This window comes from Equus przewalskii, chromosome 3, assembly GCF_037783145.1.
Source record: "Equus przewalskii isolate Varuska chromosome 3, EquPr2, whole genome shotgun sequence".
Taxonomy (NCBI): Eukaryota; Metazoa; Chordata; class Mammalia; order Perissodactyla; family Equidae; genus Equus; species Equus przewalskii.
The window spans coordinates 96300517-96372605 of record NC_091833.1 but is presented as its reverse complement, the minus strand read 5'-3'; the positions used below and the strand labels follow the sequence as shown (position 1 = coordinate 96372605).

The 72089-nt window shown below is 36.6% G+C and overlaps 1 long non-coding RNA gene across 2 annotated transcripts; it reads right to left on the bottom strand.

Moving 5' to 3' along the window:
• Positions 1 to 18817: 18817 nt before the first annotated feature.
• LOC103557652 (uncharacterized) lies at positions 18818 to 49739 on the bottom strand. 2 transcript variants are annotated; one of them, XR_011538229.1, is made up of 5 exons: positions 49628 to 49739; positions 44546 to 44605; positions 22404 to 22492; positions 21629 to 21738; positions 18818 to 18973 (listed from the first exon to the last, which is right to left on the bottom strand). It is a non-coding gene; the product is annotated as an uncharacterized lncRNA (long non-coding RNA). The 2 variants fall into 2 exon arrangements; XR_546542.2 differs by lacking the exon at positions 21629 to 21738.
• Between the last annotated feature and the right edge of the window lie 22350 nt (positions 49740 to 72089).

Sequence of the window (72089 nt, the reverse complement as noted above, 5' to 3'; positions counted from 1 at the left end):
GATGCTGGCTTCAACAATTAGCACATATCAGGTCTTATTAAAACCGAAGTTTACAGAGATCAGCATTCCAAATTCCGGGGTTATGAGGAGTCCAAGATTCAAGTTTACTTCCCCTTCCATGATGCCTCTCAAATAGGCCATCTGTCTCTGCATGGCTCTCTTAAGTCCATTTCACTAACTGTACTGCCATAGCTCCCAGGAGAGTAGAGAGGGCATCTGCTTTGGTCAAATATGCAGATGTCCAGAACACTTATAAATTTCTCAGATCTTTTTATTTTTGTTTTATAGCAGGTCAAAGAATTCTGTTACTGAATGGATAAAACTTTCCAAGAATCTTTCTATACTCCTGTTATAAAAACCATATAATTTAATGTCTCATAACTCCTGAAGATGTCCAGCAAAATGTGTGTCCATTAAGAGGAAATGAGTTTTGAGAATCTAGAGATATGAATTCTAGCTTCGATTTTATTCATTTGACTAACCAGAAGTTTTTGTGAACCTAACGAGTACCTGACATTGTTCTAGAGTTTGGGAATAAAGTGGTAACCAAAAAAAATCTTTTCTTCAAAGATGTTTATATTTTATTTGAAGAAGGAGGAAGATAAATAATTAACATACCATAATATGTCAAAGATGATGAGAGAAGGGAGGATATCATATGCACTGTCAGAATCCCACCCACATAGCAGGACTCACTGTCTATGGAATCCATGGATTCCTACTATGAACATGTGACTGAGGTCTTTTTCTGGCTGTCTGAATATACCAGACCTATAAGTAGAGAGACAGAAAGCTGAGGATATAAGGTCTCAGGAGCAGTTCTTTTTCTATGATGGAAGGAAGAATGGCTGAATATCCCAGCCACATCTTCTCTCAGATGGGACAACTCTGATATTTGCTCCGTGAAGACTCCTGAGTTCCACAGCAATTTCCCACTGCATTAGCTTGCTCATTAATACACCTTGTGTTGACTGCCATCTCTCCTCTATTTCACTTCCAAACTCCCAATCATGTGTTTTTGGAGATTGTCTCTCAATAAACAACTTACATCCAAACCCTTGTCTCAGGGCCTGCTTTTGGAGAATCTAATGGAAGATGGAGATTAAGGGCAAATAGTGTGACATTTTACATAGACTGATCAAAGAAGATGTCTTTTACGAGGTGACTTTTGTTTAGACACTCGAATTAATAGGAGAGAGTCATAGGGACACAGGGCAAAAGAAACGTTCAGATTGAGGCAACACCAGTCCAAAATCCTTGGTGAGTTAAAGAAAGAGCAAAGGCTATAAAGTGAGTGAACAAGGAGAGTATAGACAGAAGATGTCTTAGTTCATTTAGTTTGAAATTGGGGTGGTTTATAAACAACAAACATCTATTTCTCACAATTCTGGAAGCTGGGGAGTCTAAGATCAAGGCACCAGCAGATTTGGTGTCTAGTGAGAGACCACTTCCTGGTTCATAGATGGCCACCTTCTCACTGTGTGCTTCCATGGCCATCTTTTCACTGTGTCTTCACGAGTAAGAGGTGAAAGAATTCTGTAGGGTCTCTATTGTAAGGGCACTAATCCTAATCATGAGAGTTTCACCTTCATGATCTAATAACCTTCCAAATACCCCACCTCCTAAAATCATCTCTTTGTGGTTTAGTATTTCAATATATGGATTTTTGTGGAACACAAACATTCAGACTATAGCAGAAGATGTTAAGAGAGCATAAGATAGGCATTTTAGGCATTTGAAGAAACTTAGAGTGTTCTCTGAGTGAGATGGGAAATGACTGAAGAGTTTTGAGCAGAGACATTACATGACTTGACTTACATTTTTTAAAAACATCACTCTGGCTGCTTAGTGGGAATTAGGATGTGAAGGGCAAAGTTGAAGCAGGGAAACCTGATATGAAGAGAGGGATGGTCTTGATAAGGACGCTGTCTGATAAGGGTGACAGATAATGCTGGTACAGCCCAGGGAGGTAGCACTGGGCTGGTGAGAAGGAACCATGTTCTGAGGGTATTTCAGAAGAAGAGTTGACAGGGTTTCTTGTAGTGAAATAAGGAAAACTATGGCAAGCACAGTTTCTCAGGAAGGATCAAGAGTCTGGTTTTGGAGATAATCGTTTTGAAATGCCTATTAGACATCCAAGGCTTTGTCACTATATCATTGCAGCATCATAGACAAGATATGTAACCAGTGAAAATCTACTCTAACATATGCCACATGGGAGGAATCCAGCTCCAGGCCAAAAAGATCTATGTGTGATTTTTCAGGCCTGACCATGGGCCATTACAAAAACTTTCCATGGCAGGCCTCACAGGGAAAAGCTGCCCTCCCCACAGTAGACTAGGTACATGCCAGTGCCCTGCTCTCTCTGGAAGGAGTTGCAATCAAGGACTCAGATCCCTCTGGTTGGTCATGCTCTTCACATAGGTACATTCCTAGCTCAAGTGCCTTCATTCAGAGACCTCTTTATTTAAGACCTTCTGCTGAGGCCCTCCTCAAGCGCTGCTGACAAGATTCCTTATGGGAGAAGAAGGGGGAAACCTTGACTCCTAATGCTGCCCCATGAATGGTCCATGAAACTGCAGGAGCCTTTAGTTCAGGGCCCCGTAAGAGTGAGACAACCCCACATCTGTGCTGATCCAGCTGACCTCAACCAGCACGCTTTCCTATGGGGAGAAATGAAACAAGGAGTAGTCAGCATTTTCTTCCATTTTAGCCTCTTGCTTATACTTTCGCAGTAAGTGACAAAAGTGTAACTGTTACTTTACTTTTGGTTGTTGTTTTTAATTGGCTACTCCAATACCTGGGACCTCAGCTCTTTCCAGCTCAGCTGAGCCCCTGACAAATGTTCCTGGAGAGGCTCAAACATGTTTATTCATTCCAACAGCAGCTCCAGAATTTCCATAAACAACGTTGGTATGCATGTCAGTCTTGATAGTGAGGAAAGAAGCAGGGTAGCTATAAAGCATATCTTAAAATTGTATTGACTTCGAAAAGACAGTATTTTAACTTATACTCATATTTTGTGTAACAACTCAATACAAACTGTAAATTATCCTAAAGATATTTTTCATACTTTTAAGAGTCATTCACTTCTACTTCTATACTGCACCCCAGCAGTGCCAATGAGTCATACATCAATTTAACAAATTTTTATTTATTTATTTATTTATTTATTTATTTATTGAGGAAGATTAGCCCTGAGCTATCATCTGCCACCAATCCTCCTCTTTTTTTGTCGAAGAAGACTAGCCCTGAGCAAACATCCGTGCCCATCATCCTCTAGTTTATATGTGGGATGCCTATCACGTCATGGCTTGTCAAGCAGCGCCATGTCTGCATCCGGGATCCAAACCAGTGAACCCCGGGCCACTGAAGTGGAATATGCAAACTTAACCACTGTGCCACCGGGCTGGCCCCAATTACCAAATATTTATTAAAAACCAATTAGATGCCCGGAATGCAGTGGTAAGTTAAAGCGGCAGACCTCCTGTGAAGGAACATATGGTCTTCGTGAGGCAGGCATTAAACAAATAATGACAAAAATCAATATATAATTTTAAAGGAAAGAGTATGGAGTGTGATCAAAGAGTGTAACGGAAAAGATGAAATTTAAATTCACGGCAAGGGTATGACAGCAACATTTAAGGATGCAACATTTAACCCGAGACCTAAAGAGACCACAGGAAGGGGTCAGTTAGATAAAGGATATAGCGCTGTTTCAGTCTCGGATGCAAAAATCTGGGGCAGGGCACAGTTCAGAGAAAGATACAGTATAAAAAATTAATTTGAAAATGCTTGAAAAAGCCTAAGTGGTATATAAGTGTCCATTATTATTATTAATCATTACAGTAATGATGTCTAAATGTCACAAAAATTTATCTCTAGCTGAAAGCATAAGTAGCAGAGAAGCTCTGATCACAACCACACAGTCATAACAAGTAGCTCAACATCATATCTCAGAATATACTGGTTCACAGCAAGCAGCCATAAAAAAAACAGTAAAGATGCCCAGATCCGGAATAAGCAGATAATGTCTGGGCAAGGTACAGATGCTGACATCAGAAAGATGGCCACTCCAGTGGCCAAAGCTGCTTTAAAGAGATTGCAGTGACAGATAACTGGGTGTCATCCACACAGCTGACCATGGTTGCAAGGACCCTGGGAATAGAGATGCATAAAGAAATCTGGCGACATCAGAATTGTCTATAAACTTGTGATGGGGTGGGGATTCACTGATAGCACATCTCTTCTGCTTAGTCTTGGTGTTACCTATTTAGACTTCTAGGAATGGACTCCCAAAGCCATCCTATGATTCTGCCGTCTACCTGATAGAATTGGCATTCCCTGATACCTCTGTTCATTAGCTCCTCTTTATTTTCCACTTCTTTATGTGGCTTACAGTCCTTTAGAGATTGACTCCTGCTGACATCTTCAGTTGTATTTCCTTCTATTCTCCTACCTCTAACACAGCACCTTTGTCACATTCGACTTCTTTCCATTCCTGAATCTACTGTGCTTTGTCTGAAGTCTGGAACATTACATATCCTCTTCCCTCTGCCAACAACATTCTCCCCTTGCCCTTTCTTTGCATTCTGAACTTCTACTTGACTTTCACGTGTCAATCTAGATATTTCCTTCAGGAAGCCCTTTCTGATCCCAAGTCTGAATTAGATATACCTGTTCTGTGTGCCCACAGGAGTCTATCCAGCACTTCTAGATTGTAATTGCATTGACTAGGAATTGTAATTATAGACAAATAGAATCTACCCCAGCTTGTTTAGATAAAATCGGTACACTAAACAGTGGGGTAGTTTTAAAACATGCCTGCAGTTCTTTGACACTCCTATTAAGAAGAAGGCCGACCCCATGGCTAAGTGGTTAAGTTCGTGCACTCTGTTTCGGCAGCCCAGGGTTTCACCAGTTTGAATCCTGCGTGAGGACATGGCACTGCTCATCAGCCATGCTGAGGTGGCATCCCACGTAGCACAACCAGAAGGATCTGCAACTAGAATATACAACTATGTACTGGGGGCTTTGGGGAGAAGAATAAGAAGAAGGAGACGGAGAAGGAGAAGTAGAAGAAAAGAAGATTGGCAAGAGATGTTAGCTCAGGCGCCAATCTTTAAAAAAAGAAGAAGTGGGCTCAATAGTCTCTTTCTTTTATCACTGTGGGCTGACAAGAATGATTCACTTTTAGACAATGGAATGTGCCAGATGCAGCACCACGTGACCACTGGTGCTATGACAGAGAAAGGGATGCAGGTTCCACTTTGCTCACTGCGGTAGGCAGAATTCTGAACTGGTCCCCCAAGATTTCCTGACCAAACCATGAGGACATCACACCCACCCTTGATTATGTTATGTTCTGTGGAAAAGGGAATTTTTTGGTGTAATTAAGAGTACTAGTCATTTGACTTTATGTTAATCAAAAAGGAGAGGCTTAGCCCCATGGCCTAGTGGTTAAGCTCGGCTTGCTCTGCTTTGGCAGCCCAGGTTCGGTTCCTGGACACAGACCTGTAACAAATGTCAACAGCCATGCTGTGGCAGCAACCCACATACAAAATAGAGGGAGATTGGCACAGATGTTAGCTCAAGGTGAATCTTCTCCAAGCAAAAAGATGAAGATTGGCAACAGGTGTGAGCTCAGGGCAAACCTTCCTCAGCAAAAAAATTGGTGGGGAAATTGTCTGGGTGGGCCCAACCTAATCACATGAAACCTTTAAAAGAGATTTCTTCTTCTCAAAGAATTAGAGATTTCTCTGAAAATCAGTAGAATAAGAAATTAGAGAGGTTTGATGCATAGTGGGGATTCAAAGTGAGGTGGCGTGATGCTAGCTCAGATGTTGTGAGTCTGTCATAGGTCCTGAGAGCAGACCTGGGACTAAGAGGCAAGTTGCTTTCAGGAGATGAATGCAGCCCCCCATCAACAACAAGAAAATGAGGTTCTCAGTCCTATAACTACAAGGGATGGAATTTTGTCAAAAGAATGAGTCTGGAAATGGATTTTTCTTCAGAGAATGAGAATGCAGCTGGCCAAGAAGTTGAGTGTGAGACCCAGAGTACAGAATCCAGTTGAGCTTGCTCAGACACAGTGAGATATGATCAGAATAGTGATGTATTAAAATCTATAGTGAATATATATTTTACAGAATAATGAGATGTTAAACTGGTGTTGTTTTGAACCACTAAATTCCAAGAATTTTATTACAATGCTGTAGAAAACTAATGCTTATTGGGTCATCATTTTAAAAATCTGAGTACACAGAGACCACCATGCTGTGAGGAAGCTCTGGAAACTTTGAGAGCCCACATGCAGGAGCTCTAGATGACAGTCTCAGCTGAGGTCCCAGGTGACAGCCAGAACCAATAGTCACACATGTGAGTGAGGACATCTCCTAATGTTTCCAGCTCCCAGACACAGAGTGACATTGAGCCGTTAAATCTTCCCAGTGAAGCACCAAGATATTGTGGAGCAGAATCAAGCAATCTCTGCTGTTTTCGGTATGAGTTCTGGACCCACGGGATCCATGAGTAAAATAAAACAGCCATTTTAAGCTGCTAAGTTTTGGGGTAATTTGTTATGCAGTATTAGAAGCTAAATTCTGCCTGCAAATGAGTGTTAAGCAATTTATAGATGCTCCTCTAGAATAGACAAGGAAAATGATTGAATTCAAACAGCCAGGAGTGCACAGATAGGAAAGATATGCAATTATATCACACGGCTATTATGGTAGAAGCCCCACAGCTATGCACATACAGCTCTGCATTTATAAGGCTAGAGACTGAAAATGAGCCACTTCACTACAACCATTCCAGAAGAGGCACAAGCCGCTCCCTGTACCCTGTACCGCACTCTGAAAGAACTGATCCTCTGTGGTCTCTAACACAAGTCGCTCACACATAGCTCGAAGTCCCCTGAGGCAGAACCTTGATCACATATGGACCATTGGAGACCACGGCATTTATAAATTGTTTATTATTTTAGCTGTCCTGTCTCTATATTACAGGAAAAGAAAGTAAAAGTGGCTGAGAGTGGATGTGGAGTGAGTCACAATATTGATAGTATCTGCCACAATATTATGCATTTATCCACTCCTTCATTGGAACAAAGTACCTAGAAGGAAGGGAAAAAGGTCTTATTCATGTTTTATCTTCAATATCTAGTAGAGAGACTGATACAGAATTGGTGCTTCATAAATATGTACTAAATAAAAAAGGGATTTTCCTTCCTCTTTAACAACACTTTCCTGCCCAGTTTGGCAAAGCTCACTCAAACTACTTCGAGTATGCCGTGCTAACTGAAGTTGTTTCTAAACTAATTCATTCACCTTTGTCTTGTCTTTTGTTTTCTCTGATGTTCACGTGGAAGGCTATTTTTGTCATTCATTTCTCAGCTTAAATATAATGTCCACAGAAAAGTCTTATCTGACTACATACTCTAAATTACACCCACTTACTATCATATTATTTTTCTCTATTTTAATTATCGGTATAGCACATATTAATATGGGATATTCTCTTATTGATTAATGTCAATTTATTTGTGCTCCAATGTAAACAGCATGAGAACAACAACCTTGTGTATGGCTAAAGCAGTGTCTGACACACAGAACGAACTCTTCAAATATATACAGAGCGGACATAGTTCAGTCCTCCAACCTCTCTACTTCAATTATTTTCCATCAGCTCTGCCTTCCGGGGTTTGAGCGGCCTTTTAATTAAACTCTTTTGGATTGACCTTCCTGACTTACTGCTCTGTATTTTCTGTTATTTCCCTTCTGGAACAAAAATATATTTGGATTGTTATAAAAGAATTGAATTATTTTAGGGATAGCTCTGAAAACTGCCTTGCCACTCCCCGTCCACCTGGGTATGGACTCTACTTGCCTTAGTCCCTTAGTCCATGGCATTTTGCAAAGAGGAAGGAAGGTTTTAGCAACAAACGTCCTAAGCACAGGAAGGAAAACAGAATTGGGAATCTAATATGGAAAAAATATCCCTCATGGCTAAAGAAAAGCAAAATTATTAAAACTGAAAGACAAATTCAGAAACAAAGTAAAACCCGAAGTGACTTGAAGCTGAAACCCAGGGTAAGAGATGAAAGGTTTACAAACCCTTCTAGAAAAATTCAGGACCAGTCAAGTAGCCCACTCAACTTGGTGAATGGATTTCTACTAGAGGAGTAGAAGCTGTCTGGATTACTTGAGTCTTAGGCTTGTGAATGGTGAAAACAGATGTCCAAATTCTGGTATTCTGTTTCCCAACCTCTCTTCCTTGAGGACCAGGGCCGTGATGTGGCCCCAGCTATGGGGAGAAAAAAAAAGAAAGAACACAGAGGCCAATGACCAGGCAGGGTCTTAAAACAGGAAAGAGAAAAAGCAAGTAGAATCTTCTGGTAGTTCTCTTAGAATAGCACTATGCCCTGGATGGTTAATCAAGGAGAACAGAGTGTTTTAAAATATTTAATTTCCCAATATCTAAATTAATCATTTCACAGGTAATTTTGGAAGGAACTTTATTTAATGTCCATTTTAAAATTTGAAAACTCATTGTAGTTTTGTTTGTAAAAAAATCGTTCATTTATTCACATGTACACAAAAAGCTTCATTTTGTTGACAATGCCATTAGCCCAAATTGTAATTTTTAAACATAAAATTACAAAGTAAAACTAATTCTTTTTTTCATAGCTACTGTACAGGGACTTTAGTGAATTAAAATGTGTTCTTTTAAAAAATTAATTTCTGAGAAAAAATATGCTTAAAAAAATTTATAATCCTATACATAAAAGCAGCATGTATCTATTAGTGTAAATAAAATTGATTAACCATATGTTATAATATATATGGTTGTTTAATATTACATATCCATAAAAAACATTTGTTTTTTAAAAAATTGCGTATTTACATATCCAAAGTTATTCAATACAGTGCAAAACAATTGTTCTACACAATCTGGTTTTGCGCTTGACTGAAGAACATTTACAGTTACGTGACTATATTTAAATATTACTTTTTAAAGTCCCTCAAGTATTCAGCTTGATAAAAATTTATATAAACTACGGAATGTATTGAACAGTACCCTCTTTCAGTGACTATTATGAGGATTAAATAAATTAATATATGTAAAGGGCATAGTGCCTATATGTGAAAATGCTTAGTGCCTAAATGAGTTAAGTACTAGTTACTATTATTATTAGTGCTAGTATTTATATTCATGTTATTATTAATAGTATAATAATAGGCTAGTTTATAAGAGAGAGTAGATAAGTTTGGGTGACCACTCCCTACTAATGTTTAGCACAGCATCTAACATAGTGTTGGAAGTTACATACTTTTCTATTTCTACTAGTATTTATTCTTATTCACAACTCACAATGGAATTTATGTAGGAAGTGGTCACCCAAACCTACGTGCTTACCGATGAATAAGTCACTGATCTCACTCCATTATGCGATCAGAAGCAAATTTGAGCAAATTTGTTACAGCTCATCTGCCAGAGCCCTAAAAATGTTAGATCAAATTCATAAAGTTGGGCAAAAATAGGTTTCATTTAGGAAGTGGGAAATTGTCAGTAAAGCTTCAGTTCAGAGGCCAAAACAAAGCTGAAAAGACGTGTTCGAATAAATAGACCCAGAGTTAGACATCTGACTTCTTAAATTGGCAAAAGACTGCTGATTAAATCTTGCAATTGTGGACTATCATAATCTGAGTCAAGCTTTTGGCAAAAATTCTGCAGTTGATATGCATGATAAATTGAAGAGCAATACGATGAGAGTGGTGATTCCAGTTGGAGAATGTGGCAAAGTTTATTCACAAACTCATGAGCTGAACTTTGATAGCAGTAGGAACAGTTTGATCTCTGAGTAGGAAAATTAAAATGGAATTGGGGAGCTGGAGTGGTAGCCATTGTATAGAGGTAAGGACTTTTCATTCGGAGACAGAATAAATAAAGTCATTTCTCCATCTTTTCCACCCTTGAAAAAGTTCCTGCAGAGTAAAACCCAAATCCAATGGTGCTGATGCCCTTATTCAGTAAATACTTCTGTGGTATCTCCAACTTTACATGATTGACTTATTAGTAGAATGTATCACTGTATTTTCTGTTGGTTACTATAATGACTGAATGCTGATTGATCAAATGAGACAATGTAGCGATGTGTCAAATGAGCATAATTAGCCTAATTGTACATGCTTGGAAATTGCTTAATATTTTTTACTTATATTAGGTTTAATATTTGAATAATTATTTATATGATAGTTAATATTTAAATTGATATTTGTTTTATATTAGCTCACCCTTAAAGTGATGGCAACTTAAAGAGATGACGGATGACTGCTGGACACGACATAACTAGTTAACAAAAGACCTTGGAAACCTTGAAAGTTTTTCTCTCATGCCTAATATGATCAGGAATCTTTTTACAACATTCATATAGGTTTTGCTGCAAATAAGCTAGACCTTAGTATGACTTAGAAATGTAATGAAATGGAACTAAAAGACTCCTGGACTGAGACCAATTTAAGTCTGTATCCTGCTCATTAAAATGATGGTAGCCATACTGTCTCTGGTCTCTCCGCCTGAAGGTAAACAATTCAGCCAGCTAGAAAACCAGGGAACACACCTCAGATAAGATGAACTTATTCAAAGTGATCATATGCTTGAACTAAGTGCAGCTGTGTAATTGTCCTGCCTTTAAGTATCCTGAGAAAGACATTTTTTGAGTTAAAGTTATATCCAATAATAAATATCATTTCAATGTAAATATCATTTCTGTAATAACAAATAGAATATCCACTGAATATCAGTGTGTAGTGGGTAGTAAACGACTACATCTATCTATAGAAATGTGAAGTTAATAAAAAACAACTTCTACTAGTACATTATAAAACACTCCATAAATATCTTTTATTTTATAGATGTATGTCCATCTTGTTATTGGATGGGGCAAATAGACCCTAGAATACATTATTTAAAATAATATTTGCAGCACATTATATTGTTTGTTCCCTATAAAGGGAAAAAGTATTAAATGGTGGTGTCAAGTTGGCCTCAGGTACAGCCAGGGGCCTTCCAGAGAGTCATCTCCAATACGAAGTCTAATAAATTAAGCATACTTTTCTCAAAGCGGTTAGCAAGCTAAATGTGTGACTCAAAATTCACACAAGGCCTCGCAAGGAACCTCATGCTTCTAACCATAGCACCCTGGATCCCAGGCCACAGTTGCTGGCCCAGGAATGAGCTCAAGATTGGAAAGAGACTTTACCTGGGAGTTTTGAACTGGACTTAATGAAAAAGCTGGTGATTCCCTTCTGGGGGCTAAGCTGTGAAATGTTTGGTTTCCTGAGCATTGGTTTCCAAATTTCTGCCATGGAGAGGAAGTCAGTGTGAAATAGAGAAGAATAAAGCTGGCACAGAAAGTTGTTCAAAGTGAGTAATGGATAGATGGAAAAATGTTGGCCCACATTCAAGTCCTTGGTTTTCCTCTTCCCTGTAATCCAGCCACAGTCCTAGTTTTGTTCTGCTTATTTCCAATAAACTAGAATTCTTCCAATGAACCTCCTTTTGGCCACAGCTTGTACAAATTAGCTTCCTTCGTTTTTAAACCATAGATCCTCTTTTGTTTAATTAGTTAAAAAGTTATTTTGTATTCAATAATATTTAATAAATATCAATTATGTAGAGAGTTCTTGTGAGATACTATAGATCCAGACTTAAAAAAGACAGCATTGTAGATAGTTTCATATCTGTAGATTCGAGAGACAAACAAGACATTAAATGATAATGGATCAATTATTACATCATGATTTTGATGAGGCCATGGAAGAGCAGGACACTGGGTTCTGAGAGTGCCCGTGGATCACTTCTGGAGAGCCAGAGAAGCTTCCTTGAGAAAGTGATGTTTAAGCAGAGCTTGGAAGTCTGATTTCAATCCACAGAACAGTGAAACTCCGTAAAGCCAATCAGTCCAATATATTTCAGAATACTGACTGTGAAGAGATTAACAGGGAAGTATCTGCTTTTCAATCTTATTTGCTCCGAAATTTAAGAAAAGTCACCTCTAGTTTCATTAGACACATTTCTTGATCTGGAAAGGAAGGAAAATCCAATCTTCCATCTACTGATAAAATTTGATTACAGTTCCCAGTGTGCAATTGGAATCAATAGAGATATTTAGAGTAAAATAATTAATCATTTTTATGAGATTATGAGTCATTTTAGAGAAAAGACCGTGTTTTCTTCATAATATCCCCAAAATAATGCACATGGCTGGCACTCAACATGTTTCAGAAGGGGTCATATTCAAGGTCTTAAAGGATGGATTGAGGGCCTTAAATTAAATGATATGCTGGGTTCATTGCTCTAGTTTAAAGTTTTCTTCTAAGACACACAAGTAAGAACTTTATGTGGTGTCCAATAAAGTCTTTTCCCATATTCCATTATTTACAAAGATGAAGTAAAATGATTTAACAATGACTGTTGAAAGTCCTTGTTATTATTTGCATTCCAGGGTCCCAGAGGACCAATGTCTCTGCCTGTACTATACCTTTCTGGTTCTAGGAAGTCATGTTTAATTCCATCATTTTATTTCCCCTCCCTCCCTCTCTCCTTCTTTCTTTCCCTTCCTTCGTTTTCATTCCTTTCTCCCTTGCTCCTGTATTTCCTTCTACTGTCCTTTCTTCTTTCAACAAATGCTCATTGAATACCTGATTTTTGCCAGAACAAAGCTCTAGTGATATAGTGGTAAATAAAGCACATAGTCCTGGTTATCAAGGAATTTGGGATTTGTGCCCCAATAGAGGAGGTAGATATTAAGAAATTAACTACAAATCTAAACATTCAATTATTTGTGTGTTTAAGATGCAGCAATGTGGTGTTATGGGCTAAATGTTTGTGTCTCCTCAAAATTCATGTTAAAGCTTTAGCCCCAGTGTGATGGTATTTGGAGGTAGAGCCTCTGGGAGGTAATTATGTTTAGATGAGGTTATGAGGATGGGGCCCACCTGATGAGATTGGTGTCCTTCCAAGAAGAGGAAGAAAGACTAAAGCTCTCTCTCTCTCTCTCAGTGAGGAGGCTGCCATCTGCAAGACAGAACGAGAGCTCTCATCAGGAACCAAATCTGACAGTCCTTGATCTTGAACTTTCCAGCCTTCAGAACTGTGAGAAATAGATGCCTTTTGTTTAAGCAACCCACGGTTGCTTATGGTATGTTGTTATAGCAGCCCAAGCTGACTAGTTCATTCACATGATGTTCAAAAGAATTTTTGTTTCTTTATAACTAGATCTTTATCTAGTTCTCAGGGCTCTTCCACAATGGTAACAGAAAATATAATCTTGCCAATTCAAGATTGCTGGTTCTATCAATTCATGATTCCCCTCCTTCCTTTCTAATTTCTCTTTCTCCAGAGAAAATTCCATATACTCTGCCTCATTTGGAAAGATGTCTGTACAACTATTCATGGGAAATTATTCATGCTAGAGTCTGTAAAATGTACAGTATTTTTTTTCTCCATTCCTATGCTGAAATGTCCCTAGCCATGCCTCCTGCTCTCATTCATTGGTTACCTTTGAAACTGCCTTTAAAATTTCAGGCAATGCCTGTGCCTTTTTTAGGAGGGGAATCTTAGGATATTTCTTTGCATTGGTCTGGAACAAACACTTGGGAGGTCAAAATAGAAAGAGAATAACAGGTCTTTTCACTTTCTCCATTCCCAGGTCTCTGCTGATGCCATCTCTCTTTCACTGTGATCATCCCATACAAAGAATTCTATGATATTCCCTTATCCCAGAGTTGCAAGTAAAAATGAGATTAGAATATTTCTGCTCTTTGACTTCTAAACCTTAGGCTGTTCTTTCATCACTACTGCTCTCCTCCTCTGTCATTCTACAATTTTTGGTCCTGGGAAGGACCAATGTATATAATGCCTTCATCAGTGATCCACACAAATGATTCCCTAATTCTGTCATCTCAAACCCACTCCGAATACTTTTGCAGCAGGAAACTGCTCTTATATCGCTCTTCATTCTTTCCAAATCTATCGGTTCTCTTGTTTAAGAGACACGTTTTTAATTCAGTATTTAATGTTCATTATTAAAAAGCTGAGCTTTGAAATCACAAGTTTTTTTGCTGTTCACAAATATATGGCACTTGCAGTTCAAAACTCACATGACTGTCAAGATCTGTCTTGTAGTAGGCATATCAAGAGACTCATATAAAACTACAAATTTAACTTTTTTTAAGTTATACAAGCTTTAACACTGAGGACATAGCATATAGAAAGGTATCTGCTGAGAGAAAGATGAGGCTAATGTGAAATTGTAAGGAAACAAGATATAGAATAAACTTCTGCTACAATCCTTTCTAATAATTTTGTGAAAGAGAGCTGTTGTGTGCTAAGCAGTTGCATTCCTAATAGAGTAATGAGTTCTCTGCTTCTCTAAAAAAGTAGCATTTATCCTTAAAACTGAACAATGAGCAGGAATTACCTAGGATGAGCAAAGAAGTAGAGTTTTGGGAAGGCAAAATTAAAAATATTCAGAAAATATCAGATCAGACATGGTAAGGAAGGAAAGAATTTTTGTTTTCTAAGAACTGGGAAACAACTTAGAGCACAGAAAGTGAAGAGTCAACTGCCACAGATAAGACCACTGAGATGGTACCAGTCTTGGAAGCAGGTAAAATGCTAAATGATTTAGGTTTAATCCTAAGGACAATGGGAATCCAGGGAAAGATTTTCAACAGGTACAAGATTTATATTGTGAAATCAGGTGACCGTCACAACTCTCAGGCTACGCTCCTAGGATCCTGGTAGGATGGGGTACCCTCTTCGAGTATACGTGCCCCTGAGGAGGCATGATTTAATTCCATGCTCTAACCTACCTTCAGACCAAGTATTTCTTTATAATGCTGGTGCATAGACAGAGCTTTACAGATTTGTATGTCTGTAATGGCCCCTATATCGGTTGATCACTTTAAAATTAATATTTGAGACACCATATTTCATTGTGCAGGTGTGACGGAAAAGATCAAGCCTTCCTCTGTGTACTGCATAGGTGTGCACTCCTTCCTGTGTTTCCCAGTTTCATATAATGTGTGCTTTGACTACTTCCACCTGGGGCATCATTCCCTCTGTGCTGCCTTTGCTAAAATAGAACATCCCCATTTAATTGCGCATATGTGTGGGTTTTTGTGCATGTGACTGCGTTCTCTAGAAAGATTTATAGAAGCTTAGAAGGGAAACACTTGGAATGACATAATAGGTAGAAATAAAGGATGAAATACTGTTATGTCACCTTTTCTGATTGGCATTACAGAAAAAAATGGATAATCATAAAAGAGACAGAGAACTGATACTGTACCTCATGAATTGAAAAATAAAGTTTCTAAGCACAGGAATGTAGGCATTTCTATTTTTTCATGAGACAAATTTCAGAGAAATTCTGCCATGTCTAGCTAAATGAATTTTTATGATCATAAAACACCCTAACATATTTAAAGAGATTACTGCCCATTGGCATTAACAAATTATAATCTAAAGTGAAGTGTCCATTGGGAAGACATTTAGAGTTTGGATGCTAAAGTTTAACTTATGGTATGGAAAAAGTCAAATGATACATTAATTAAATTAATATCTGACCCTACACTAGGAGCAAGGAGCAGAGGAGAAAGTAGAAATATTAACATAGGGGCTGGCCCTGTGGCCGAGTGGTTAAGTTCTCGCGCTCCGCTGCAGGCAGCCCAGTGTTTCGTTGGTTTGAATCCTGGACGCGGACATGGCACTGCTCATCAAACCACACTGAGGCAGCATCCCACATGCCACAACTAGAAGGACCCACAACGAAGAATATACAACTATGTACTGGGGGGCTTTGGGGAGAAAAAGGAAAAAATAAAATCTTAAAAAAAAAAGAAATATTAACATAAATGTTAGAGTTGAACCTCACCATGCAAATATGTGATTTTGCCCAATTGAAAAGGATTATCCAATTAAGGCAGAGATAATAGCATAAAAATATACAAAGTCTAACTTTTGAGGCTAAAGTTCTTCAATTTAGTTTTATTTCTGCAATATAATATAAACTGTAAATTAAACAATTCATTAAAGATAATATTTTTAAAAATAATTCAGTCCTCAAATATGAAGTTTTAGATTCTGCATAATTTCAAGAGAATTAAATGGAAATGTTTTTTCTAATGCTTCCGTATATCATACATACACAAGTAAAATTTAGGTTCATTACTTAAACGTATCTGAATTTGTTTCACTTTGTGAAAAGACTAGTCTACCATGTACATGGTATCATTTTAGAAATACAAAAAATCTATCCTCTGGTTTCCTGACCCAATCTTGCCTACATTTTAGATAATGATATGCCATATTAATATTTATTCCTTAGTATGAAGCAAGGATGCAAAATTAAGTTTTTATAGTGAAATAAAATCAACATATGATGCAGTGGGAAGAGTTTCCAAAAAAAATTTGGACCATCTTACAATGTGCTTAGAAATGACTTTTATATAAGGAGTAAAGACTCTCTCTCCCAAACAATACCCTGACTTCAGACTTAAGTGGCAAATGTTTTAAAAGTTGTCTGCTACCATTTAAAAATGATTAATTCTCAAAATGAAGATTATTACAAGATTTACATTAAGGAGCTAATTATAGACATAGTTCAAAGTATTTTTCTCTAATTAAAATATTGTTAGTTAATTCTTTAGACAAATTCCGACAATGCCATATTTTGATAACACAAAACAAAATATAGAAAACAAAGAGTTCTGAATATCTGGATGTGAACATCAGAACTAATTCGTCTTTATTTCACATTAGACTATTGCAAAGTATCTTTTTGAGAATTCTTAGAGTCCATTTTCAGTACATTTGTATTATAATTAATAAGAGAAAATTTCTGATACTTTATACAATTAGCTCATTTATTTTATTACTATTTTAATAGCAGTGTGTTTAAATTAATATAAGCTAGCTGAATAAAATAGTGCTATGGAATGTCCTTTTGAATAGACTTCAATAAACATTTTAATGATATTGATTTTCTCTTAGCACAGCAAATAAAACATTCAAGAATAATTAAAAAGTCATAAATCCTATCTAAATTTAATAGTATTTATATTTGTGTAAACAATAATATTCTGCATTACGGAATCTTCCCTGGATGAGAATGCTGATAGATTACATTTGGAAATTTTTAAATAAATTATTTTTACCTCTGTGTGCATGTGAGTATGTATTTAAAATGTCATTACTATTTTATAGCATTTTATATGTTTTATGTTGGTTACATTCAGAGTTCTGTTATTTCTGAAATTAAAATCTTTGTAAAAATACGTTACAAATTTAGTATGTTCTTACAGTATCATGGGGAATTTATACGCCTTTGACTTTTAAAGGACTTACAAATATAAAATAATTAATTTCTCCCCAACTCCACATCTGGTACACATATACACATGCTGTAAACAACTGGTTGTTTAGCGTCATATAGACTGAATTTTAGGAAATGTCAACAAAGAGGACATCTAAAAATTTTTCTATGTTTCAATATTCTTTAACACAAAATATATTAAAGGAAAGTAGAATCATTGTGATAAATATAGATATTTTATCCAAATACTACAATTTGAAAATACATAAAATGTCTATACTTTAATTGATGATATAGCATTTAGTAGAAAGGAAGATTATAAAGTGAATCATATTTTCTATTACTTTGTTTTATTTGGATATAGAACAGTACCAGTGATATGGAAGTGTATTAGTTATTTATTGCTACATAACAAATTATCCCCAAAGTTAGTGTTTTAATGCAACAAATAATTATAATCTCACACTTCTGTGAGTCAGGAATCTGGGCATGATTTAGCTGGGTCCACTAGCCCTGAATCTTTCAAAATGCTGCTGTCAAAGTTTTGGACAATGCTACAGTCATCTCAAGGCTTTCTTGGGGGAGAATTCCCTTCTAAGCTCAATCATGTGCTGGTTGGTATGATTCAGTTCCTCCTGGGCTTTTCAACTATAGGACTCAGCTGTTGACAGAAGGCTGCCCTAAAGTTTCTTCATAAATCATCCCATAATGTGACAACTGGCTTCATCAAATTGATCAAGTGACAGAGATTGATCAGGCAAAAGAGAACCAATAAAATGGCAGTGACATCCCATCACCTCTGTCATATTTTCTTTATTAAAAGAAAATCATTAGGTTTAGTTCACACTCAAAAAGAAGGAAGTATACAATGGTGTGAATACCAGGAAGAAGGAATCTTTCAGAGCTACCCTCAAAGTATGCCAATCGCAAAAGATGTGTAAATATATTCTTGCTGCAAAAAACTTCCAAATTTCTGTGGAGTGAGAACTCTTGATCTCCATGAGGCATCTGGAAAACTCTCACATTAGCAAAGATTAGGAAGCTGCATTCTTTGGTCAACCAAATTTCACAGACCATTGTTCTTCAAAGAATATGTTGATGTGTGTATGACATGGGGAACTCATCATCACAGCCTGTCAAAAAATAAAGGAACAGCGGCTGGCCTGGTGACACAGCGGTTAAGTTCTCACATTCCACGTCAGCAGCCTGGGGTTCGCCGATTTGGATCCCGGGTGTGGACCTATGCATTGCTTGGCAAGCCATGCTGTGGCAGGCGTCCCACATATAAAGTAGAGGAAGATAGGCATGGATGTTAGCTCAAGCCAGTCTTCCTCAAAAAAGAGGAGGACTGGTGGCAGATGTTAGCTGAGGGCTAATCTTCCTAAAAGAAGGAAAAAAAATTTTTTTTTAAGTAAAGGAACACTGCAATGGTAGTTATTTCCTAAAATGATCTTATTTAATATTATAGAGTGCTGTAAATCAAGAAGTTCTGCCCAGTTAATTAAACACAAATTCCATTCCTCAGCTGCATTTGTCTTGACTCCCAGAGATTTTAACTTGCTTCCTTTTATGTGACTTCCATACATAGTGCTGTTGAGAAAGAGAAAATAAAATATATCAATGTTAACTGTTCAATTCAAAGAAAACACTATAATGAGAATCCATATTTCTCAGATGGAGAAGCTATCTTAAAAATCCAATGTATTTAATAGTGCCTTACATTCTAATGCATACAGGCAAGCCAGGCCAAAAATAAGAATGACTATTCAAGGTAGGTTCTTTTATACTTACCCAAATACTATTAGATGAATTCCTAGAAAACGCAGAAAGATATGGAACATTATTCTTCTTATGCTGAGTGATTCATTAATGTTCAACTACCTTGGATGATAATGGAACTATCCATGCACATTATTGGAAAAATGTAGCCCTAGAGATTTAAACAAATGTAAGGCAGGGAATAATGTGTTCCAGGAGGGAATGTATGACCTACGCACTATATTAACTTTGTAGTGTCTTTGCTTCTATGATTGGTTAAGAAAACCTGTAAAAATGGTCATTAATATTTTAGAGAAGAGTTGGAAAGGCTATTACTCCACATTTATAAAGGAAACCAAGCAAACCACTAAAGACTTTACATTCAAGGATCATTTTACCCAGGAATATTTACACAATATACATGCTTCGGATTTGGAATAGGATCACACTTGAATATGAACTATTTTTAAGAGAAATTTCTCCACTTTAGTTGCGATGGTAAATCAATAGATCATTATTGAGTATCTACTATGTTACAAGTCCTATTGGGTGATGCAAAGAAAACTAGGATTTTCTTCAAAGAGGCTAGGATTACATGAACTCAAATTTACCTAACATTTTAGAATATACAAATCAATTTCACATATGAGGGGGAGATATTATCTTCTTGATACTTCTTTTAAGTAATAACTTCAAGACTATGCAGCTTATAACATGGTATAACTTGAAAACTTCTGAGTTCATTGTTTTATCCCTCTAACCAAGTTTTTATCAACGTATGCTCCCTATCCCATTCATCTGTAGGATGCTACTTCCCTGTATGACATCCATGGATTGCCTGATTGGAATCACTTGGATGTGTTAAACGTACATTTTCTAGTCACAAACACGATCATTCTGTATCAAAGTCTCCACGGGGCAGCCAAAAAAATTCCATTTTAACCAAGTCCCTATGTGCTTATTGCACACAATGAAATATGAGAATCACTTCCCTTATCTGTCTGATCCATATATCCCAACTGGAGGGGTGAACTTTCACTTGTGAGTGTAATCATGAAGGCTTGAAAGAAATGGAAGATAAATAATAGAGACTCGGAAAGTGGTAAATTCTTCTTAAACACACTGCATTTTGTTTATTAATGAACATTATTGAAAGCTTATTATCTATGAGGCATTGTACCAAGCACTTTACTTGCAGTATGTAACTTGAATCTGTAACAGAGCCTTCCGATGAAAGAAGAATTTTGAAACGAAGAAATTCAGACCAGGACAATGTATTCCTGAATATGACCACAAAGTCATCAAAAGAGAGGTTCAAAACCAGGTCAGTCTCGGGGCCGGTCCCGTGGCCCAGTGGCTGGATTCACAAGCTATGCTTCGGCGGCCCAGGGTTTCACTGGTTCGGATCCTGGGCGCGGACATGGCCACGCTGAGGCAGCATCCCACATGCCACACTAGAAGGACCCACAACTAAAAATATACAACTATGTGCTGAGGGGCTAAGGGGAAAGAAAAGAAAAATAAAATCTTTAAAAAAAAACAGGTCAGTCTCATCTAAATTTGCATCTTCTATGCTACCCTGGAGAGAATAATGTGGTCTGCAGTGGTTGAAGAAAGTTTGACTGAGAAATGCAACTCATGTGGGCTTTGGTGTACAGAGAAGTGTGACTCACAATAGTCACTGAAAAATGATTGGCATTTAAATAAGCATAAAAAAGAAAAGATAGCGTTCCTGCTTTGACCAACCATGGAAGTAAATCTTCAAGTTGGACATTACCGGGATGTATGTGACACCAAATATGAAGTGTAGAGTAGTGGGTAAAGTTGCCTTACTGATAAAGAGTCAATATTTTTTTGGTAGTTAGGAGGTGAAAATTCTTACCTCCAACAATGTGAGGAAAGGAACATTTTATTTATGTGGCAGTATTTGAGTAGAACCTTCCTTCTGCACATATTTATTGTTATATCTGAAGCATTTAAAGCACTTGACCACTTTCTTCTTAAAACTCTCTTCACCTTGAAGTTGAGAGATCTTATTCCATCCAATTTCCTTTCATCACTCTATTTTTTATTAATCCCCTTGTCTCATTTCTCTTTCTGTGCTTATCCCTTAAATGTGGGTTTTCTTCTGCATGCTGTCCAAGTATGGACTCCAATGATTTTACTTAGAATTTCTGCCAGGGGTTTCTTAAACTAGTGTCCAAAATATTCAGTCTTTATATGGCTTAACAGTAAGTGTTGGATGCCAATTCAATTTTAATAGTTATTTCTTCCTTGTTTTTGGCTGACAGTGTCTCAATTTTGTAGAAATTTTAGCACAGCTAAAATGGATCATCCTAACTCTATAATGAAAATTTAATTCCTCTTCTATTAGATTTAGGAACAGATATATGAACCAATCCTAGCAACTAAACATGAGTTGAAGTTGTCTGGAGGAGAGGAAGCATGGTTCTAAGAAATCTTCTTCCCTGGTAAAAGAAAACTCACCATTGTTCTCTAGCTGGACCCTGTCAGCTCTATATGCTGTTCTGGGAACTGACGAATCTATCTCCTGCCCGTGAAGAGGACTAGTCCAAGTGCAAACAGATATGCCAAGGCTGGCAGGGAAAAAAAAGAAAAAGTACTAATGTCCATAGTGATATTTTGACTGACTGTATCACCAACCTTGGAACTTAATGTTCAGTATGGTAATGAATTTTTCTTACTATTTAAACTATATTAATTTTGTGTTTTCTCCTACTTGTAGAGAAAGGCGTCCTCGTTAATTTCAATGGAAAAAAGAGATTGATGCAACCTTGAAATTGTGATTTTTTTTGCATGTTTCTAAGTATACAGCTTTTAGTTTTCATGAGATATTTTAAAAAATATGTACCAGTAACAAATTCTTACAATGTACTGATTGACGTATTGATGACTTGGTAATATGCACCTTCTATATTATTTTCATTAACTTCACTCTTATACTTCTCTGTTACTAAAGTTCTACTTGCTAAATGAAATCTGATCATATTATTTCACTACTTAAACCTCTATTCTAATCTCCTAAGGTGTTTGCCTTTAAGAGAATTATAATCATATTGCCTATAATTTAAATTTTTTATAAAATTATTTGGAATGAATTTTTAAATTTTTTGTAAGCAGTTTATTAAGTTACTGTAATCTTTCAAAAATCAATAGGAAATGCACACAAAGCTTCTTGAGTGATGAACTTGTTATGAATAAAAAAATAAGAAAATAGAGGAGAAGGGTGATGTGTCTGTACCAGATCAGCCTTTCAGCTTCTGCAGATGGAGCAGTGTTCCACTGAGAGATGTGTCCAGGAATACCAGGTGATGGTCAGAACAGGAACCCCTAGCAAAAGTGAGAGCGTCAAGGAGAAGCAGAGGATACTGAAACAGTGGTTGAGAAGAGGAAAAATCAAGAAATAATATCTTACAACCATGGAATAAAGAAAGCTAACACTGAGATGGGAAGGAAAAGCACAGGAAAAGCTCAGATGTTGTCTATTGAACCTCAGATGATGAATTAATTGAAGTCTTATTTCCTCACAGAAATCCTTCAGAGCAGCAGCTGATTGAACGGAGGGAAGAAGGGAGAGCAGTCTATCTTTGATTTGCCTAAGATATTACTTATGTCCTCTTTCCTCAAGGTTCAGTGTCTTCCACGTACTGTGGTGGGGAGGAAAGAAGAAAAGAGGTAAGTGTGTTGCCACTTTACAGGTAAGGCTTGTGGTCCTCCCTCTGCTGGTTGACACTGTTTCTCTGGATGATGCTGTCAAGATACTAATGCTTTGCCTGTGGAAGGTGTTTAAACACAGGGAGACTGACGAGATGCTTGACATCTCTCCATTCTTCACTGAAGGTTATGTAGATTCTCCTTGTCCTTTGTCTGGTCCCATCACCCTTCTCAGGGCCCAAAGTCTCTTACAACAAAGGGTAATGGGTAGGTGCCTTAAGAGCAGCCACTATCTTTATGGGAAGAGTCCCCAATTCTCTAATGTTTTCTGGTCCCCATTGTGTTGAGAATGTATGAAACTGGGTACTTTTTTGTTCTTAATTCTGTGGTACAGCTGCCTATTCTGAAAGACAAAAAGAGAATCCCCAAACACTTAAAGCTATTTTATTTAGCAACAAGCAAACAAAACAAACAGTATTGACTTTTCTAAATTGGGGTCCAAGTACTGTCTTCTGTGAAAACAGACCTTTGTGGATTTTGTATTCGTCCATTATTTTTATTACTGCTTTTTTGGTAAAAAAAAAAAAAAAAAAAAAAAAAACCTGTAATATAAAGAGATGTAAAGCGTAAAAATAAATATTTATGTATTTTAAAATTTATTCTATGGGAGAAGTACCTGAAACACTGGCCATGAACCACACTATTCAAACTTATAATTGTTAATATTATATATTTGTTTCTTTGGACAAGGCTTACCTTTGGACCTTCGATTGTACACATGACTGGACAGATATCCAGAAATCTACTTAAAGACGGGACTGAGGAGTTCCTCTTATTGAATGCATCCAAAATGAAGAGAGTTAGGAAGACACAGATGACCTGATAATAAAACCCTATTTATTGGAGAAGATGGGTGATTCTTATACTTGTCATTTTTATAAAAAGGTATCAATTATCCTCTCTCTGTAGCTCCTGTGTGCCTCAGTCCCTTGTTTATGCCTTGGTTTAACACTCAATAGCTTTTCAGGTTCTCCCTAAAAACCCACTAACCAAAACACTGCTTAGTAATGCTTACTTTCTGTAGTTTTATCTGGGAAACAGGGAAGGGATGTTTTTATTACAAACCTTAAAATAAATAAAGAATTTACCGGTTTATTTTCCACAGTCACATATTTCTTGATTCCTCTCGCCTCCTCTTTCTCTCCTTTGATTTTCATCCAAGATTTTTCCTGAGCACTTCAAATTTGTAAATGCTTTAATTTTTTATTTTTTTTTACACAGAGCAATTCAGTTTCCTCCTGGCTCTCACATACACGAAAAATTAACAAAAATGTCTTTCAGTTAATAGTGCCCCCTACCTAGGAAAGCCATCTGTGTGTTTGTACAGAATGTCTTATATAAATTCTTCCTCCCCAGTCTTGACCTTATGTTTGAGTCATGAGAAGTGAAGAGACAAAAGTTTGTTGGGGGAAGTACAAAACTGGCTAAAAGCTAAATGACAGTTTGAGTAATAGACTATAGGGTGTCAGTGGCATGAATAGTATGGTTCTCACATGATAAGGTATAACACAAAACACTGATGGAAACTTTCACCCACAGCCTGTCTTTAGCAGAGGCTGAAGAGTTCACTCACGGTGCCCACTGGTGGGCTTAACAGGGAGTTACATTTCAGCACCGTATCTCTCCAGAGGGAGCCTGAGAAGCAGAAGAAGAAAACAGCGGCTTTTATGTTGTGGATGAAGGACTTGTCCTTGATCACACGAGAGAGAAACTCTGTGAACTCCAATGATAACCCAGGAGCACACTGGAAGGGAGCAGCAGATCCTGAGGAACATGAGTTTACCTATACGAATACTATCCTTGTTGAAGCCCTGTGAAAGAATGCTTGAAAAAACATGAGCTATCCAATCATACACAGCACTTGAGAATTTGGGAGCTGGAAAGGACTTCCAGAGATCCATCTCTCCTAAGGTCCTATCTGCCTCTTCTGCCGCCCTGTAGCACAAGCTTGCAAACCTTGCATACACTCTCAAAACAACTAAGTTTTATCACTAAAATATTTTCCATTCTTTCTAAATACTCTTGCTATTTATGATATGTATGCTACACAAATCATATATTTAGTGGCATATTTTCTTATTTCTATAAGATAAAGTTTATTTTGGGAAAAATTATTTTTCATCATCTATAAAGATTTCATTGTCTTTTACTCTAAACGTCTTTATGCTTTCTGCTGTGTATTTTTAAATTTTTTATGGATATAATACAATTAGATTTTTAAAAGTGATAGAATTCAGTAAATGACAAGAATGCAACCCCCAAAGCTATTGGTAATACAACAAAACAAGACAATGAAGATAATTAGAAATCTTAAGAATTTTTGAAACAAATTTATGGAGCTGAAAGTCTACTTCATCAGATAGGAATATAGTTTAATATAAAAATAATTTGATCCTTTCTCCTTGGGCTATAATAACAGTTATGAATTAAAAATACAAACAAATATTTATTAAGAGGGTATTCTATATGCCAGTCATGGTTCTATGCGTTCTTATTTTTCATTTAACCTAATTACCTTGGACTCATAAATAAAGAAAATTGCCACTGAAAGAAACTTGCCATTGTAAACATGGTTTTTGGAGTTAAGTAGGCCAAATTAAACATCCAGCTCCATTCTCTAATACTGTTCTAAATTTTGCTAAGTTGCTCAAACTGTCTAAGCAACTATTCCCATGCATATAAGGAGGACATACCAATATATATTTTTGTGAAATAAATAAGAACTAAACAAGAATTTATTTAGAATAGTACTTGACACTTAGTAGTTGCTAAATGCATATCAATTCCCACTCTTAATCTACGAGGAAATGGAAAATTGTGTTTTCGTGGTAGACCCATATTAGATGCCAAAAATGATTATATTAATGTCTAAACATTGAAAGAGTGCTTACCATGTGCCAATACTAAGCACTTTACATGTATTATCCCATTGATGTCTCAGAACAATGCTGTGATGTGAGAAATATTATTATCCCCATTTAACAGATAATGAACCTGGGACTTCGAGAAATATCTTGCTATGAGTACACTGCTGCTGTGAGAAATTGAGATTCTAGTTCAGGGAGCCTGATGTCAGGGCTCCTGCTCTTCCTCTGTGTTATGTTAATTTAACTCTGTGGGTATGCATACGTGTTTATGTGTGTGTTCATTTCCTTTTGTTGAGGGGACATTTTGAGTGAGTCTTCATGAACAAAGAACCATAAACTATGTGATTAGCAATAAGCATTTATGGAGTGTCTGCTTCCATTTGTTGTCAAAGTCACACTTACCTACTACATAAGAAGGTAATTTTTCAGAATTAAGAATGGCTCGGTGGCACAGTGGTTAAGTGCACACATTCTGCTTCGGCGGCCCGGGGTTCACCAGTTCGGATCCCGGGCACAGACTTACACACTACTTATTAAGCCATGGTGTGGCAGGCATCCCACATATAAAGTAGAAGAAGATGCGCATGGATGTTAGCTCAGGGCTGGTCTTCCTCAGCAAAAAGAGGAGGATTGGTGGCAGATGTTAGCTCAGGGCTAATCGTCCTCCAAAAAAAAAAAAAAAGAATGTTAACTAAAGACCTTCATAGTTAGAGTTTGGGATGGAAACTTCCTGAGTTAGATGGAAAATATATATTTTTATAATATATAGATATATTTAGTTATAGATATATAAAAAATTTTAGTAAACTTTTTATTTTGGAATAATTTTAGATTTACAGAAAAGTTGCAAAACGGAGTAGAGAGAGTTCCATATACCCTTCAACAAGTTTCCCGTAATGTTAACATCTTACACAACCATTATACATTTTTCAAAACTAAGAAAATAACGTTACTACATTAGTATTAACAAAACTACAGATTTCATTCGGATTTTACCAGTTTTCCCAAGAATGTCCCTTTACTATTCCAGGATTCAAATCAGGATACCACATTGCACTTAATTTTCATATTTTCTTGTTCTCCTTCTATCTATAACAGTCCATCAATCTTTCCATGTGTTTAGTGACCTTGAGAATTTGAAGAACACTGATAATTTACTTTGAAAAATGTTGTCCTTCAATTTCTCACAATTAGATTGGTGTTATACGTTTGTGGGCAGAAGATCAGAGGTAAAGTCCCCCCTCACCGCATTATACTGGGGTATATGATATTAACATGACTTACTATTAGTGATGCTCACCTTGATTACTTGGTTGTAGTAGTGTCTTCTAGGTTGTCTGCTATAAAGTTACTATGTTTTTCCTTTGCATAGTATGCAAAAGAAGTCCTTAAGTCCAACTCATACTCAAGTAGGAGGGAATTCAATGCCAACTCATAAAAGGGGAGAATACCTATGTATGTTATTTAGCAATGCCCTGTAAAGAAGATTGTCCCTTTTCTCCATTTATTTATTTATTCAATCATTCATTTATATCAATATGGACTCATGTAGTTTTGTTTTATGCTTTGAGTTAGACTCCAATATTGCATTAATTGTTTTTTCCCTTTAATTTTTCCAGCTTTGAGCACAGGGAGTTTTTTCAAATGGATAACTTTAAAAAAAGATGTGCTTCTCTCTGATTTATAGGTTTCTATACACACCTACAAAATCTGATTTATAGGTTTGTATACACACCTACAAAATCTCTTTCTTAATAACTTTAGCCTATACAAATTTTCTACCTTCTCTTATCAATTCTGCATTTTATTCCATAATTAACAACTTACATACCATTTTATCTACTAATTATCTTGATCCATAAAATTTGCTGTGTTAAATACATCTTGTTCAGTGATCCACCAAACAACAAATCTCTAGGAAATACTTCCTATTTGTTAATGACAATGCTAGATGCTATAGAAACTAAAGGGGGAAAAAAAAAAGAAATAATATTTGCCTTCAAAGATCATATAACCTATGTGAGAGAATAAAAATAGCACTCTTGAAGCAATTGCAGTATAATATGAGAACCTAATAATAGAAGAGATTAAGTCGTAGAAGTGAGGAAAGAGGGCAACAAGGCAAGGCTTTACAAGAATTAAACAGGATTTATCCAATAAATACAATGTGCTAAGGTTTAGGAATAAAGTGGTGAGCAGATGATTAAGAAGTCATGTCAAAAGAGTGTGATGAGTTAGTTTTCAAGATTAGATGCACAGAGCACTATGATGTAACTTCACATGATTTTATGTCCTCAAATTAACTGTAAAATGTCTCTGAGGAGTTTCTATGCAATATTACTTAGCACAAAATTATTTTTCAGTAATCATTCTAATGGCATATTATATGTATTATGTGTTTGTGTTTGTGTGTGTCTGTGTGTATCTGCATGTGTGCTTTCTCTGTTGGATTTCTTTGTACATGGCCATACACCAACTCTTTCCTTATTCACTCGTTTACTCTTCCAACAAAACATCTTCAAGTACTTTGTGGTAGGCAAGATTCTAAGACCCCAAAGACCTTCTCTCTTATAGAATCTATACCTACATATACCTATTTATATAATGGTCAATTCCCTTGACTGTGGTGGCACCTGTGAATATGAGGAGATATAAGTCCTTTGGTTATATTACATTATATGGCAAAAGAGATTTTGTAGAGGTAATTAAAGTTACTAATCAGTTGACCTTGAGTTAATTATAAAGGAGATTCTCCAGACGGGCCTGATCTAATCACATGGGCCTTTGAGTCTACATCTAAAAGTCAGAGAAAAGGGAATTCAGAGATCCAAAGTGCAAGACATATCTGATGCACCATTGGTGATTTGAGGATGGAGATGGCCTCATGGATAAGAATGTAGTAACCTCTTGGAGCTGAGAGTGACCCTGACTAACAGTCAGCAAAGAAATAGGGACCTTAGTACTGCAGCCTCAAGAAACTGAATTCTTTCAGCAAGAATGATCTTTCAAGTGAATTTTCTTCCAGAACATCTGGATGAGAACTCAGCCTGGTCAACACCATAATTTCAGCCTCATGATACTCTGAATGGAGAACCCAGTCATGCCATTCTGAAAACAGTAACAAAACAACAATAAATCTCCAAATCTTTGGGCCTTGACACTACAAAAGTTTAGTTCTCATTTATGCAAATTGTTCAGGCAACTGTCCACTGTGTAATGATGCATCAGCTCAGGCTGTTAATCTTGTAACTTCATCATCTCAACAAAAGCCTCTCTTCATGATTGACAAAGCAGGGTAATGAACACTGGTCTTATACAACCAATAAATATTTTCACATGGAATAGACACACATCACTTTTGTCTACAGAAATTGGCATGAACTAGTCACTTGGCCATGCCTGGGGGTGTGGGGAATGAATGTGCCCAGTATGGGAACAGGGTACATGTGAGCACTAGAAGTCTCTACCATACTTGGTGGATGAAGAAGATTTTTAAATCAGTGACCAAGACAAAACCCTTGTCCTCATGAAGATTATTCTAGTTTTCAAAGGAATCATCCGCCACTGAGGATAAAAGATTTTATTAGGACAATTTATCCTGAATAAAGCAGAAGGTGAATGCTTAAGTTTAACTTTCAAATGAACAAAATTAGCATTGTCAAGATGTCAGCCAGTCTGTGTCTTAAAGGTTCTGCTAACTCACCCATGGAAAGACGAACGTGGGAGAAGGAGGAAATCCTTTTTTACTCCTATGGAATTGAGAAGAGTCAAGAAGGCAGATGAAGAGGTAAGAAGCCCATGCTATCATACTCATCTCATTCTTGGTTTGAGCCTTGGGGAGATTGCAAGCATGTGTCCACACCAATATCCAGGATGGAGAATGAACACTGGGGTCAGGGCCTTCAGAATAAGAATACGTCTTAAGACACATTTCTCACCCTATTCCACAGACATTTTTAATTCTGCATCAAGCAAATCAATAAGCAAAAAACCTAGTGGTCTTAGGCAAATTTTCTCCAGCAAAATAAAAATAATAATAAGTAAACAAATAAATAAACTATGTAAGTAAAATGTAAAGAGAAGAAAATTTTTAAGCTCATATGCTGGTTCAAAAGATGCAGTAGACAGACAATTCTAAAAATTTACTTCCTCTCTCTGCACTTACTACTCAGCTTCTACATTTTCAGAGATCACCTTAGACCATTTTAAGGAGTCATGTTTTTACCTGCAATTTTTGTGTTCCACTTTAACTGTTAGCATTATTAAAAAAAAAATCAATGGATGTATTCAAATATCTAATAGTACAATATAAGACACTACAATTAGAAATTTGATTTCCCTTGCCATTGTTAAGCTGCTTGTCAAAAACCAGATTCCTATTTATATATGAATTACTGTGATGCAGACACTTTGAATCAATTGTTTTAATACATTCTACACAGCTAAGTCCAACTCCTTAATTAGTTTTAATTTTATAAGTCCCAAAGAAATAATTCCTCATTTTTTCATTGTTCTATCACCTTCTGATTCAAAAGAAATATCATTTTATGTCATATTACTATGCAAAATTATAGTGCTTTAACAAAGAATAGTTGCTCATGCTTTATCTTAAATAATTAAAGATTTGAAGTTAAGTAGAGCTACTTTCATTGTGATGCATGATATTAAACATATAAATGTCACTATATTTCTCTAATAAAATTTACATAAAATATATAAGCAGTAAATTATTAAAAAGGAATATTTCTATGTACTATAAATTTGTATTATGAACTTACAACCTGGTACTGTACCAGGTTCCATGAGGAAATGTACACAAAATTCAGGGTCTTCAAGGAAGCTGGAATAAAAATAGGAGGACAACATGTAACAGGTGAAAAAGAAGTACAATAAAAATCAGGATAAACTAAGTGTTGTGTGAAAAGGACATACAATGTGCTAACAGAAAATAATTCATTTCTTCAAATGTTCGTTGATGTTCACTACATGTCAGACTCCATGATAGGGTCTGGAGGTGCAACGATGAACAAAAGCAGGCATGAGTCTGACTTCCTGAAGCTTGTAGCCTCCTGGGTGTGGCATGCATTCATTCAATAGCCATGCAAACAGATGTAAAGTGGCAACTCCGTTGAGTTGCCTAAAGAAGGGCATGGCCTGATTGGGGAGGGCATAAAAGAATTTCTTTAAGAAATAATGTTTGGATCAAGAGACAAAAGAATGAAAAATAGGAACTAAATAGTCAACAAAGGAAGTAAAGAACATTCCAGGAAGAGGGAATATCATGTTCATGAGGCCGGTAGTAAGAGGAGCGTTGTAGATTCAAGAACTAAAAGAAGGCCCTTGTTGTAACTGAATACGATAAAGAGTAAGAAAATATTTGAGTTGAGTTGATATCTGGGGAAACTCATCCAACTCTATCAAAAGCAGCTCTTTCATCAAAAGTCAAGTGTTAGTAGGAATGAAAGATCCAGATATTACTTGTGTAAACATTAAGAGTATTTACTTTCTATAGTTTTGCAAGATTGAGGGAAGCCCAAATGCACCTTGGTCTAGCCGTCTCCCTTTCTTATAAGGTCCTTAAGGAAGTTAAAGAACAACGATTAGAAAAAAGGAATGTTCTCTCTCAGAACCCGCATTCAATAATAAAATTTAAGTGAAGAGCTCTCTGGAAAATAAAAACAGATCACTGATTTGTATGTGAACACTTCCTACCAAAATTAACCATTCACTCTCTAGTCATTTTGGTCAAGAGATCAAGCCAGTAAAAGATGATAAATAAAGAATACTAGAAAAGAAGATTGGTTTCCTGAACTTAGTGCCATATGTGCATGTGGTTGTGATTTATACCTAGAGCATTTATTATTCTAGACATGTTCAAGAAGGAAGCAGCATAGAACAAAGCTGAGATTGCTCCTGAAACTTTCCACTTACCATTTCTGTAGCATAGATGTTATAGGGAAGACAGGCCTAGAGACTGTCACAAACCATGTGTGTGACAATGAACAGAAAGTCTACTCTTCAACAAACATGACCCAATGTAAGTCCAGAATATGATCAATAGGATTAATATTCTCTCATCTTGGGTATGAGAACTTTAGTTCATCACCTTGAATAGGAGCCTATGGAACTTCGTGATTTTTGGTGTCAGTGGCAAACACTGTAGATAGAATGAATAGAATGTAGATTAACAAGAGGTTTAAAAGTGATTAAATTTATACAAAATTTTTCCATGTACAGTGATTAAGTAGATTTCTATAGATAAAAATATAAATATATTGAGGCTGGCCTGCTGGCGCAGCAGTTAAGTTCGCACGTTCCGCTTCTCTGTGGCCCGGGATTTGCCGATTTGGATCCCGGGTGCGGACATGGCACAGCTTGGCAAAAGCCATGCTGTGGTAGGTGTCCCATGTATAAAGTAGAGGAAGATGGACATGGATGTTAGTTCAGGGCCAGTCTTCCTCAGCAAAAAGAGGAGGATTGGCAGTAGTTAGCTCAGGGCTAATCTTCCTTAAAAATATATATATATATATAGAGAGAGAGAGATATGTAGATGTAAGGAATAAATGCTACTTTTAATGTAATTAAACAAAGATGCCATTATACTGAGGTGGCTCACTCATTGGTAGCCAATGTAAGCAAACTAAAACTTAAGTCAAAGTCTTTTGGAGGAGGTCATAAAGAGGACATTACCACTGGTTGACCCCCAAGATGGACCTGGGCAATTGGAGGCTCCTCACCCCCTCCCTGGCCCTTAGAATGTATGCTTTGCCTGCTGTTCCCACAGTCTGATCCATTTTCAGGGACACAGCCTTGAGACAGCAATGTGTTGTTGAGACCATCTGGACAAAATACCCGACTGAACCCAGGTAAGCGCTCTATGTAAACTTTTAAGACTCTGGTGAACAGGGGTGGAGATCTACTCATCTTGCAGTCACCCAAAGACAAGCCTCATATGTAAGTTTCCTTGCTTATTAAACCATTAAATCTATCACCTACCAATGTGGAGTGGTCAACTTCTTTCTTTGGTTTCTCCTTGCCCTCCGTTTACGGGGGCCAGTTTACAAACCAACAAAGTTGGTGCACTTAAATCTGAGAAAATAAAACTTAAGAAAAATGAATCACAAACAACCAACAAGCCTTTCCCAAATAAGACAATGCTTAAGCTATAGCCAATCAAACAATGTCCTTTCTTTGCTTCCATGTCTCTTCTGTTAAAACCTCTCCCTTGGCAACCGTCAGTGGAGTACTCGTAACCGTGTTTGTTTTGACACTGCCTGATTCAAATTGATGTATGCTCAGAAAAACTCTTGAAAACTTTAATGTGCCTCAGTTTATCTTTTAACAATACTAATTAATTATTAATGGATAAAATTAATTAGTGATTAATGGATAAAATGAAAGATAGTATGCACACAGAGATTACTTCATGATGACCACAAATTTCAACGATAGAAGGGAAAATACAAACAAAATAATTGATAAAACTTACATTACAGATAGTGTTGTATAATACCATATTAAATTATTTTTCTGCCATTATTTTCTCATGTCTCTTCCATCCAGTTAAGTAGACTGCAAACACAAGCTTTCTTGCTCCAGGAGAAATTTAGTTCCAAACACCTAAACTCATGTTTGAGATTATGCTGGATACTTCTGAGGGAAATTCATGGAATTTACCAGACAGTCTTAAAGAAACTAGGAGAAAAACTTTTCCTCCAAGTTTAAAGATTCTCCTAAATGAAGAAGAAAAATAGATAAAAGTCATATGTTGTGCCCTGAATACAAGGAACACATGACTTATTTCCTGGATGTCAGGAATTATGTAAGGTATGAGAAAATAAACAATGTTGACGTGAAGCTTGGTGACTAAAGGAGTTTGACCAAAGAGACAAATACAAATATACGAGCGGCTGGAAATGAAGAATTAGGCCAATAAGGATTATGGATGTCTCAAAAGCAGCCTGTGTAGACAGCCCCACAGAGAAGCCAGTGCATTCATCATCTCTACCCACCTAGGCTTTGGCATTAAGATGGCAGAACTATGTCACAACCACAACCATAGAGAATAATAGGAAGGGCTGACAGTGAGCATTCTTCCAGAAAATCAAAAAGGAAGCATGGAATGAGACGTTAACCTACATATATGAGTTTGAGCATCATGATACCTCACTGCTACTACATGTAAAAGTAGCGCTTGAAAAGCTAAAATTCAGAAGGGACCAAGGACTGCGAAAACATCGCTTTTACTTATGTGCAGAGCTTGAAGGATAAAGCAAAAAGGATGTTGACTCCATAGCAGAAAGGATACAGTACATTCATTGCTGTGTATCTGTGGACTATGTAATCTTAGACATCCATTAGCTGGTGGGAACATAAAGGCATAAAGCAAGGGAATTATTCTGTTCCCTCCAAAATCATCCTGTTATGAACTGATATATGAGGACGTAGATATAGATTCATTCTACTGGTGGGGTGCCATAGAAAGACTTATCTGTTTGCCCTAAGGAACTCAGAGAATGAGGGCTCCTCACCCCTTCATTTTACACAAGCTTGTATTTTGATGAAAATAGATTAGGCAATATAATATTTGCTGGTTTTGTGACATTGTACCAGGGAACACATATGCTTTCTTATTTCTACTTTAATGTTTTCTCTTATCTCGGGTATGAATTCCAACTTCCTTTTGCTATACTACTCCACTGGAAGATCAGGTACATTAACCTTCAGCATTTCCTAAATGTCACTATCTTCTCAGCATTGTTGAATTCAAAGCCTCCTGCAGGAAATACATGGAGACTTCAGATGCAGATAAAGTGGCTTGCTCTTTAAAGGTTACCTATGGACCTATGCTCTCGACCTAATAATAACTCAAAATACTTTAGTAGTTATTAGGTAAAGCAAATCAATAATGAAGGAAATCAATATTAAAGAGGAGAAAAAATATTAGACTTAATTATTATTGGCTCTTTATTCTACCTTAAAAATCAATTGTTGCTCAAAAGCCCCGTTACCTACCTTTCCCCAGAACAATTGTTTTGTCACAGGATGTCAAAAATGTGAAAAGTAGTCATGGTCTAGTCTTTTTCTCCTTTAAGTTAAACAATTCAAAGCATTATGTTCTTTATTTTAAGTTTATGTATGTAATTTTCCATTTTGGTTAAATTTAATGAGTTTAAAATACTAATGATTTGAAACTTGTTACAAAGTTTATTAACATTCATCCTTACAATTTATTATTTTGTCATGTACCTTCGAACTAGAGTTTCACAACCACCAACAAAACATTTTTATGTTTCACCCAAACTGAATCACATACATAATAGCAAAATATTCTGTTTCATTCTTCCCCTTAATTTTTGCTCTTGAGTTTAGAAGCCTGTAAATACTCTCTATCCTTTCTCTCATTTGGTGAACTTCCCAGTCTTTAAGATTGCATATAGTAGGGGACTGGTTAAGATGCCCAGATGGGTGGTTAACTATGGCTGGTAGAAATCAACTTGACCACATCTTTGTCTGCTAAAGCCTAATAGAATAGAAATTCAATGTCACTCACAGAACCCCAGCATTCGAAGAATTATTAGAACAGCAACCAGCAGCAGCATTATCCCATTCACAGGTTGCCTTAGTGTAAATAACATGGAATTTATCCCCACAAAATCCAAACCCTAACTCAAACCAAAAGCTACACATGTTTTTGAAAGACAACAAAACAGTCTTCAATTGACTTGCATATTCTTATAAAATTCTCTTACTGTCTTCTGCCTTTGATAGATCTGCAATAGTTTGTAATCATGCTACTCAATGTGAAGTCCAAGGACCAGCACTACTGGCATTAATTGGATTTGATAGAAATGCAGAATCTCAGGTGCCACAAGATTTGTTGAATAAAAATCTTAATTTTTAACAAGACCTCCAGACAATCCACGAGGACATAACAGATGCAAAAGCACTTGTTTATAAGATATTCTTGATAGATCAATGTAAACTATGACTTCCAGGCCCTCAAACTGACCTTCAATTTGTCACGTGCTGTATTTCTCATTTACCATTTTTATTCCGTAGAAAAATATCATTGTGTAATTATCATTTGCAAGTATCCACTTAGGTCTTGCAAATTCAGCAGTGATAAATATAAACAAAATATCTCCTCTTCTGAACTTATATTCTAAAGCAGAAGAGAATTACTAAACACACAAAATCAGGAAAATATTTAGACTGTTAGGTAGTGACGAAAAATATGGAGTAAGATAATTTATGGAAAAGGGAGAGGGAGGTGGTAAAGTGCAATTTTGGATAGGATGGCTAAGGGAGTTCTTACTAAAAGGCTAACATTTTAATAAATTCCTGCAGAAAGTGAGGCACTAAGCTAAATGGATATTTGGAAAGGAAGAAGTAAACACTTTATGTTATGAAATGTTTTTATATTAAATCTGGAATGCATGATTAGCTCTACTTCCAAGGGCAGAAAAAATCATAATATAAAATATTAGAGGAATTTACTATTCTTTGAGTGACTATTAGTTGCTGTTATTGTGTTAATAATTTTTATGCATTATCTCCTTTAGTTATCGTGACAACTATACCAGATAAACTTTATTATTATCTTGATGAAACTGAATCTCAGAGAAGTTGAATAACTTGCCAGATTTCATACAGGTTGAAATAGATGAATCAAGATTTAAATGTCAAGTCCATCTGTCTCAAAAGCCTATACTGGTTCTTCTCCTTCTCTGTAGCACTCTCATAACCAGGATGACATTGAACTTGGGGGCACACACAAAGTCCGTTTCCTAATAAGTTGAAAAGTATGATTATGAAATGGAGTCAAAAAAAATTCTTCCAGACTTTTTGTTTCCAGAGCATATAAAGGAAGATGAATAAATGACTCAAACATAATGATGACTCTATTATAATTTTTAATCAGTAATTTTAGTATTTTGTGAATGAAGAATCTGCAATGGGATTTTCTTTTCCAAAACCTTATGTTGCACCCCCAACCCCAGTGTTTTAGATTCATTAATTCAGCTTTGTGGCTCAGAGATCTATTTTATAACCCAAAGTTCCGTAAGCAATTCTGATGCTTGATAATATCTAACAATCACTGGGGTAAACTTTCAAAGAAGCTGATCAAAATCACCCAAAAGCAATTTCACCTTAGGGGAAATTAACTTACCAGAAGATTAGTTGGGAGTCTAGCTCACATTCTTTTCCTTTAAGGACTATGCATCTGCCAATAAATAAGCTAAACTACCTTTGTAAACCTTTTATCAACCCTGACCTAGGTGGTGTGCAATTTCCTTTCCAGCGTGTCTCCAGATAGTCAGTGCTGATTGGGCAATATCAATCTTGCAAATTGCATTCACCACATGTTATTTGAAAGGATATGGGATGTGACCAAGGAATAAGAATGAGTCTGCACATTGGAAATAGAATATTACAAGCTCTAGTTGGTAAAGTTTAAACGTATCAGATGTATGTTTGTTCTATTCAATTACTCATATTAATTAAAAAATTCTGTATGATGCAACTTAGATTTTATGCATCCCTCTATCACTTTGAATTGTATTTGAACTTTTAACTCAAAGTTCTTGAAGAAAAATCTGCTTTAATGTAAATTCACTTTGTGACTGACAACTTGACAAGAAACAGCAGAATTGTGAAAATTTGAGGATATTGTCACAAGACTATCTTTGAAACTAGAAAAACAATAGTGATATTATAAAGAAGGTCACTTACTGTGATTTTTGGAATTAAAACTTATCCAAGAGTATACAGTTCCACCATGTATTGTGAAAGCAATTTATTGCTGCTTTTCAGTATTGGAAAAGAAAAAGTTCATGCTGTCATTGATTGACCTTTAAAAAGAAAAATGTAGCTGGCTTATGGGTAATAAGAAAGCAATATATTTTTTTTTGTTACCTTTACAAGTAGACTTTCTTCATTTGGGTCCACTGCATAGTTTTTTCACACTTTTATTATAATCTGATTGAATAAACTAATCACTGCCAAGTCGTATTACCATAATGGATGTGCAATGCTTTTGTTGCAATATTTTTTACGCTGCAAATCTTGCAAAAATAAAATTGAAAAGTAGGAAGACTTGTTTTTTCCTAATTTAAGTCATTATAATTTCCTCATTTGATAAATATGGTGGCATAAAAAAGATGTAATAATTTTTATCATAGTTCTTACAAAAAACTAAAAGCCTCATTTTAAAAGAATAACACTGTGGAATATCTTTGTAGCTATAAGTGTAACTGTCAATTTCTCCACTTCAGTAGAAAATATAATTAAGTAGCATAAAGACAGTGATTGATAAAAAAAGTTTACATGATAAATGATCACAGTCGTGGTCAGTTTTCATAATTGAATAAGGAATGATTGTCTTGAAACTATGACATTTTTCCTATTCAAAATTACCCTCATGTCTTCTCTCTTTTATCTTCATTTTCAGATATTTGCTTTTTTTGTTGTATCATATATTTTACGGAATATTAAATAACAAAAAACACCCAGTTATGCCATACTACCTTACATTATTTTTGGAAATCAAATTCTAACTTGAATTTTGTCTGGTTAGATAAACTTAACATAATTATTATGTCCATGTATTCTATAGATTATCTGTTTTAATAAACAGAGTGTCAAATGCATTTATTTCTTGAACATTAATTTTACTTGCAAAACTTAGTTCTCTGTCCCTTGGCTCTTCTGGTTCAATTTAATTTTCTAAAATGAGAATACATGAGTTTTAGTGAGCCCTTACCATAATGAAGATGACATTTAAAAATAGAAGCCTAGTAAAAATATAAGCCTCATTTCTGACACATTTACTTAACTAATATCAAATAAACATTTTTGATCTTTTTCAAAAAATCATTGCACTTCATTTCGTTTTTAAAATTAAGATTTGGTGATGATATCTTCCAAACCTTGATTTATGCCAGTTGGCACAGAATCTAATGCTAAACTCCTTTTTCAGAAGGTCTCCTAGCTTTACATTTGAGTTAATTTAAGTTAATTGAGTTAACCTTGAGTTAATTCTCTTGAAATCATTGCCCTTTCTTTCTTTGAAAATGGAAGATAATAAGCATCTTCTTAAGAGACTTCAGGGATTTTACATTTTATGGTATCATGTGATTTATATTTAATGCTTCTCTTTTTAAGTTCTGTGAATCTGCCATGTTATCGCCAGCTATAGACCCAGCTTCTACTATAGCCAACATTCAATGGCTGAACCTCCAAAACCCAGAGGCCTTGAAAGATCTTTTCGAAGGTGGCCTTCTATGATAAGGACACTTCCTGCTGAGTTTATTCAGACATCTTGTAGAGACCAATTGCATCCTCTTACAGTGCGGTACCTCAAACCTCAAACACCCTTATAGAGGCCAAGTCCTAATTGTACAGAGCATCTGTAGCTCTCAAAACCACATTTAAAAAGTCCTGTGAAAGATCATCTCTTGACTTGCCTATGTGATTATGCATGACATTCTCTGCTTAGTACCTCGAGGCAAGGAGCCATTTGGGCATGCTTTTCTTATTTGCCTTTGGTTTCCTTTCTATCTTTAAAAGAGGAACGGTGGAAACCAATTCGTATGAGCATGGTTATACTGATATCCACCTTGTTGTCCAATCTTCCTAGGGCTATCTATGGGACTTCGATAAAACAAAGCCTATTTGGGGCCATAGGAATTTGGAATTTGGGGCTTTAGGCAAATTTTCAAAGATATATGCTCTCCACGTATCTCTTCTGCCAGGCTGAAATCTAAACACATCTTTATCAAAGAATGGCAAATAATAATATTTGCAGTAACAGATATATTTTTTTTATTTCACTGGCTTATCACAATAAAAATGTACTTCTCATTTAATACATCATCCAGTGTGGGTAGGAGGAAGGAGGACCCAGGGTGCCAGAGCTCTGCTCTACACAGGGCCAAGTTTTTTCCATCTTGTGTCTCCAGTCTCTGAAATGTGTTTAGTGTCCTCTCCCTTCAGCCACAGATGGGGAAAAAGAGAGCCAGAAATCTGGAAGGAAAGTTTATATGGGACAGTCTTGGGAGTGATGCCCATCAGGTTCACTCATACATGCTATTGACCATTGACAAAAACATAGACACATGGCCACACCTAGAAAGTTAGAGATGCAATGCATTTCAATCGGTCACCCAGTTCAGCTGTAAGGACCATTACTGACCGACCCTGGCAATATCTGTTACAGGTTTTATAGCTGGGTTTTCTATTTGTCATATACATTTATATATTTGTATATATCTTTCCTCTCTGACTACATTTGCTTTTGACTAGATCTCTTGTGACCTGCCAAAAACAAGTTTAAAGACTTTAATCTATTTTGTTTTTCCACTGAGCCATCACTATTATTTGAATACTTTGTAGACTAGCATTTTAATTTTAACTCTAAAATTCAACTATTTAAGCTAGAAAACTTTTTAGAATATACCGAAGTTTTCACTTTCTATCCTCCCGTTTTGTTTTCTCTTGTTGTAGCTGCCCCTGACGCAGGAAGGGTTAATAATCACTGGAAAAGGCTTGCCAACAAACTGTGACCCGGAGGTGAGAAGGCCGGTTAGCCAATGACGGGTAAGGCAGGGGGAGGCAACCTAAGCCAGGCATCGGCTGCCCGGTGGCACAGATGGAGAAACGATATTGGGAGCAGGAGGAACAGTTGCCTAAGAAGCCTTGCCTGCTCCGAGATAAAAATATACGAGCACAGCAAAAACATGATAATATCAAAACAGAGGCTGAGGGAGGGCTCCTTGAGAAATCACTGAGAATTCTTGGCATTCGCTAATTACTTCATCCAGAACACCTGTGTATGTTTAACAGCTGTAAGCTATGCATATATTGAAACGCTGGTTATAATAAACTCAGAGTGGCCATCAGCCCTCTCCGCATCTATCCTGATGTGTACATTGGATTGCGACACCGACACTTGTGAGATAAATTATAGAGGAAAAAGAAGCAGCAGAACAGGTCTCTGTTGCCATTTTCAAAATTTCTCAATGAAAATTGGCATAAATCGGGTACAGTGCCCCATATGGAATTTAGTGGTTTCTTAGGAAGACATGAAGAAGAATCATTTTTTGCCTTACTGTCCTGTACTAATTTCAGTTGATAATTAGACACAAATTCTGGTCTGTAGTGATGGGCTTTCATCAGTTGTAAAAATAAATGAAATAAAAACAAAACTTTCTTACCATGCAATTATTCAATAACTACAAAAGTCATCTGCGTTTTTAAGGTTCTATGTGTTCATAAATGTTTAACATTAGCTTTTATATCCTCCTGAGATTACTGGTCTAACAGGGCAGAGAAACTTGTAGAAAAATAACCTGATCACTTGTATCAAAATACTGACTATAGTTTACTAGATGAGACATGTTGGCTAATGGCTGTATCAAATAACTCAAGATTTGAGTGATAGGAGATACTCAAGAAATATTTATTGAGCTAAATTGAGCTTCATATCTGTTACTTTCATAATGTCAAACATTCTTGGAATACTCAAAAGCATTCAAATTTACCAAGGAAATCTCTTTTAAAAAGAGGACTATAGCAATGCTATAAGTACCATTCTTATTAAATATACAAAATTACTTATAACAACATTTTATAAAGACGTTTTTGGGCCTAGGAATGATGCAGAAGGAGGAAAAAAATGAATGAAGTCAACAGACTGTGCAGCATTAAAGAGAAGAGAATTAGACTGACTTTAATAGTTACCAAGATAAATGGTCCATTATTGAGAAAAAAAATAGTGTAAGACTGAATTGCTTAATTTAAAGTCTGAGTCTGTTAAAAATAAAAATTATTTTATTTTGTAAACTTGTTTATTTATTTATTTTATTTTTTGAAGAAGATTAGACCTGAGTAAACATCTGCCGCCAATCCTCCTCTTTTTGCTGAGGAAGACTGGCCCTGAGTTAACAGCCATGCCCATCTTCCTCTACTTTGTATGTGGGATGCCTGCCACAGCATGGATGGACAAGCAGTACGTAGGTCCACACTCAGGATCTGAACCGGTGAACCCCAGGCTACCAAAGCAGAACATGGGAGCTTAACTGCTGTGCCACCAGATGGGCCCCCAAATTATTTATTTTTCAACAATGTTCCTAAAAAACTGATCAAGTCTGCCTGATTGGTCATGCTGGGTATTGGAAAATTTTTAAATTCTTCTTACTCTCTTAAGTACAAGAAATCCAAGGGAAAATGATGTGAACTTAACAATATTTATAGGTAGGGTATTCTCAGCCTTTTTACAAATATCTCCATTTACTTTTAAGGTAAAAATATGGAATTTAATTCATTTATGTTTTTTATTCAATCAGATATAAAATTATATCATGTGCATAAAATTTAACTTATGAAGATGCAATAGAGAACAGCACAGAATCTGATCTTATATACACAGGATTTATATTCCAATGTTTATGCAAAAAGAAAATGATTTCAACGTGTCATGAAGAACAAAAATTTACCTGAAATATATTCATAATATCTAAAGATAAAACTCATGCAGTAACAAAAAGGAAACCTACAGATGCAATGGAGCGTGTCTCAGATATTGCTTATTTTCTACACTGAATGCTCACAACAACCTCATCCTGTATTCTAGTCATGGGCGCCATGACAAAATTCATGCTGGTGCATCTTGAGATACCTCACCTCAGTCTAAAACTGCTTATTTTCTTTCAGTCTTAGGATGTTTTTCATGAGCAGGAGAATAGAAAGAAAAACAGCAGAAAATGACTTACATCTCAGCATAGGCAACCTCGAAATGTTGCATCCTGTGAGGCTAACTATGGTCAAGGGGATGTGAGAGACAACAAACGAATGTGTCTCTCTCTCTTTCCCCAAGTGGATTGTCCTGAGTCACATCTCTTAGGCTTCTCAGAGCTTCCCAAGGGAGTGAGTGACCAGAAGCTCAAGCAAGTGACTGACCAGATAAGGGATCTTGATAAGGGCTCTCCTTTTTGTTTAATTCCTCACTCCTGTAACTGGGATCATATTCCCAAATAAACTGCAGCCCTATAAGCCTTTGTCTCAGCTCTGTTTTGAGGTAATTCAGCAAAAGATAGTGTGGCTCAGGTAACTGACGATGGGACGTCATAAGGGGAACTGTTGTAGGCTCACAAAAGCAATTTTAAAGTCTATACTCATTTGATCCTTTGTTTTTATATTTGGGTGTTAGTGCTTTGCTCAAGGCCTCACAGTTTGCAGCTAAAGTGTGACTAATACATGGTCATCTGCTTCTTCATCCAATTTATCTTCCAAATTTGTTCATAGTTATTCTAAATTGTCTTTCATGAAACACACCTTTATCTATCCTAATATGGTTCTCAAAACAGAGGTAAAAATTGAGAGATTTAGAAAAACTAGTCTATAAATGAAATTCTAAAGGATACTGTATATCAGTCATATAGGAAGAATAAAAATATTATCTTATTCTTTTCTACTCTTAAAAAAAAACTTATTAGAGAGCCAGCCCTGATGGCCTAGTGGTTAAAGTTTGGTGCTTTCACCAATTCCACAGCCTGAGTCCATTTCCTGTTCACAACCATGCCACCTGTCTGTCAGTTGCTGTGCTGTGGTGGTGGGTCACAGAGAAGAACTAGAAAGACTTACAACTAGGATATACAACCATGCACTGGGGCTTTGGGGAGGAAAAAAGAAAAAAATACTTATTAGAAATTGCCTCATTTATTTTCAGTAGACCCTTCTCTTTTTTCTGTTGGTTTATAAACAGCTATAATTTACAGAGATGGGTACAAAACAAATCAGAATGAAAACTAAAGTATGCTAAAATCTTACATAATAGAAAGATTTTCTTCAGACATTAAATAACTAAATCGTTTTAGCTTGCTGTCTTCTAAATAGGTCATTTCCTAGATAAAACAGAACAATAAAAAGAAAAATTACACAGTAAGTGATTTTTTTTTAAGCTGGTCAGTGAATCTATTCTACAAAACATTTCATTCATAAAATCTGAATTGCTGCTGCTGCTATCAGCAAGAGGACCCTGGACCAAGGTATTTTGGGATTACCCATCACAAGGTCGTGTGATAGTCATCTCTGAAATGAAAAATATAATCTCAAAGACTCACCAGTCTTGTACATAAGATATTTATAGGTATTGAAGCTTAAACAGGTTCTAAATATACTCATTTTATTGTGACATACAAATTCCATTGATTTTTATGGCTGTAGTTCACATTTTTAGTGAAGAATATGTTGCAAACGATTGTTGAATACATGTTATGTTTTATCTTTAGTAGTCTCCCAAACTTTATCGAAAATATTGAAAATACCAGTTGAGCATCATTTTAGGTCTAGTTCCCCAGAAACAAACCATAATGTTAGGATTCACATGCATGTAAATTATTAAGGAAATGCTCCCAAGAAATCAAGTAATTTCTATTAAGTCCCAGCATCAACTGTATTGTGGTCCAGCAGGAAGCTTCAAAACTTAGTTTTGCCTCTTAGTTTATCCCAATTGGGGAGTGGGGGAATGAAGAGTACAATGGAGAGATGGGAACTCTAATCCCACAGACACTTCCATATTTCCCTCCAATCTCTTTGTATTGGGGAGAAATGGCTCTGACGGCCTGAGGGCAGTCATTAAAAGCAAAACAGGAGCATCTGTGGACCTAGAGATGGGCACACAGAAGCAGTACATGTGTCGGTCGAATAGTGACCTCTCCATCCCCTGTGCAAACAAACAGTGGGGGCAGGAAATACTTCTCTTGTTTAGAAGCAAGGAATTATGTAACAATGTACTTACTGATCAGTCCTTGAAGACAGGAACTGGTCTTCATTGTTTTTATCCCCAGGGCCTGGCACACTGCATGATATGTGGTAAATGCTTAGTAAACATGCATGGACTAATTGAAAACACACACACCTACATACACACACATACAAATTTAAAGGACATAGATAATGAAGCTTCTCAATTTGCATAATTTATACATCAAAAGCCTGGGAGTCAAAATATTGTAGGTATATCAAACCTCTACCAAGAATATCTCACATAGGATTTTAGTGTTTAATCAAATGAAAGAAAAAGACATGAATTTTTATTTCCTACTATACACATGTTCATGCATCCCTTCTGTACTTGACCCTCCTGTGGATTTCAAAGGAGATTTGCTCAGCAGTGCTTAAGGCAGAGGAGTAAGAGATTCATGAAAATAATATTTGATGTTTTAAGCTAATTCAATAACCAAAAGGGAAAAAAAGAGGAAAGAGAAAGAATTGTCATTATTGTACACTGATTTTAAATGCAGCAAAGCAATAGTTTTCCACAATTATCCTTACTTTCTTATACTTCAATGAGTTTTCTTGGAAGAGAAAATTAACTGTTTTTTTAATATATATTAACGTTAATTCATAAAGCATGACCTGTAATTTCTATACACTGAGCACTTTAAATTCTGATTTTCCCATCTTTCCTTAACTTTTTATCACTTCCCATCTTTCTTTCTCCTTCTCTTCTTTCCATTCAAAAAAATGCATATGTGGATAGATGGAGTATATATACACAGCAGTTGTATAAAACATAATAGTAGGCACATTTAAGCAGCATGATAAGGCTAAGATATTGTCACCAGGAAGCTTATAATGCCACTTTTTTTAATCTATTAGAAATAGACAAAAAAAAATTTCTTTTTTTTTCAGTCTTAGATGAGAAAAAAAAGACATCATTTCAGTGTGGTGAACTTAGAGGTTGATTTTTTTTTTCTGGCTTTACTTGTGACAGTCTTTAGAATATAGGTTTTTTTGTTTGTTTTTGTGAGGAAGATTGACCTCGTGCTAACATCTCTTGCCAATCTTCTCCTTTTTGCTTGAGGAAGATTGTCACTGAGCTAACATTTGTGCCTGTCTTCCTCTATTTTAAGTGGGATGCTTTTACAGCATGGACTGATGAGTGGTGCTAGCTAGGTCCTAGGCCCAGGATCTGAACCTGCGAACCCCGGGGCTGCGAACTTAACCACTACTCCACTGGGCTTGCCTCTAAAGCATAGTTTTAAATTCATGAAACTTTTTTATTTTTGAGGCAGATTAGCCCTGAGCTAACATCTGCCACCAATCCTCTTCTTTTTGCTGAGGAAGATTGGCCCTGAGCGAACACCCATGCCCATCTTCCTCTATTTTATGTGGGACACCTGACACAGCATGGCTTGACAAGCAGTGCATAGGTCCGCACCCGGGATACGAACCAGCGAACCCAGGGCCGCCAAAGCAGAACGTGTGAACTTAACCACTGTGCCCCCAGGCCAGCCCCTGCTAACTTTTTGACTTAACATTTTTGCCTTTGATGCATCCCTAATGATAGATAGTGCAGACATTTTTCTTTTGACAAGTTATCTGTAAAACCGTATATGCTCTAATCAGGATGCATGATACTTATTAATGGCTTTTTCTGTTTAACATGGCATCAGGCATAAGGCTGGGAAGAGAATTGTTGCTCAAGAAATACTTATTGAATGACTTTGGTAAAAGCTTATAATGTCAACACAAAATTATTTAGTACTTTTCTGGATATTTCCAGGCATTATAAATTTAAAATATGCTAAGTGACTTGAGAAAGAACAAATTTACTGTGTTAGATATTTTTGATCACTGATAAAATTCCCTTTATATTTCAGATAGAATCTTATATGAATTATTTCTTTGTACCAGACAATGATTACCTTTCTAATTACCACTTGGAATCTATAATAATTTTGTACAAGTGGAATGTGCTCCATTGTAGTATTAGGAGTTGCCCATCCCTGGAATTATTCAAGGTGAATATCACTTTTCAGAAATGACAAAGGTATTTCCATGGATAGAAGTATGGACTAAATGCTAAGTAGTTACTTCTAAAATACATTAAGTTCATGTTACTTACTGCCTTAAAATCCTTCAGTGTTTCCTCATAGCTTTCCGGATAGAGTACAAAACACCTTAAATTGTCTTACAAATCTGTCTACAATTGGCAAAGTGTTAGGCACTCAACATCCCACAAGTAGTATATATAAATACACACACACCCTCTTGCAATTTACTACAAAGAAGTTTGACAAGATCATTTATTTTTCTGATGTACCCAAGAACCTTGTATGTAGGTACGTAGAAATAACTCCATATGGCCAACTAAATAAGCGACCACAGCAGAATATGACAATTACTGATTCAAACATACATCAATCCTAGTGAGATCTGAAAAGCATCTTTAGATATCCTTAGATACGTGTTCCCTCTTGTATTGTCCAGAGAGGACTATGATCTTTGACAAATCAATTGGTTCACCTTTAAACCAACCCATTATTTCATATTCTAACAGTAAGACAATGGATAAAAATTTACAACACTTAATTCATAACAATAAAGTAAATTTGATTTGGAAACATTCCAGTGATAGTTATTATGGAAGAATTAATCTACAGTCCTAATGAGGAAATTTTCTCTTGAAATACATCTCTTATGTTGAAGGATAAACTCAATTAGTCTAAATAAAGCCTCCTTTCATTTTGGTCTCCCTGCCTACTCACCTTCTGTCGATGAAAAGTCTTTAATTGTCAATCCCTAATCTATAATTAAATACATTGAGCTTCTCTCCCATGCGTTTTCTATGTATTGAGCTAAACTTTAATTACATGTGTATTGTGCTATTTCTCCATAGTTGTACTTTTACCTATTTATTTTTCTAAATAAAACACTTATGAAATAACTGTATGTATTTGTATTTCTAAAACTGATTCTGTTTTATTTTGATAAATATTCATAAAATATGGATACAAATTCATGATATTTTGATGTAATTAAAAAATATTTGTGTCTCCATCTCATGCAGTCAATAATTCTTGAGGATTAGGTTCTGTTTATATATCCTAGTACCTGGGAAAGGATGAATTCAGTTGACTTGCTTAATTAGTGGAAAAAATAGGCACATGTAGTAAATGTGAAGTGGAAGGTAGCAATAACACTTTCGTTTGACCAATAGACACTAAATTGTTGATTTATATTCAAGTGCTAAAGAGTTGACCTGTATAACATGATTTGCCAAATAACTGGAGAAGAGAAGGCTGCACATTTTCTACGCCATTCTTCTTTCAAACATTTTTCTTTACTAAAAGGGCAAAGAGAAGCACTTATCCCAAACTGTGTTTTACTGAAGTTATTAGAGCATATGATTTATGCAACTCCCTCTTTACGAGCATTTGGAGATCCCCACCTTGGCCAGAGGATTGTATTCCAAAAATGAAGGGTGTCATATGTAATTTAAATACATAGCTGACTTACCAGAAAATTGTTTTCAAAACAAAGCAAAAATCTTTACCAAATATACGTAACTATGGAGCATTGTTTTAGTTCAGATCTCTCCCACAAAATAAAACAAAACAAACAAAAAAACAGTGCCTAAGACAAGGACTTGGGTGAAGTCATTTACTTGGAAGGTGATCCCGTGTGCTTTACTGACAGTGTGCTTTACTGAGAAGCATGCTGAAGGCCTCCCAGAAGCATCCAATTGAAAGGCCACAGCATTATCCAACAGTTTCCATCTGTTAACGTTGGAGAGTTTTTCACTGCACACCTGGGCTGAAATTTTGCCAGCGTCTAAAGCTCCAGAAACATTGGGGAAGGTCCTGGGGCACATGTGGAGAAACTCACAGATATGCTTGAGGTTGAGTGTGATAGCCAAGGGGAATCAGTTCCTTTGGGCGTGGCTGAGCTGAAATCAGAGCTTGGACAAAGGGATGTGATACTGGTACCTGAAATGTGTGCTATAGTGGTTCTCTGTAGTACAGCTGTAACCCTAAGTGCTTGGGATGCATCAGTGAATAATGCAAACCAAAACCCTGGTCCTCATCCAGCTTCTCTTCTGGCAACATTAAAATGTTCAAGTGGGTTAGGAGAAGACTTGGTTAAATACATCCTTTTATTATTTGATTGATATTTCAAATTGCGAATAGTTTGCAACATTTCATAATAAACCTTGCACTATCAAGCATTTACCTCTGTTATAACAGTGTTTTCCTTCTGGGAAACACAGGAAATTGCACTGATATTCAGTGATAAGAAATAGCAGTGCTAAGTTATTACTATTAAATTATTTATAATTATCTTCATAATCAGAACATATTTATGCTGATACATGTATTTTTTGAAAATAGTCAAAATTTTCCATATATAACATTAATAGTATATTTCTTAAACTAAAAATTAGAATAGCACATTTTTTGATTACTTCCTTTGAAGACACATTTTTACTACTACACGGGAAATTCTATAATTGGTAGCATAAACAAAATGATACTACATTTATCATCTTAATTTGTCCCCATTTCCCACAGATTTTAAAAACCATAAAAAGGACTATCATATTCAAGTATTTTTCATGATGAGAAAAAAGTGCCAGTTCAGATAAGGTAATTATTATAACATCCATAAAAATAGAATATTTTTATAATTAATTAAAATAAAGGAAATATGTTTTTAATTGTGATATAATTGTTTCAATGAACAATCTGTAGTCTACCTTGTATTTCATGTTCTTGTTGCAAGATGCTCAAAGACATTTTTGACTGGCTTGCTAATTTGCTAGTGCCAGTATCTAGGAAGTTCCATAATACTGAAAAAAGATTCAGTTTAGCTGCTTTCCACCTGGAACCTCTCAAAGTATCTATAAAATTAGGGTCCAAAAAGAAATATTATTCATTTCAGAAAAGTGTAAGAGAACTTGAAATATTGACAATATTCAATGCACCCTTAGAGAAGCAATTCCTACTTTGGTTGCGCAGAGACAAAGACATCTATTTATAAAATTTGGACCAATTGCACTCCAGGCAGTGTTTTTCAGAGAAGGCCGCAACGATACCTTTCCTCCATGCTCGTCTACATTAGACTGTCATTTCCATAATAGGTAGAGGATAACTCTTCACCCTTAAATCTAAGTGGGTCTATCACTCCTTTGTGACTAATAGAATGTGGTGGAAGTGACACTGCATGACTTCAAAGGTGAGGTCATAAATGGCAATGGTCTGCTTCCCTTGATTGGACATAGATTTTGGAACTCTGAGCCACTATGTAAGAAGCCCTACTATCCTGCAGCTGCCATAGTGTGAGGAAGCCTGAACTAGCCCACAAGAAGAGACTACATGGAGAGGCTTTTAGACTATATGAATATAGAGTGAGAAAGAGAGAAAGAGGGAGGAAGGGAGAGAGGGAGGGGAAGAGAGAGAGAGAGGAGCTGTTTGGTAAGTTTACAGATGGTCCAGACCCCTGCTGTTTCAGCTCTGACCACCACCTGAACTCAATTACATGAGAGCTTCAGCTAGAACCATTCACAGAAGCCCTGTCTGAATTCCAGGCCCACAGAAACTGTGAGAGACAATGAAATTATCGTTGTTTCAGGGAGATAATCAAAATGCTTCTCCAGAATACCGACAACTTTTGCATGTTTTTAAATTATTTCCACCAAGACTTTATCCTCGTAATAGAGAGCCCTGAATATGATGTGCTTAATATATGTTTATCGATAATTTAATTTGTTAACTTTGTTTTTACTTTGAGGAAACTATATATTTATACCCAAAATCCCTTCAAATACTTTAATCCAGAAAAACATATCTATCTCTACACAAACTGAGAATATATATATGTATGTCCAAAATAGTTAAAAGATAGTATAGACTAAAGATGGATACTGCATCTTACTTCTTTTCTTCATCATTAGCCAAAAAGATACACAAATTAACTATTAGTACCTTGACCTTAACTAATAGAAGGAGTTTTGTATAAATCAATCCGTGGTTTGAGTCAATAAGTCAATACATAGAAACTGTAAATATTTTCATGAATTACTATGAGGTAATTAATTTCTCAGGCCATTGCTGGATGGTTTAATCTTCAACTCCCATAGGAATATCTGAAATTTATATTTAAAAGTTTAGTTACAAAAATTGCTATAGAAAAACGAATATAGGGGGCTGGCTCTGTGGCCCAGTGGTTAAGTTCACGGGCTCCGCTGTGGCGGCCCAGGGTTGGGATCCTGGGCGAGGGCATGGCACCGCTTGTCAGGCCACGTTGAGGCGGCGTCCCACATCCCACAACTAGAAGGACATGCAACTAAGATATACAACTATGTATGGGAGGTTTGAGAAGATAAAGCAGAAAAAAAGGAAAAGAAAGAAAAGCAAATATAGCAAGACATTAAGAAAGGTAATTCAAGATAGAGAAAGTGACCTCAGTGGGCAAAACCAGTTTATCTTACATACTGACAGCAAAGCTTTATTCTCTCTCTTGATTATGCAAAAAGGCCTTGGGAATGCACAGACTTCTATGTTCTTCCCTTCAGATTGTCCAGCCCCTCACTGTCTGCCTATTTTGGAAATGCATCAAAGATTTTCTGAGATATAAATCAATTGACCTGGCACCTTTTATTTTTATTCGAAATTTTCCAAAATCCTTATTCTTTGGAGTCTAGTCTTTAATTTCCCAATTTCAAGAAATGTACAAGCTACATATTAACTTTATCATTTATTCTTCACTGTTTACAGACAGCTTCAATACTCAGTAGTTTAAAACAACAACCACATATTTTTGCTTGTGAGTCTGTGGGTCAGCTGGCGGTTTTACTGATGAGTTTCCAGGCAATTGAGTGCTGCGTGGTCTAAAATACTTTCTGTTGGCCATAGTAAGTCACACAAAGCCAGTTCATATTCAATGGATGGAGAAATGGACAAACAGACTTTGTCTGTCAAAGGGAGGAGCTTCAAAGCCATGTTGCCAATGATCTCAAATGCAGGTTGGGAGATAATTGTGTCATGTTTTCAAACATTCTACCATATGAGCCTGGTGGCAAGAAAAGGAACATGTTACCAAGACAGAGAAAGAATATAATTGCCTTTTCTGATTGTCACCTCTCTGCTTCCAGACACTCTATATTTTTGCTATTCTTACAAGATTTACTTTTCATACTCACTGTGATATTGGTGGTGATAACAAAAACAATAACACCATTAATAATCTCTGTTAATGGTTATTGAATACTTACTAAATACTAGCTAGTGTACTAACTTAGTCACTGACATTGTCTAATTTATTCCTTTCAGTAATTGTATGAAGTAAATGTAATTATTATAATATAAAATTATGAATGAATAACTGTGCATAATTATATACAATTATGAATAAGAGCTCCCTATTTCTCTCAGAGTAAGCAAGCAACCGTGCATTGGCATATAAGGACCTGCACAGTCTTGCACACTGCAAATTCTTTGATTACATCTCCTTTTCTGCTCTTCTCGCACTCCTCTACAGAAACTCTGGCCTCCTTGCTCATCCCAAAGCAAGACAGCATGCACACTCCTGTGCACTGGGCGTTCATCTACTTGAAACAATTCTATGAGACGGATGCATGGCTTCTTCCCTCGCCTTCCTCAGTTCTTTGTATATATAGCACCTCCTTAATGAGATTCACCCTGATCATTCCATTTACTATTTTAATCTACTCTCCCATCTCCATTCCCCTAACCTGTCCTTCTCTGTTTTCTCCTTATGACCAATCGGTAGTGAGGCATTCTTTCTTCATTGATGTATTCCAACGTCTAGAAAAACAAATTAGTAGTTTTTAAATGAATGAGCTTTTCAGCCTACTCCTCTCTATCATATCTCCATACACAAATAGTATTATAAATACTCTGGCCCAAAAGCACCATAACATAAGAGGGAGAATTTTGAGGTGAGCAACATTACCCAGTTCGAAAATTTTCAAATACGGTACAGATTTATTATATGACTTATAGACACATTTGATTATTCCTTCCATTCTAAAGTTTGCTATTGATTTTTCTGACGTATATATCTTGATGTTTTTCCCACTCAAAATTGATAGCCTTTAAAGTCCACCTAAAGGTTCATCTCCTTTTTTCCCAATCCTTTCCAATTACTTCAATCTAAAACATGTAATGTCCATTTTAATTTCTGTATTTCCTAGTAATTATATTATTAGTATGAACATTTTGTTATACGCTCACTTAAGTTTTCCAGATATAGATAATAGTGCTTCGCCAAATTACCTTTAAAAAACTGGCTTCTTGCATGCAAGAATTTTGTCTTTATTTTCTCTGTGTACAGTGACAAACACTGAACTTGGAATTTACTAATCATTCTACCAATGTTTGATTTTATTATAGTCTAAATTTAGCTCTGCTAAAAATAATTGTGAATCTGTTAAGCACCTACTGTTATATATAGAATATTATACTTATTATTTCCTGAAATGGTAAAAGCAGCCAAATATATCTAAACTCATTAGAAGTTCCTCAAAAAGAAAATTTATCAAATGCCCAGCCCTCCCTTCCTTTATCCAAGGTGTAAATATCATATCCCAGCCTTTGTCATCCTCCTTTATTTCAGACAATATTAGAAAGTGTTGACATGTGAGAGGTGGATACAAGTTTTCATTTGAAAACCATCCAACCTCAGAGAGAAAGCGTTATTTCACATAATTAAAGGAGTGAATTAAAGTCAGGACTTATATAAAATCAAGATGATCTTTTAGCTACACTATAAGATGTATTATAATCGTTCGCTTGTTCAATAAGCATCTTAAATGTCCATTTGTGCAGACTTCATTGTGAGACTCTGTGGATATAAAGCTAACTAACATTTTGTCCTTCCCAGACAAGAGCCCACAGACTTGGAATGTGGGCAGACACAGACAGCTACCCATGAATTCACACTGAATTCTGCATTCAGATGTGTATTTGCAAGACTCACATGAATTTGGTTCAATATAGAGTCAAATACTCTACAATTAAGTCTCTTGATTTTTTGCCTGCTCTTTGTAACCATCCATGGGGATTAACTTTATATGTTTTTTCTAAGTTTCCTGTAGTGTAGTTTCAATAATTCCTTAAAAAAATTCTGAAAGACAGTTTTTGGAAATTTCAATAAAGAATTCATAAAATATCTCTCATTTTTAAGATAATTACTGACACTGCATAAATAGACTTAGTGAATGAAATATATTTATATATTCTTTTGAAAATTAGTGGACCAAGAAAATGCTTAAAGAACCTACATTCTCCTGATAATAATTGACATCGTCATTTTTCCTAATATACTGCTCCCTGACTATCTTTACTTCATGTCATCTCTTTATATTCTCAATACAATTGTTAAATATAACCACTATTTGGCACCCATATAGTTTTCTGTTTTGAGTTATATAACCATAGATATATACTTTATCTTTTCAATTATATTTTATACCCCATAATAGCAAGGATCATGTCCTATTTATTTACTATTACCCATTAAAAAACAGTACTTTATTAGATGTTCAATTTTAAATGACCGATATTTTTTAAAGTTAGATTTTAAAAAGATTCAATTGTTATTTTATCTTTTATCCCCACATTAACAAGCCTTTTTTGGCAAATTCCCTATCACATAGAATTTCAAGCATGCATATTATTGAGGTTAAGAATAAACATCACTCAACATCACCCAAGGACTTTACCTCCTCTTCTGGGGAAGCAGTTAGTGATTTTCAGTTGTATTCAGGATAGCTGTATCATGTTAGATAGACTTATGATCTTATTTTCTTTATTTGGAGATTGGATATGGCTTAAAAAGATGCACATTGATGCCAAGATGACAAGAGGTGGATTTCCGATAGTTAATTTTATGCATCAACTTGACTGGGTTGTGGAGTGCCCAGATATTTATTCAAACACTATTCTGGGTGTAGAGGGGAATTTCTAGATGAGATTAACATTTGAATCAGTAGACTGAGCATAGCATATTTCCCTCCCTCATGTGGATGGCCCTTAGCCAATCAGTTGAAGACCTAAGTAGAACAAAAAGGCAGACTCTTCTTCAAATATGGAGGAACCTCCCACCTGACTGTATGAGCTGGAACACTGATATTTTCTGGCCTTGGATTCAAGTGAAACTTTGACTCTTTTTGAGTCTCAAGCCTGCTGGGTTTTGGACTGAAACTTAGATGATTAGCTCTCCTTGTTTTCAGGTCTTTAAACTTAAATTGGAACTACATATCAGCTCTCCTGGGTGTCCAGTTTGCTAATTACTGATCTTGAGACTTCTCAGCCTCCATGATTATGTGAGCCAATTTTTCATAATCAAATTATATATAGATTATTCATATTCACTTTGTTAATAAATATATGTATATTCTATTTATTCTGTTTCTCTAGAGAATACTGACAAATACAATAGGCATTAGAGATGAGGCTGGAAGTATTGAAAGAGAAGTGGGGTGGGAGATGGAATTATCAGAAGTATACAGAGTCTTCTGAGCTATCTGCCTTACTTACCAAGCAAAAAAGTTGAGCCAGAGAGGAGCAAGTTTATCCAGAGCATGCAAGTTGCTGAGCACCTTTTGCTTTACTGGCAATGGTGTGGTTGCCTGGAGTGAGAGGAGTCTTTTCTAAAGCATATATTGCTCTGAGGTATCCTCAAAATCCCTTGATTATCATGATGGACAGTTGGGTTGGAAAGTTAAACAGATAATGTAAAAGATAATTAAGCAAATATGAGATATTGTCATCACCAGATGCTAAAATCTAGGAACAAATATTTGCAGATTTTCTTGCCAGCAAGATTCTGGCAGTGTGAAGTAGGTGAATGAGGTTTGGAAAATAGAAGTGTAGGGAAAATTGTTACTGCTCCAGAAAAGAGAAACGGGGATGTGAGCTCTGGACACACCAAACATAGCATTTTATCAGTAATTTCCATCATCCTCAATCACACACTTCATCACTGAAAAGAGTTGAAATGAACAGCACAGTTTTCTGTGATTCCAGAACATTCCTGATTTTTCAGAATGTTGAAGTGTTTTGGTAATGTTTGCTCTATCACCTCCATATGTTCTGTAAGCACCTAATTCCCTGTATTAAATTCATTCCCACCAGAAATACATATAATTGATTTTAGTTTTTTGACTAAACCTTGAGTGATATGGCAATGTATTCTAATTTAATGAGTACAGAAAATGAAGCAGATATGCACAGTGAAACAGAATGGATACCACGTTGCCCCTGAGGAAAGAGAATATTAACACTTTCCTGTAACTTATTTTCCCCACACAGCCCAACTTTACCTTATTTCCTGCTTGGAGATTCATCTATATATCCTTACAATAAGCTCCTTTATTTTAATTAGTTTAAGGTGGTTTTCTTTTATTTGTTACTCTATTAGTTTGCTAGTGCTTCCATAATAAAGGATCATAGGCTGGGTGGCTGAAGGAAAAGAAATTTATTTTCTCATAGTTTTGGAGACTAGAAGTCCAAGATCAAGGTGTCAGCAGGGTTGGTTTCCTCTGAGCCCTCTTTCCTTGGCTCGTATATGGCTGCCTTCTTCCTGTGTCTTCACATGGTCTTCCTTCTGTAGGCCTGTTTCCTAATCTTTCCTTCTTATAAGGACACCAGTCATATCGGATTTGGGCCAACCCAAAGGACCTTATTTTAACGTAATTACCTTGAAAGACCTTATCTCCAAATACAGTTACATTTTGGGGCACTGGCTGTTAGGACTTCAACATATAAATTTTGGAGGGATACAATATATCCATAACAATCACTAAAACAATATTAACCCTGAAATCTTGGAAAATTACTCTTAAAACAAGAATACTAATTCTAATTGTGGTACTTATGAAATCCTTCTTAGATTCCAGGAGGCATCCACATGGTTTTATATTTCCTCAATCTGTAAAACAACCTCAGGAGACCAGTATGTTTTTATCCTCATTTAAGTATTCAGTACTGAGCTAAGGGTCTGAGTTGCTAGGTAACTTGCCCAGTGTCATATAACCATACTGATGCCTGTTAAGAGTGAGCTGTTGGGGACAGTTGTAAGGGGGCAGTAAGATATGGAATATACATTATCAGAAATGAGATAAAATAGGAATGATCTCACTAAAACCAAAAGCTTCTATAAACCCAAACTTTGGAATTTGAAAACAGTTTGCTGTCAAAATTGGAAATTGTGAAGATGTTGATAATTATGCTTTCTTGCTTTTGGTTCTTTGCCTTTCTGACTATGATAAACTCATTTCAGAAGTTTGCAGGCCCCAGTCCGTGTTCTTGGTCTGTTGCTGTTTACAATAGAAAATTAAAATAGTGAATTGGCAAAAAAGGATCTGAAATTCATCGTTTATAGTTCCAATATTGAAATATACTGCTTAAGAGATGTACTAGTATCTGAAATAATTAGATTTTTTATATTTTTTACCAGGTTCTACTTTGAAATGAGTTTGGAACAATGGAGCCAAATAGGATTGTACGAGCAGTAAGTTGTACAGAGAGAAAGAGATAGGGAGACAGAGAGAGAGAGAATCCCCATAGTTAAATATGCCAAGGCAAATAGCAGATGTCTGTATCCAGAATGATTTATTTTATATCGTAATAAGTGAAACTAAAGGGGCCTCAGATTTACTAAATAATATCAAGGTATCTAATGAGCTTCATGACTTGGAAAAGGTAGGGATCCAATGAACAAGGCTATCTTTTGTCAAAATTTGCTCTACTAATCACCAAGTTTGTGAAATTAGTTCTTCCACACACAAACTATTTGAATCAATACACAGGATGTTGTACCATATTTAAAATTTTAGTTGAATATTCACTAACAAATTGGTCTTGAGTGAATTGTTTGGTCAATTGAGCCAGTAAAAATGTATGATGTATTTATTTTGTGCCCAGGGCTTGATTAGGTACTAGGGGGACCACAAAGGAAATCTATGCCTTGGCTCTCACCCACAACTGGCTTCCTATCTTCTGAATGTAGGGTTTACATAAATGAAGGTACTGAAGGATATTAGTGTAATAAATTCTATGGTCTGTCTAAGTGACAGACCATAAAGTCACACAAATAAAAAAAAATTTGCTTTCCAACTCTTTTCTATGAAAAGACTCCTTACAGTATTTTTTCCACTATGATTTCTATGTTTTGAAGTATTTTTTTAATTAAAAGAATTAAGACTTCTACCACCAATTAAAATAAATAAATTACATAAATGCTTGGTGATGTGGATTAAGGCTGCCCCAGCTAGAGAAGCCCAAGGTGACCTGGCCTACATGCCAAACTATATGACCCAGTCGACTTTTATGGTATGAATTAGGACTGCCCCAGGAAGAGAAGCCCAGGGCATCCTCACCTACATGCCGATCTATATGGCCAGATTCGTATCTAAAGTTATATGACCACACAATAACCGGACCCCATCTGCATTGAAATCATTTAATGACTTTTTACATCATCTTTTCTTTTTCCAGTAAAAATAAGTCACGTACCCATGCCTTATAAAATTAGCCCTAACCCTCAACTCAGGGCAGCAGAAGCTCTAACTGCCCATGGATCCTGTCCCCATGCTATTCCACACTATTCTCTAAATAAAAAGAGCACTACTGCCAGATCTTCAGAGTCCAAGAAATCTTTCTTTCGACTCCTCGGCTCACCGACCCCGCATCACTTGGCACAATAATTATATCAATTGATGATGTAAATAATTTTTTTAATTTGTTAGAATAATGTAAAGTATGGAATGCAGCACTGTCTTCCATTAGAACATATTCTGATGAGCTCCAGGGGTTAAGAGACCATCCTCATGTTGGAAACTGATGTTTTAAGGACAAATGAAGAATGTATGTAGATACAGTTGAGCAAAAGTTTATAGACAAGAAACATGAATGAACTTTACAAGAGGAGTAGGTTTTCAAAAATAGGTGGAAAAAAATTGTGAAAAGTGAGTATGCAGTCATACATCAATTAACAATGGGGATACATTTTGAGAAATGTGTTATTAGGTGATTTCATTGTTGTGCCATCATAGAATGTACTGAAGGGGGAAAAGTTTTGCCATCCCAAAATGTGTCTCTGTAACATGAAGATTGTTTTAGGCTTATTATTTTTAAGAAATAAACGACTCAAAAATTTTTTCCTTTTACTCCTCCTTTAACTGCCTAAAAGAATTTAGATAAAAATCCTGTCTCAGGAAGTGAGGTATTATCTTAGTGTAATATGAACTAGGTGGTAGGCAGGGAGGAACCCAGAAAAGCCTGTTTGTTGGGCTTCCCTCTGTGTTCTTCTGTTTCTGTGTGGCCAAACAAACTCTCGTTTTCCAAACATTTGCTCCTTTTCACCTACCTGTGAATTGCCTTCCTTCCCTTTGAAGTCCCTGACTCGTCTCACCTCCAACATCTTATTTTGTCTTTAGCTGCAGATGGTATTTAGGGTGGAAGCCTTGGCCATTTTGATGAGTTACTCAATTTTCCTGTGTTTCTCTCATGTATACATGTTATTAAAATTTTGTTTTTCTCCTGTTAATCTGTCTCGTGTCAATTTAATTCTCAGACTAGCCAGAAGAACTTAGAAGGGTAGAGGAAGATCTCTTCCTTCTCTGCAATACTTACACAAATCTAGATGGTAAAGCCTCTACACACCTAGGCTATATGGTACTAATCTTAAGGGAGCACCATCGTATATGTGTTTCATCATTGACCAAACATTGTTATGTGGTGCATAACTGTAATATTATTGTCTATTCTTTTTCAAGTCATTTTTATACGAATTCTCTAAGCATGAAAGCAAAGGTATTTCCTTCTTCTCATGTATGAAGGAAATGCTAAAGACATTCATTGTGTTGTCTTTGCTTTACATGTTACTTCTCTGTTTGCCAACTGCTTTCCTGGAGTTAAAAAGGATGTCAGCTTCATAGTAGGTCATATGAAGGGACAATCTAATGAAATAGAAGAGAAATAAAAACCCCATTGCAAGATAATTATAGAATCATGTACAAACTTTTAAAGGTTAATGAGTTCTCTAGAGAAGATGAATGACAGTTCTGGAATCAGTTGTCTTCCTATAATCCATTTTCCACATAATCCAAGTTGTGAAGATTTGACATATTATGGGTACTTTGAGGTGAATGTTAACTGTCAGAATGGTAATTTAGGTAATATGAGCACAGCTGACATTAAAAGAAACACCATTTGGTCAAGAGATGAAACAGAAGAATTTAAAACTTAGTTACTAGAAAAACCAAAGCACACCTTAAAGATAAAAAGCAAAGTGAATGACCAAATAAGGATCTCTCAATTTACTCATCTAGGTAGCAGGTCAAATAAGACATATGTTGGGTTTTTCTTTGAGGAAAATTAGCCCTGATCTAAGATCTGCTGCCAATCTTTAAATTCCTCTTTTATGTAAATTTTCAAGTATACAATTAAGCAATTTTTTTCTATCTAATTAAATAATATCACGATAGGAAAAGAAAAATGATACAAAGAGAAAATGTTTTGCAAAATATATCTGACACACCTAAGTTGCTGTTACAGTAAAAAAATACAACATGATGCTTTTTTGAGGCAATATTTCCCTACTTCATATCTACTGTAAGATTACACACCCCTTAAGAAGATAAAGACTTTAGCATGGACAATTATGAGGGCAGTCAATTCAGTAACTGGGAAATAAGTCAGAGTAACTTATAAAATTAAGTTGGTGAAATTAGTAAAATTAAATTTTTATTTTGTATAAAAAGGCAGGTCTCAAAGCATTTTTAAATTAAAAATGTATTGCAAATCAAAGAAACTTTGACATCAAATATAAATTATTTCTTATATTTAAAGTTGTGCTCATGTCAACTTGTAAATAAACAATTTCATGATTATTAATAATAATAAAATAATAGGAGTAAATATTTACTGAAAACTATCCAGTATGTTTCATTGTTCCAGTAACTGTGTTAATCACTTTATGTGCATTATTTCATTTAAATATCTTAGTAACTTTACAAAGTTTGTATTTTTATTGTTGCTATTATATAATAAAGTTACTGAGATTTTTATGGTCATATGATTTATGTGAAATCATACAACCAGTAAATAAAGAAATTAAAATTTTAATTCAAGAGATTTTCTTTTAAAAATTGAATTTTACACATTGGTGTTTTGATACTCTCATCTTTATAAAAATTAAAATGAGATACACAATAATTTCTTCTTTATTTTTTCTTTTTTTGAAAAAGATCAGCCCTGAGCTAACATCCAGTAGCAATCCTCCTCTTTTTTGCTGAGGAAGATTTGCCCTAAGCTAACATCTGTGCCCATCTTCCTCTACTTTATATGTGGGATGCCTACTACAGCATGGCTTGATAAGTGGTGTGTAGGCCTGTGCCTGGGATCCAAACCAGTGAACCCCAGACCAATGAAGCAGAGCAAAGAAACCCAACCACTATGCCACCAGGCTGGCCCCTTTTCTTTAAATTTTAATGCTTAATAAATGTGATCAGAAATAGCTTTGTATTGTTCTTCATGAATAAGTTATAATTTGTTAAAAGCTGTATTTGGGTTCTCCAGAGAAGTATCCCAAAACGAGTTTGGTTTTTTTTTCCCCTCCAGCCTAAAAACTCAGACAGAGTTTCTATGCTGCAGTTTTGAGGAGAATTCCCTCTGCTTTGGGGATCCTCAGTCTTTGCTCTTAAGGCCTTCAACTGATTGGATGAGGCCCACTTACCTTATGAAGGATAATCAGCTTTATTCAAAGTCTACTGATTTCAATGTCAATCACATCTAAAATATACCTTCACAGCAACATCTATACTGGTGTTTCACCAAACAACTGGGCACCACAGCCTAGCCAAATTGACACATAAAATTAACCATCACGAATGTCTAATCTGTAAGCATGACTAAACTTCATCATCCTGAGAAATCCAAAATAAATGAATAACAGTGATTGAGCGGGTGTTATGTGAAGGCTATTAGAATAAGTCAGAGAGAGAAAAAAGAGAGATACTGACTACTCCATTTCTAATAGTCAGATCTCTTCCTTGACCACAAAATCCTTATAATAAATTTTATTTTTTCTTAAAATAGAGTTTTCTTGGTTACTTTGTTTATTCTGTTACTTGCCCCCAAAGAAGACTGTTATAGGTTTTATTAAGTTTGACAAAATGTAAAGAGACATTTACTAGAATCTACAAAACACCATTCTAAATCAATCTCAAAGACAAACAACAACAGTTTTCCCTAAGATTGTCAACTTAATTCCAAAACTAAAATATGAGTTTAAAAGTGTTCCTGTACATAATAGTACAAAAACTCAGAGCTAGAGCTACTGTGTTGATTAACTTTCATATGCTAGACTTCACTTAAAAATATCAAGATACATCTAGAGGAGATGTCGAGATTGAAAGAATTCCTTTCATTTCATCATTATAGTGATTTCAACCTTCATGAATTAATTCCATACTTATTCTTACATAAAAAAATCTGCAAAAATTAATTGGTACCTGAAATATTTTAAATAAGTAAAATATACGTATATCTTCATTTATCCTAAGTACTCTATTTATGATTTTTACATTTGTGTTGCTATTGTACGAAGAGGTGGATTGCTTATGGATTTTGCTCAACAGACTAATGTATGTCTTAAATGTTCTCTGTTCTTTCAAATGCTGTGTAGTCCTTTTGAAATGTTAACACTATGAAAGTAGAAAATTTAATTGGTTATGGACCATTGGGAAGAAAGTTCATATAGATGTGGATTATAAAAAAAGGAAATTCAGTGTCAGAAATATAACGGTGATTCTAACACAAAATTAATGGGAGAAGGCAAGACACTTTCCCTTGGATCTCAGTTTTCTTAGACAATATGAAATTAATCATAAAATGATGGTACTCAAATTAAATTTACATTATTATCATGTGATATAATATATATATATGAATATGTATACATGCATAGATAAACTTACGCAGGATGAAAAGACAAAACATTTTAGTGAGTAAATAAAAATAAAGGAGGCTGGCCTGGCAGCATAGTAGTTAAAGTTTGCGTGCTCCACTTCGGCAGCCCAGAGTTTGCAGGTTCGGATCCTGGGCATGGACCTACACACTGCTCTTCAAGCCATACTGTGGTGGCATCCACATACAAAACAGAGGAAGATTGGCACAGATGTTAGCTCAGGGACAATCTTACCCAAGTAAAAAATAGAGGAAGATTGGCAAGAGACATTGGTTCAGAGTCAAATCTTCCCCACCAAAAAAATAAATAAACAAAACTTTACAGTAAATTTTTTCTTACTTGATTGAAAAATAAAACAATTCACTTCATGGATATTATTTCTATATAACAAAAAAAAAGGATTCTAAGTTTAAACAGGGCAATAAGCTCACAAATGTATGTAGTACTGTCTATGCTTATGATTGGAAAGAGTAGATATTACACACTTTGCTAAAAATGTTTGACAGTAGAAAGATTGAAAAGTTATTATCATGAATGACTTTGAGTTTGCAAATGTTCTTCTCAGAGCCATGAGAGCAGTTCTAAGCACGAGGGAGAAGGTGCATGTTAGAAACACGATCGGAATCTTGGAAACCCCTATGTGAATTTTCATGTGCTTCCATAACGGAGATCACATTTCCGTTTGGGTGATGAACTTCCCTGCTGCTGTCAGGCATTTAGTATCTTTCCACTCGCAGGCTTAAAAAAATAAGTATTTCTACTCCAACTTTTGCAAATCCTTCTGAAAGAGGAAAATTAAATAAGACACTTACTGTGAATACTAAGGCAAGTAGATTTTCCAAACAATTTATGTTTAAATAGAATAACCTGGTAGACAATGGAGTGATAGCTCTTAAAGATATTTTTTTCTTCATTTGTACTTATATTTTGTATACTCCAAGTTTTCTCAGGGTTTTTTTTTTTTTAATCTAACTTAAAATATTTAGAACAAGAGACAGCAATTCTCCTTCAGAATTTTACATGTGAGATTTGAGAGCTAAATTGAAGTCTTCATAAAAATGGAAGAAGTAAGTTATTTAAAAGAGAAGACCAGAGAGGCAAAAAGGAAACTATATGTACATTTTTTTTCTGTTACAAAATAATAAAGCAAGCACTGATTTGTTGTGGGAGCTTAAAAATAATTTTTCCGTCCAAATAATTTCACAGTCTACATTAGTCATTCCTCCCAGACATAAGCAGGATGGTTTTCACTAATACTGTTAACAGCATGGAACTGATGAATGAGAACAAATTGAGATTGGCAGAGGGCAATCTTGGATATATTGGGGTAGATTTCCCTTCAAATAGGATGAATAATCATTAAATATATATTTGTAGTGGAGCAGACTGCTCCTTCTTAGTCTACTCTAAACATTCTTCAGTGTTTTTAGGTAGCATATTTTTTCCCATTGATTTATCTTCCTAAAGAAAGCATAAGGGTAATAGCTGCTGTGAGCTGTTGCTGATGCTGCATGTTCCAGCTTACCTCCAAAGAAATATGAGATAATTTATCTGAATAGGGGAAAAAACAAACTCTTAGTTCCATTTGATTCTCTAAACATTAGTTAAATTTTTACAAAGATAAAAATTTGTATATTCTAAATATATTTAAAGAAACTTTCATAAAATAAGAAAGACCGCCATGCCAGGATATGCAAGAAGTATGGTGTTTATCTGTCAGTCACACTGTAGGAATGTCTGCCTGAACAATTATAATTCTTTTTGCATTAATAGTTCGAGGCCCATGCATTTATTTTATCTTGTATGATAAACTTGCTCTTATTTGAGTTGCTAGTGTTTTTTTTTTAATAACTTAAAGGGCAATGCCTTTATTTTAGACAAGACATCATTAATATAAACTAAGTAATTAGCTTAAGATCACGTTTTCCAAATGGCCAAATGTATTATTCTTGATGCTACTCTGTCTCACACACACATATCTAACTTATAAGCAACTAATTTCCACTCTATGCTATATCCAGAATTTATTATTTCTCAACACCTTCATTGCTATCACCTGGGTCCAACACAAAATCAAACTACGCAATATTTCTTTCAATAGCCTCTTGATTTCCAAACAGTCTATTTCTAATACAGTAGCCAGTGCAATCCTTTTCAAATATTTCAGACCATCCTATTCCTCTGCTCCAAGGCCACAATGGTTCTTTACTGACCATTCTAAGCAAAACGGTATTCCTAACCCAACTCACTCTCCAGACCTCTTTTGGATGCTTAAATCTTCTCAGAAGCACTCATAACTATGTGACAGCCTACATTTCTTTATGTTTGCTGTTTACTATTTGTCTTCCCAACGATAATATAATGAGAGACTGTAAGGTCAGGGACTTTATCTTTTTCACTACCATATCTCCAGTGCCTAAAACCTTGTTGCTTCATTATAAGCTCTGAATAAATATCAGTGAAATAAGTGAATGAAATTAAGAATATACCAAGATTCACGATTACAACTAAAATATAGTTCACTCAATAATTGTACATTGATTAAACAGGTAATATCCTTTAATGCAGATCAGTTTTATCATTATTACGTGACAATTATACCAATAGGTGCATTTTTCTTCTGCCTTGTGTTACAAGGCACTATGGTAAGTCCTTTATATTCACTGTCTTATTTAATCTTTGAATAATGCTACAGAGTAGGTGCAACTATTTCACAGATTTTACAAATGAAAAACTGAGACTTAGCAAGATTAAATTAACTTCTCAGGATAAGAGAGTGCTTACATTGCAGAGCTGAGCCTCATCAAATTGATTCCAAAACCTATTTTAAGCTATGCTGCCCCAATCTGCAACTTAGGTATGTGGGGTTAAGTGGTGTTGTACGGACCTGCCAGACACCATAACCTGCACCAAGTAATATGTGGCAAATTTGTCAACTATTTTCCGAAATCCCTAAGTTGTACCTCATCAGATCCTTTTCACCACTCTCAAGAACATAAGTTCTCACTATTCTGTTCATTTTTATTGCATCCTTTTTACTGTTTGGGGATGATCTTGAGATTTCCAACTATGACTCATACTTTACTTTGTCATTATTCAAATAATCTCAAGTTATGCCCCTCTTCTTTCACCCGTGGTCAGAACTTTCCTACCCGTGGTCTTTGTGGACAGTAGCTCCACCTTGTTCATCTTTGCCTCACACACACACAAACACTATACACATCTGTAATACCTGAAAAACTGTAATACCTGACAGCAAGTTTTGAGCCACTTTCTCACTTCATTCAGGTAATTCCCTTGCTTTTTACTTTTTCATCTGAAATGCACTCATACAGTACAATGTAACTCAGGTTAATTTATTCACTTAGAGAGAATTTAATTTACTAGTATCACACACTATTTCAGACTTATTTGAATAATAGAAAAGAATAGTAATGCACACGTATTTCAACTAGTGCGTCTTAGTCTGCACTTGTTGGATACCCAGGTAGTCTGTAGATAAGATGTAGGGGTTCCAAGAACAACTGTAAATGTCCTGCCAAACTGGTGTGTGTATGTGTGTGTGTGTAAACCTGTGTGAGATTTCCAGGGAGGACATCCATAACTTTCATCAAATTGTCAAAGGGAATCTTGTCAAAAGAATCTTAAGAATCTTTATGTCATTATATCATATTTTTTGGAGGAGGTTATCAAGATGATGTGACAAGCAGTTGATCTGGGAGCTGGACCCAGGCAATCTGAGTCTCCTCACCCCCTCCCCTGTCCTTGGACTGTACATTCTTCCCACCATTCCCACAGTGGGAGCCATTTGCATAGACACAGCCTTGAGAGAGCAACATGTTATTGACAGCTTCTGGACAGTATATGTGACTGAACTCAATTAAGGCCTCTCGACAAACTTTTCACATTCTGGTGGACAGGTGCAGAGATATACTGATCTTGTTGCTGCCCTAGACTAGCCTCATATGTAAGTTCACTTGCTTATTAAACCTCTCATCTATCGATCTGGAGTGGCCTGTCTTTTTCTTCTGTCTCTCTTTGTCCTTCCTGGAGTGGGGTCAGTTTGCAAACCAACAATTTGCAAGCCAGCCAGGAGACGAAAAAAATGAGCCTTCCATGGGGAAAAGGAGGCATCCACAGGGGAAATCCCAAGTTGTCCATCAACCTCTATGTGGGGAGGGGTGGCCTGTGTGATAGATGCTTTTGGACCACTGCATGAATGTGGGGCTCCCTAAAAATGCTGGGTAGTTTCATGCAGTTGTTTGAGGAACACTGTGGCAAAGAAGGGAAATGATTGCCTGCCCCAGTGGGCTGGCCTCTACTCTGGGCATTTAAGCTGGGCACTGATGCCCATCAGAGGCTGAAACTCATATTAAAAAGTTGGAAAAAGAGCTGAGGTTAGAGAAGAATGTGCAGTATCTGCTACTTTGCTAGTTTCAGGGCTAGCAGACAAGGTGGGAGAGCCACATAAAAAGTGGGAGACCTTAGCATGCCATTTAGCAAAGCTAGGAGAGCACAGCTGCTGTGGATTAAGGTCTGAGCACTTGTGACAAAGCCTGATTATGATGCCAAGAGGTGGAATCCCTGGGAAGATGAGTAGAGTGAATAGGAGAATGTTGTGATCAGCAGTGAAATAAACAAAATGCCCCATGCTGTCTGACCCCTAATATAGAAGAAAGCAAAAGCCCAGCTACAACCCTAGCCAGTTGGGCAGCCCCCAGTTCAGGAGACATTCATGATGAGAAAATATATGCCTGCTGAACTTATTGACATAGCTGCCAAGTTCCAGCAAAAGCCTAGGGCAAGTGTCGAGGCATGGTTAACGTGGCTATGGGATACTAGGGGCAATGGCATTTCTCTGACCAGGCAGGAAGCAGAGAAAATGAGCAACATCACCACACGCCCTGCCTTCTGGCAGTGTCCACATGGCACTCACATACTGATAGATTGGATTATTCTAGGCTGCTGGGAGGCTTGCCCCAATGAGGGGGATATTCTTGGGCACATGGGACCCTGGGGATCTATAGGTGAGGCGCAACAACTTCTTAGGAAGTTGGGAATGGAACAGGCAATCTACGCCCTTGTCTTTAAAGGCCTGGTCAGGTCTCTTTCGCTGCAAAAATGAAAACCAAGAACTCCAGTCCTCCCCTAGCACCTGATAAGAGATGCTGGTATCCACACTGACCCCAGTCATGGGACAAGACTTTTATGATGTTGAACAATTCATTGCTGATCTGGGGGAAACTGATAGTTCTTGGGAAAGGGTATGGTCTGTGGGAAAGACCTGAGACAGCGAGCTCAGAAAGCCAAAAGTCTATCTCAATCAGTTGTACAGTGCCTGGCAAAAGTAACCTGGAAGCAGATGTGGTTTGACCTCCTAGCTGCCAAGATCCCACCTGAAAAGGTAGACCAGCAACCCAACACTGTGTTGGTGGGTCTGTGGAAATCTTTAAAACCTAAACAACAGTTCAGACCTGCCCCATCTGCCCCTACCATCCCTGATACCCTGCCTGCTCCAGCAGAGATCTCAGGGATAAAGTCCTATTTGAGGTGGGTGCCTCTCACGCCCTGGGCATAAAATGTAGGCCAATATTGTCTGTAGGTGAGGGCTGTTGGAGGTGATTGGAGGCCTCGTATTGAGCTCATTATTCACTGGTCCCGCAAGAATAAACAAAAAGTGATGGCTCTGATTGATACTGGAGCCAAGAGTACTGTTGTACATGGTAACCCTCAGAAGTTTCCTGGTTCCCTCAGCATCATCAATCATTAGGGAGGGCAAACAATTATGGTGAGGAAGCTTACTTTGAACTACAAATTAGGAGTTCTCCTCCACAAGGATATGAGGTTTTTATCTCTCCACTACCAGATAACATATTGGGTATTAATATCCTACATAAAACTGCAAAACTTTATGAGTAAATTACACCTCCAGGTTACAGTAATCAAACCAGTGCTGAGAGGAAATGCCAACTGGGAACCAGTATGTCTACTGCCCCCATGAAGAGTGGTAACTGTCACACAATATAAATTTCCTGAAGGGCATAAGGAAATAGGAGAAGAAACTATCCAAGAACTGCACCAACTGGGACTATATACCATGGGATGTAGGATCTTTTCACATCCCAATGTGATGTGGGATCTCAGTGGGGTTTTTCAACAACCTAGCATGGTTGGTAAACAAACTACATGGCTCATGAGGGATGACCATGGACTACTGAGAACTGAACAACATAATGCCTTCTAAACATGTGGCTGTGCCCAACACTGCCACCATCTTAGGTACTTTGGCCACAGTTTTAGGAGTGAACCATGCTGTACTAGACTCAGCGAATGTTTTTTTCAGTATACCCCTAGCTGCTGAGTCACAAGATCAATTTGCCTTCACATGGAAAAGACAACAACGAACCTTTCCATTTCTTCCCCAAGATTACCTGCACAGCCCCACAATTTGTTCTATTCTCCTTTCCCACATCAGTAAAATGGATCCATTTCTTTGTTGATATAGTGTTAACACGTAAAGACTTGCTTCTGCTCCAGGACACTTGGCAGACTGTGGGAAACTCTGGGAGGGAGAGGACGAGTGGTGAACCCACAGATAATTCAAGGCCTAGGCACCACTGTAAAGTTTTGAGGAGCCATTTGACTGGGTAATGTGCACATTGTTCCAGAAGCTGTGATTGATAAGGTGTAAGCCTATCCAACCCCTAAGAACCTGAAAGAGGTGCAAGTCTTTGCAGGGATTTTGGGTTTTGGGGATGACCTTTATTCCCCACCTGGCACAGTGCCTCCATCCCTAATACTGCCTGGTAAAGAAAGGGCATGTGTGGGACTGGAAATCAGAGCAGCAAGCTGCCTTTGAGAAGGCAAAAATTAAGGAAGCAGATTAAAGCTCTGGGCATTTCCCAAGCAAGGCTACCGTTTGAGTTAGATGAATCTGTGACTCTAGAAGGTATGGATTCGGCACTGTGGCAGAGACAACAGACGGAGAGAGTACCCCTAGGATTTTTGTCCCAGTTTCAGAAGGGGACAGAAAACTGATATACCCCATATAGCAAGAGCTCCTAGCAGTGTACACAGCACTCCTCCAGTTAGAGCCTGTCACGAAGAAACTTGTGAGAAGCTTCATGGTAAGAACTTCAATTTCTATCAAGGAGTGTGTTGAGAATATGTTCTATTGACCCACCTCTTCTATGGTTCAACTCCCACTTTGACTAAGTGACATATCGATTTGCAGCAGGAAGTATCCTGTTCACCAGCCCTTTGTCTCTAGAAATGCAGGTGCTACCAGGCCCTGTAGAGTATGTAGATCCTCCAGGAGCCTCTGCACTTACTCCTGTGGCAGTCCCTGTGGCCTGTAGAGAGGGAATGGGGAAAATTTCCACTAATTCTTGGCATGCAGATGGGTCTAGTCAGGGCAGTCCACCCACATAGACTGTAGTTACTATTCAGCTCAACAGTGACACAATCTTGATGGAAATAGGAACAAACCACAGCAGCCAGTGTGCTCAACTCAGAGCTATTTGGTTAGCGATCACTCATGAGCTCTGGCCGTTAACACTTTACGCTGACACTTGGCTGTTCTAAAGGGAGTAACTCTACGGCATGGACAATGGGAAGCTGAGGGGTGGATAATTATGAATAAGGCCTGTGGGGTCAGTATATATGGAAAGACATTTAAGTTCTCTTGCAAGAGCCTGGGGCAGTCCTCACTGTCTTCACATCCTGGCCAATAAGGTGCTCACACCCCATGGCAATCAGGAAGCTGATGCACTAGCTCAGGTATAAGCCCTAGCAACTCACACTTCAGTAGACACAGTAGATTGCATGCATAGGAAGAGTGACCACCATGGTGTCCATGTGGGTTGGCATATTGCCAAGGATGCCAGATTGCCCCTGAAACACAGTGACTTGATCAATCCAGTAACAGCACGTCATGTGTGTTCTAAACAATGCCCAAGGCAACTGCCAAAGAAGTCTGGGGCCATCCACCAGAATTCTCGGTCCGTGAAGGATTGTCAAATCAATTATATTGGTTTCCTCCCTCCCATATTTAGAGCAGATATTCTATATATGCCTTGATTTGTGTGGATACCTCATCTGGCCTAGCCCAAACTTTCTTCTGTTGCTATGCAAATCAGGCTGCCACCATTAATGGATTAAAGAAGCTGAGTACCATGTATGGATACCCTCCTCAAATGGATAGTTATTGGGTGTCATATTTCAAAGGTCATGATGTGCGACACTGGGCAAAAAACAATGACCTAGAACGGAGGTTCCGTCTCCTCTGTAACCTGTAAGCAAGCAGAGTTGGTACAAAGAATGGAGTATTAAAGTAGCAGATTAAGTTACTAGTAGGTAAAACCACTTGGCTGAGTGGACTAAAGAACTGTCCCAGACTTTAAAACACTTGACTGATCAACTAGTAGGGCCTGGTGCTCATATGCCAGACTGGGGATCCCTGCCAAGACTTGAACACTGTAAAAGGTATGGAAGTTTGGGAGATAGCCAAAGGGTCGAGAAGGAGGGGTGTGGTCTGGCATATCCCACCCCCAGTTCATCTCCTCACACCTGACAGTGCTGCCTCTTCCCACTAATATGTATGGTATGCACAACCGGGTCAAATTCCTAAAGCTTCAGCCGCATTCACATCTAAGGATCAGGCCACAGGCGTAATTCTTATAGAAGTGGAAGACTTTCCCATACAAGTTCCTACTAAATATCTGTCTTTTTGAACTTAGACTTCTGCTTCTTCTTTGGTGTCTGGTCATGGGATGGGCATCTGAATGAAAATAACGTTTCTACATTGGGCCTACTTGTATGCTTGGCAAAGCAATCAATCCAACTGTTGCGTATGTGGGCAGCTGTCCCTCTCTAGTTTGTCAGAATTACCATGGTGGGTATCAACACTTCGGGGAGGGGATTGGAAGGCCCTAAAGTAGTACATTAAGGAAGAATAAGTACTCTTAATTCATCTGATATTACCAATACTGATCAGAAACGCGGCCTGTGGCATGCACTATCAACAACACTGGGCATATGTATTCTTTTCCTGTCAGTCTAACTACACAAGCAACTCATCAAACTGCTGACTAGAAGAGTCCTAAAACTATCAGCATTAGAGCCATGGGAGTCTATGCTCACATTTGGGGTAGGTTCATGTGGCTCACCTTGGATTATGGATATTTGAGGACCTGGGCACCTCTAAATTGGAAAGAGAAACATCACTCTAAACAGAACTAACCCAACTGCGCTAGGAATATGGGATGGATATCACTGGAACTGTGTAGTCACTTTGTCACATTAAAGGATAGCAACTGGTTTGGCAATGAATGGTCATGTCACCCAGGTATTTATTGCGTAGCCTGAATGTGACCCAATGGTTGCGTGGCTCAAGTCTGTGGCCATGGCTTCCACCTGGCTAGTTGGGCTGCTGCACCCTGCGTTTTCTGTGGGCACAGGTGAGAATCTGCCCCACGATAACAAAAATTACCAACCTCCCTCTCCTCGAAGCCAGATGAACATGTTCTATTTTCCACTAATATGATCATTTGGCCACTGTT